General features: G+C 38.8%; 1 protein-coding gene across 1 annotated transcript; it reads left to right on the top strand.

Annotated features, from left to right (window-relative positions):
• Window positions 1-19665: 19665 nt before the first annotated feature.
• LOC133988346 (monocarboxylate transporter 1-like) lies at window positions 19666-53022 on the top strand. Its single transcript, XM_062427974.1, has 5 exons — window positions 19666-19800; window positions 39093-39416; window positions 49107-49250; window positions 49365-50153; window positions 51020-53022. Exons 2-5 carry the CDS (start codon window positions 39200-39202, stop codon window positions 51307-51309), a joined length of 1440 nt encoding a protein of 479 aa, XP_062283958.1. The 5' UTR covers window positions 19666-19800; window positions 39093-39199; the 3' UTR covers window positions 51310-53022.
• The last annotated feature ends 3057 nt before the right edge of the window (window positions 53023-56079 follow it).

Genomic DNA, 56079 nt, shown 5'->3' with positions numbered 1-56079 from the left:
TTCTCCTCTAGGCTTTTACACAATGAGTGTATGAGTCAGAGAGGTGAAAATGCATAATATTCTTATATGGATAAAAAGAAAATGCACTTATAGGAATGATTTTTCCTGTTTATGTTCTCTTGGTGCAGGAGATGTGTTAGATTGTTGTATTTTAATGAAACTAAACATTTTATATTAATTTCTAAATATTTGTTTATGTTTCCCCATTAAAATAACACAGGGACAACTAACCCCATAGTGTACCAAACCCATGATGGGGAGAGATGTCACAACTGCACAAGACATATTTAACAGTTCACATTTTTTGAACAGAATCAGCTTAAAAAGAGTAAAACCACTTTATTAACTTCCTGACACGTTAGGCTCCCATTACATATTAAAAGATCATGAGGAATTCAAAGGGCAGTAAAAAGTGTGCCTACAAACCCTGTTCTCCCCGTTATGATGTAGCTAAAAAACAACAACTACAACAACAACAACAACAAGTCTATACAACTCTTTAGTCAAAGCGTGTCCTTCTTTACCTCTCATATATATCCTTACTTGAATGCAACATTAACCTTAACACCTGTTCTGTGGTCAGGAGGTTTTATTGGAGCTGCCTCCTCTAATGCTGCACACACGATAAGATCTTTATCGATCCCTCGCAGGCAAATGTTACTGTTACAGCCGCTGATATACAAGAGCAGATAGGCTAATTCTTACACACACACACACACACACACACACACACACACACACACACACACACACACACACACACACACACACACACACACACACACGCAAACACTCTCTCTCTCTCTCACACACTCTCTCTCTCTCTCTCTCTCTCTCTCACACACACTCTCTCTCTCTCTCTCACACACTCTCTCACACACACACACACATACACACACACACACACACACACACACACACACACGCTAACACTCTCTCTCTCTCTCCCTCTCTCTCTCTCTCTCTCTCTCTCTCTCTCTCTCTCACACACACACACACACACACACACACCTACACACAAACTACAACCTGGTCTTCATAAAGGTGTAAATTGTAATTTATCTGAATGTATTAATGAGATGGCAGAAATCAACCTGAAATAACATCAATCAATGAGTTTGACTCATACCTGATTTTTTGGGTCAACACTGATATTTGAGAGATATATATATTGACCATCTTCTTAAATCTCACAGCCACACACATTTTGAATAATCTGAAACATATCTTTACTGTATAATACTAATCTGACTCCTCACAAATAAACACATTTTCTAATAAACAATAAATGTTTATAAGCCCTGCATAAAAAACAAACACTTTAAAAAAAAGTTATTGCAGTAAAATGGGTATTCCAAAGGTTTGAAATAGTGACGTTTTTTAATGAAGAATAACAGCCACCATGGGCCCCCAGTCAAGGATGAAGGAGACAGTAGAAACCTTTCCAGCAACTTTAATCTTCATTCTTCAATTGTGAAGTGTGGTCTAAAAAACATCTTTATGATTGATTCTTGTTTCGGTTTATGAGGATTATGCTGTGAATGATGTGTGGTAAACAGTGTTGACTGATACAAGTAGCATTGTACAGTGTCGGTTGGTAAAAACGAGAGGACACCCCTGCAGTAGATATGGTTCTGCCTAATAGAGTGGAGGGCCTATTTAAAGGGAGCGATGGAGAGTTAGAGGGAGAATTCAGAGGATGACAGTGTAGCTGTGTACACGTGATCATTCCTTAGTTTGTGTTAAGCCAGTTAATTTTTGATTGCTTGTATTCTTTTCATTTCTTGGACACACAAATCAGTTTTACTCATTCAAACAAGAGTCTGCCTCCTACCACCCCTAGCTACTCAGGTCAGGCTACATGGTCACAGGGTTTATGTAGATTTTTATCATGATAGCAGTACAACATTGATTGTTTCCTCCTGTCTACATGTTGAATACATATTTGGGCAAGACACTGAACCCCAAGGTGCTCCCAATGGGCAGGCCAGCACCACTGTTGCCACCACTGATGGGTGTGAAACAGAAAAAACATTATGAAAGACAAACAATTTAAGAAATTGGGGAAAATAATATAATTTTTGATGTCTCCTTTATTTTTGAGGTTTTTGATATTTTCCTACTTACAAAATATCAGATGTTTACTGTATAATGTGTATAAAAAGCTTTTAAAATGTGTTATTCTTCTTGAACTGAAAATTAACCACTGAGACATCACCTTTGGTAATCATAATTCAGGGTGTGAGAAAATACTCATCAACTGAATGCAAACAAGTTTATGCTTGTCAATTGGAGGAAGTTTTCTTATTGTTGTTTGTGTGCGCGCATGTGTCTGTTTTCTGATAAATACTATTTTCTGGTTAGACTGGTCCAACCATAAGGCCACCCTATTCTGCTTGTGCGTCATCTTTTAATTTCCTCATTGTGCCAGACTCAACAGATGAGACAAGACATTGTAAGACATGTACCACAAGTCCTGTCAATTTTTTTTTCATACGTAAATCATGCACAATTAACATCAAAAAAGGAGTAACTATGGACGAAACTTACTGGAAGATTCAACAACAAATGGCTTATCGGACATCTTTCTTATACTTTTCAATACTCTGGAACAAGTGTACAGGATTAACTGTACAAGAGATACAACTCAAGATCCCTAACTCAAGGTAGGTTGAGTCTTAACTGATGTGCATGTTATAGTTTTAGTCAGAAACACGTAAAGTAATTGATCAAATTGTTGTTCGAGGGAGCTCTCAAAGAATCTGAGCAGCAAAAGTACTCGTAAGCAATTTTTGAGGAGGACTAAGATGAATTTGTTAGTAAATGTATTTACAGTTTTGGTTGGATGATGCTAATGTTGCTGCTTGTATAGATTGTATTCAGGAATTGATAAAAGCTGAGCCATCTTCCCCCTGTTAAGAGAACAAAAAATATGCTCGGCTCCTATGTAACTCTCATTAATATTATGGCTGCCTATCAGATTTCAATTAAGGAATCATGAAATACATATTTTTCTAAGGAAGTTGCCTCTCACAGCCATAATCCAAGGGTTGTATTTCAGACTATTGGCTCAGTGATCAGCCCTCTTCCCAGCAAGTCCCTCGAAGCCACTCCTGAAAGGTGTGAGGATTATATTTTATTTATTTTACACGTAAAATTGTGGGGATCAGGCACCAGATCTCCTCTATGCCCAAAGATTTTAAAATTTCTGCAGAGCTGTCTCTCACACTTTCCCATTGTGAGCAAAAAAACAAAAAACAACACAACTCACATGAAATCCTCCCCCTGCTCAGTAGACTACTTGGTTTTTTAAAGATGTACTCCATACCATTGGTCCACACATTCGTTCAATTGTCGACATCTCCCTTTATTCTGGCTCAGTTCCTTCATGTTTTAAACATCCAGTAGTCCAACCCCTACTAAAAAATCCCTCTCCGGATCCTCATTCAACAATTTTTGGCCTATAACTTTCTTTTTTATTCAAGATTTTAGGAAAAACTTTCTATGCAATTGACATCATTCCTGAATCACAACAGCATCTTTGAAAAATTCCAAAATGGTTTCAGTTCATGGCACAGCACCAAAACAGTTCTTATAATATATATAAGCTATAAGCTATATAAGCTCTGCCCAATACAGTGGATCACACCATTTAAATTGACCATCTGGAAAACTGGTTTGAGACAAAAGGCTCTTGAGTGGCTTCGTTTTGACCTATTTGGTAGAACTTTCTCTGTCACAACTTGAGGTGCTTCCTCCTCAACCCTCCTTTCTTGTGATGTCTGCCAAGGTGCTCGTTAAATTTTTTTCTGTCCTACCAATTTCACAGTCCAGTCTATGTCCATATTTATTGTTTTTTTTAATGTATTTTCTTTTTTGTTTTGTTTTGTTTTGTGGGGCCCTTCAGGGGGCTTATGTATGGGGGCCCAGAATGTGGTGCTACACCCATGGGTCTGTGTAAGAAAGCCCTGAACACGCACATATCTGAATAACATAGACCTGGTTTGACATATTCGCATATATCCTCATCCTGGATTGGCATGCAACAGATTAAGCCAGAATGCACTGATGAGACTTTGTCAAGCCTCGCTTTTCAGTATTAAGTATTAAGTATTAAGTATTAAGTATTAAGTATTAAAACACTGCTGAGTTTACTCTCCATGACTGACCAAAACAATTTTACAGGAACCAAAACTGTAAATAAAAAATAAACAAACAGCAAAACGCCATGATGTCTGTGTGGTTTTGTGGTGTGCAGCTGCATGCTGACGGTAGGAGACGTTTTTGTGGAAAATGGGTCTCAGAACCACGTCTGGAGGAAACCCGCTCCCCTGCCACTTGGTGATTTTATCACCAGAAAAGCATCTGTACATCTGTGGTTAAAGCATCTAAATAGATCTGTGAATGAATGTGGGTGATTCTTTCAGTGTCTGTTATCCACAGATGTTTATACTGTATGAAAGGTTTCTCCTTCAGTAGCCGGTAGAATCTGACAGCAGCAAGACTGATATGCTGATAAATGTGCAGCATCTCAGAGGCTGCAGTGCTATTAGCCTACGTAGTCTGCACTTAATTCATGTTGGATTTTACAGGGATTTGTAATTTCCCTTTCACATTAACAGAACCATCACATACTTCAGTCTCATATCGAGTAAGTGTATTATTAGTTATGATAATCACTAACTGACCCAGAAGTGTTTTTTTTTTTTTTTTTTTGTTTTTTTTTTTAAATACTTCAGTCCAGCAGGTGGCGTTGTGGCAATACAAATAATTTAATGCTTTCGTACTTGCAATGTTTCTATTGTGCCACTAGATGGCAGACAGCAACTAATGAATGCATTCTCTCTCTCTCTCTCTATTGCTTGCACACAGTTTTTCCTTTTTTGAGTTTCATATCTTAGAAAATAAACTTTAAGGAAAAACTCCCAGTAAAAAACACATAAATGAAATGCACATAAATGCTTCACACATCAAAAAGTCAACATTCCCACATTTAATAGACAACGGATGGATGAATATGTTACAGTTGCACGTTGCACAGGACATTTCCACTTCAGGACAATGCACGGCTTGATTGCAATGTCGTTCCAAATACCTGGCAGCCTACCTACATACTTCCATGAGTGTGAGTGCTGCAGCTCCATGCTTCACTACTATATTTAGTCTCTTTGGTCACTCGCCTACTTACTTTAGGCTGCTAACATTTACACAGGCATGGACATGAGAACAGGAACATTTTCACAAGTATACACGATTAAATCATTATTTCAGAAGCCCATAAGTGCAGTAATGAAACGTTTATGATTAATCACTTTGCTCTTTTTTATAGAGTGGGTCATGTAGATATTTTTCTGTCTCAAAGCTCTTTCTGGACACCGTTCATTCAGGCGGGAAACCACCCTGTCATCACTGCACCAAACAAGGCAACAAAACAACAAAATTAATGCTGCATTCCTCTTTTTTTACATTTTGGATTCATGTGTTTTCCATCTGCTAACTCATAAAAAGAGTGAAAAACAGCCTCACACATTCATTCAGTTGCCCAAAGTTGACACATGACGATAATTAGTCTCATAATGAAACTGTCAAGCATTGAATGATTTGAGTCAATTCTGTGAAATTTGATCAAGAATCTGGCTTTCATTAAACCGATGCAGACATGTAAAGGAACACACGAGCTGGGTACAGGAAAAAGGAAGAGAGGGAAGGCATGCTGAACGTTAAAAAAGAAAGGGGGGGGGGGGGGGTGGTTGGGGGAGACAAAAAGGGTCTCTGCTTGGCTTCAGCTTGGAGCACAGTGTCTGTTTGACACATGAGTCGAATGGTATTTATGTGGAACGGTGGCAGATGAATGGAGACCCTCGGACATAATGTGCCATGATGGCAATAAACTGTTTAATCCTGAGCCCAACTTGTCCACATGGTTTGTGCTAAAGGTCAAGGTCACACTGTTAAAGCACAGGAGGAAGCACAGCCAGGGTGAAACACAGGCGGTTACACAGAAGACAGATCACTCACATATTTTATACAAATGTATGAAAATCTGTGTTTTGGGGAAAGTTTTGTAAGATGCTACAACAAATGCTAGAATATATGATCTCTATGAGACACTTCATCTCTGCAAGGTCTTTAAAGAAAGTTCAACAGGAAGTGATGGATATTATTTGTGTTAATGGAAAGCAAAACCGCCATTATGAGGCACTGGGAGAAGGTGGAGCCCCAGATGTCGGGGCCAACTGTGGAACAAATCTTATTTAATGAAAAAAACTGAAACTACAAGAAGCACAAGTGGAAGAAAAAGGAGTGGGGGCGGGTGATCTTATACAATATTCAAAATGACAGATGGTCGAAGTTGCAAACATCCCTGCAGCATACAATCACTTTCATGTCATCGTTTTGTCCATAAAATGTCAAGACAGTTGTTTAAAATGCCAATTATAACGTATTCAAATGTCCTGTTTTGTCATAAATCTGAACATATTCAGTTTACTGTCATGTCTGACATAGAAAAGCTTCAAATCCTCTAATCTGAGAAGCTGCAACCAGCAAATATTTTGCATTTTTGCTTGAAAAATCACTAAAACAGTAGTTGATTATCAGAATAGTTGCAGATTAGATTTCTGTTCATCCAATTGATTTATTGACTTATCCTCGCAGCTCTGTGTGCAAATCTTCTACTTTAAATACTTCATTTAATTTGTTTTTCTTAATCCAGTAAAATAAAACTGTATTAATAAAACATCAAGGTAAAACACAAATTAACACAATACAACCAGACAATTGCAGACTGCTCATGATGCAGGTGGCATAAAGTCATTTTGAGCATTTTAAAGACTGAAGAAGCCTATCACATTTGAATGGACCATTTCTACCACAAGTGCGTAGGAGTGCACTTCAAAAACCCAAGTACCAGGGCTAAGATAAGTATCACTAATATATCACTGACACAGAATCCATGAGAAAATATCTGCTAATAATAATATAAGTGGGAAAGAAAAGTCCACATGAGCCACATATCTGCCAACTTCTCATGTCTACTGAGGAGCATCAGTGTCGGTAAGAGACAATGGAAAAGTGCTGCAGGTTAAACATTTAACAAGCACAATATAAATGTCTAGAGTCACATGACCAGCATGATATGTTGTCTTTGTGCAGTGCAACACAACAAATGAGTGAAAACACAAATTAACTGAATCCAAAGCAGATGCGCAGACTCTGCTAGGGACTCTTTGAGCACATCAAGCCACAAATATTCACGCTATGTGACAGGTAATAAATCTCAGACAGCTTTGGATTGTCCCATAAGGACAAAACGACTTTCTATTTTACTCTCAGCTTTTCTCATTGGCGTGCCAGGCTTCTTCATTTCAAAAATTACACCCACAAAACTCCAAATGAAAGCCATGTGCAGATTCCACCATTTGTTTTGTTCCACCAATCACAGCAGGGGTGGGGCAGGAACGTCCTACCCCCATAGTCAGCACATGTCCTTGATAGGGTCATTATGGACATCCTAATCCAGACCATGACCCTGACCTCATACATAACTGATTCATGGTTAGTCAGTGGTTCAAATTCATGGCTCAAAGTTGGTGTTTATACCAGCAGAGGTCCCAATGAGGTGACAAACACACACACACGCACACACACACACACACAGAGAGAGCGAGAGAGAGAGAGAGAGAGAGAGAGAGAGAGAGAGAGAGAGAGAGAGAGAGAGAGAGAGAGAGGCGCACAGACCAGTCTACATATGCATTATTATCCACATGTGTTTATACCAGAAAAGGTCTCAATGACGTGACAAGAAAACACACACACACACACACACACACACACACACACACACATACACACACACACGCACACACACACACACAGACACACACACACACACACACACACACACACACACACACACACACACACACACAGGCGCATAGACCCAGGCCTACATATGCATTATTATCCACATGTGAATACAGATGTTCTCATCTACTCTCACACAGGCACATTCCTGCTGTCCCATGTAATGTGTACAACAGTCACACTGGGCCAGTTAGGTTAAAACTCACTCACAATATTTACTTCACACTTATCCAAACTGTGTAATGTTATTTTTGCCTTTTTCATTTTAAACTATGGGGAATGCATGTAGTGTGTTTTGAGGAGTAACAATGAATGTAAATATAACTTTTTTTGGTCCCAGATAAAAGTAAAAGATGGAAAATATGGACTGATTCACATATTTAACAACGGAAAACCACAAATGTATATTTTGCATATCTTTTCCTTCAATTTAATGTTACTATCAGTCAGAATACAGTATGTATACATATATTGCTGACACCGAAATCTGTGAATAGCAAATATTTGTCCGACTACGTCAACTTGTCCACGTTATCAGTCAGACTTTACTTTTCAGCTTGTCCTATATGATCAATGTCAATATTAGCTTGTTCTGTAAACACAGACGGCAATAAAGTTGAAGATGATTTTTTGTTTTTTGTTTATTGACTTCATAACCTACTTGGAGGTCACGTTGAAGGTGCTACAGTGATTTTGTTATTCAGATTATAGTATTATAATTATTATTATTATTATTAAGTGTTTATTTAGATGTAAAACTATTAAATGTTGGTTTCATTGTTCATTGTTTATCGTTGTGTTGTTTTTGTCTTACACTGCAGAGAGGTTTCATTTAACGAGAAAAAAGAAGAAAGAAACAGAAAGGAGTGCTGGAGGTTGAAACACTGAACAAGGAAGTTCAGATGTTTTAATGAGAAGAGAGAAGGCGTGACTTGAATGAGCCTCAGCTGCGTCCTGCTGCACAGGAATGTCACATATGTGTGTGGTGTGTGGGGAACTAACACATGCCAGAATGGATGTTAAATGGCTTCCAAAGACTGAGAGCAACATGGGCTTCTTGTGTCTTAAATATCATCCTCAATAAACAAGGAATTATGTATCTTTTTACACTGTATTTTTAGTTGTCATGGCAGCAAAAGCACAGCTGGAACTAATATCCTTAACGAGGGCTCTGTTCCATTCATTAATACGATGCAGCAATCGGATTTATTATTAGTTACACCTGTGTTTAAATCGTCAAATGTGCAAAAACAATTTTAATTTAAAAGGCACCACGCTGCTCGTTCAGTGCACGCATGTTTGTTACTGTTTTAAAGCGTCTCTGCACACACAGGCTTTATCAGAGAGAAGATTTTCTGGAAAAGGTCTGTGTTTCCAGTTAAACAACTTCCCTTCCTTATCTGAGAGCAGATTTCATTAAGCAGCAAAGACTGATAAATGTAAACATCTGCTGTTCACTGTAAAACGTTGCTTGAGACAACTTTATCTTTTTCAAGGACGCTCTCTATCAGATTAAGTTATTTCACAGAAGAATGTTTCTGCTAATGGCAAGGAGTGAACCAACGATACCAACGATAGCATGTACCAGTTTACTTTATTAATATCCCAAAGGAAAATCTGGGACCAATGCCAAGTAAAGTGCCTTCCCTGGTCCGACATTGTATTGGATAGTATTACAGAGTCAACATTTCACTTGCTGCAGGAAAAAAAGAAAGTCTAACATGCTGACTCTAATTGTTTTCAGCATCCTGCAGCGGCGGCCTGAAGGAAGGAGGTCAAAATCCTTATCAAGTGCTTTATGTTTATTTATTTGTTTATATATAAGGGAAAGTGCATATTAATTAATGCTGCATGTTTACAGCATGCTAAGCATGTTAACAACTTTAATGTAAATGTGTTAAGGTTAGCTCAACAGCTAATTTCTGCACCCGTAGCCCTGACTCAGATTAAAAGTGACACATGGATGAAACACTTCGTACAGAATTACAACCAAAATATGAGAGAGACAAACAAAAAAGCATCACAACTCCAAACAATGTTAATTTACATACTGTTCAGGGTCAAATTTGAGCCATTTTTACATTTGAGAGCTGTAAAAACACCCTATACAAATTTATTTTAGCTTAACTTTTCCTAATGTGACCCACAGTATACAAACATGGAAATAAAATGCATATCTTTTTCTTTTTTGTGCAGCTGATACACATTTTCGTATATGCACATTTACATATTTGACCTGTGTTTATTAGAAAAAAATCAAAAATCAGCATCAAAAAATGTTGTTGTATTCATAATATATTCAATCAAATGTTCTCCTGGATCATAAAATAGTGATTGTGAATGTCTTTTTTCCACAACATTAATCAAGCAGAAGGATTAATCAAACATTTATAAATGACTGATGGGGAATTTATGAAGAAATACAATCAGCAGGTATAAGACAGCATAAACACGTCAGTCAACAAAAAGAAACACTATTTTATCTTTGACTTTAAAAATGCAGCACACCAAAGTTTTACTGATCTCACAGAAAGAGCTGATTGTCCAAATGTTTTGCCTCCATATGGGACCATACAGTCGCCTCTGCCAACTTCCTGGAAGTGTTTTTCCATTAGTTTAACAAAGTGGCTTAAAGGAGGAGGTGCAGAATCTTGAATGCAAGATACAAGTTCACACACTGTGTAAAACTTTCTATGTTTAATCAATTTTTTTTTATCTCTGCATGATATGACGGTGATGATAATAGTGTGCGCCTGTTGCTCAGAGTGTATATAAACATGAATGTGAGAGGTGTTTGTGGTTTGGAACCAGGGCCAGTTTGAGGTGCCGAGCTGCTGCTTATGGTGCTTAAAATAACGTATCTCCTTTAGAAAGAACAAACGCTGTGACCTCTTTCACATGCAGTATCAGTATTTGACTTGAAACAAAGCTTGTTATCAATGACAATGTAACGTCAGTATCAATATCTTTACGTTGAATGGTCGTGTGAGTGATACTGGGCTGTGCTTCTCTAAAAATCAATGATCAAATCCTTTTTTTCTCCTGAGATAAAACTCAAATGAATCAGCAAATCTTAAAACATACTTGTTATCATACAGTAAGTGTTTCTGCAGAAATGTGTGTAAAAGATTAAAAAAAGTACGGGAGACAGGGAGATCAAAACCATAATTTACCCATTTAGGTACACAGTACTTTAGTTTATTTTTATTCTGTGTCTTGCTCAACATCTGGCCCATCCCATGTGTGATCACAAGACACCCTTATTTAACAAAACATGAATCTTCCAGTGATGCAGACGCAAAAACATGTGGAAAAAAGAAAAGATGTTCACAGAAAATAACAGTTTCATCTACAGCTTATTCCAATAAAGGACTTTTGTTTTATTCTTATTCAGCCAGTCATGTGAACTTCCAGCTCAGTCTTTGTGCATTGTCCACACTCAATAAATCAATATTTCCTTTAATCTGATTAAACAAAGCAATGTGCAGTTCCCAGTAAAAATGACAGCAGGAAACTAAATGGAGCTCATTTCGTATCATTCAGAGAGTACAGTGAACAAATTCAGTCTTCTTCTGCAGCACTTTAACTTTAACAGATTCTACTTTTGCATGATTTGTCTTGAGCAACATCCCCATTTCATCACAGTCCATATTCACTCCCAAATGTTCATTTTTATTGTGTAGTGTTTACATTGATTTTGATGTTTATGTTCTAAAGTTTTGTCTTATCTGTAACACCGACCTCTGGCTACAATCTGTTAATATTCGTCAATATCCACTGACCGTTTTTTCGAATTAATTAATAAATACCATAAAATGAAAGATATCAGCTGGCACATTATACACATTATAATTATCAGTAATTTTTTGGCAGTTTTGACCTTTACACTTAGTGCAAGTAAGTAAAGTAACATTTATTATTATATAATGCTTTTCACAGACATAAGTCACAAAGTGCTTTACATAGGCAAGATAAAACATGTAAAGGTAATGCAATAATCCACACAATACACACACAAGAAGAATGTTACTATATACATACATAAATACACACATTCATATTTATATATAAACAAAAACAATAATAATGTAATAAATAAAAATAAATAAAAAAAGGTGTGTAGTAATGAAAATGGACCAATTCTGTCACTTCCCTGCCACATTTAATAAGACTCAGCATAAATGTTGATGCTAATAACATCTTTCATTCAACATCATCAAGCCCCAATGAACACATGGTTGTGTACGTGTATGTAGCAAGTATTTTTGATAGGATAATGTTTGTTGTTTTTTAATAAGAAATGATAAAAAAAACATGTTTTTTTCATTCAAAACACGGCCTAAAGGATGGGTTCACAATGTTCCAAATCTGTCTTAAAACAACAATCAGGTTCCCAAATGAATATTAATACTTTTTTTTTCTTCCTGTAATAATTCTCAGAAAAAACTATATTTTATAGTTCTCTTCTTTGTCCTGAAGTGACATGCATGGCACACATTTATCCAGTTAGTGTGTGTCAGCAACCAGATGTCAGTGTGTTTTTTGAAGGACTGCAGCAGTGTGAGGTTTTTGTTATATGTAAAAATGTATTCAGAGGCTTCATTTAAAACGCTAAAACGGACTGGTAAGTTGTTATTCTTTCTACAGAGTCAAACCTGCTGAAAACTAAACACTATAAGAGCAATGACCGGTTATTTCCTCATTCCAATACCAGGTTTATTCTCCTGTGCAAAGAATCTGTTGGGAAAGTTGGCCTTTTTTAAAAAATGTATTTCTGTTTAATCTATATCATGAGTGTATGCTGCATGTGACAGACGAGGCCTTGAGCCGAGACTCTGATAACGTTCTCTGTATTCTGTAAATCTGCTTTATGTCTAACAGAGATTAGATGAAAAAATTGAGTTTGATACATGTAGTTGAAGGTAAGAGGGGCACAGTGACAGACTCAACTAACGAGTGCATGTGGGCAAAAGTTAAGTGGGACAAAGGTAAGAGGGTCTTTGAAAATGGAGAGGGACAACATGTAGGGCAAAGGTGAGGGAAGCCAACGAGTTCAGCAACATAGTGGGTGAGATAAACAGATCAATACTGGGAGTTTAACCAATTTCCTCAGTTGACTTGCGCTGCGTGACCTACAAAACTTTTCTAATCTTTCCCACTGTTTACGTCATAGATTTTTGGATCTACGCAGGGAATCTGGCTCACATTGTACAGACATGAACAAACAATACCTATCACTTGTAGGTGAAATGACAAAATACAAACAACCCTAACATGACTGTGTTTTCAAAAACATTTAAAGGAATAATTCAGATTTCTGAAAATGTAGGAGTGCCTGTATATTCTGAAAATCCATATTGTGGGTTTACTGCACAATAATCCACGTTTAGTTTTCTTTGAGGATAGAAATGTTGGTTGGTCCACCGCTTTGGTTCAAACTGAAATATCTCAACAACTACAAGGTGGTTTGTGAAGACATTCATGTTCCCCAGAGGATAAAAACCTACTGATTTTGATGTTCCCATGACTTTTCCTCTAGCATCACAACGAGGTGGTCATCTCTGGTTAAAAAAATGTGAAATGTGTCATCTGTCCAATACTTTGATTTAAAACAAACCATTCCCATTAGCCTCAGCTGTACTTTGTATTTAGTGCTGTACAGCAAATGTTAGCATGCTAACATGCTAAAGAAATGGGCTAAACATGGTAAACATTATACCTGCTAAACATCAGCATGCTGGCATTGTCATTTTGAGCATGTTAGCATGCTGTCGTTCACATTTAAAAGCACCACACAGGAATACTGTGTCCATAATGTAAATCATTAATTTTCATGTTGAAGACCTGGTTAATGGACAGGTTCACATTTTTCTGTTTTTCAGTCTGTTTTAAAACAACAGTCAGGTGCTCATATGAACATGGAAACATGTTTATCTTGCTGTAATCATTCCTTCTGTTCACGCTGACCAGTCAACACATTACAGTGTAAATACACAGCCCTCGTTTTGCAAATGTACTTAAAAGTTTATCTGAAGTTAATAAGAAGTTCAATTGTCTGTTAAAATAAATTGGATTATCTTCCACAGATGCAGTCTTTTTTAGGAAAAAAAACTCTCCTTTGTGTTTCCATGTGGAAGGACAGTAACAAAAAGGAGGAACTTCATAATGAATAGGCTGTAACACTGAAGCCTGCTTTAGCTTCATATAAGCTACAGATACATCTTTTAATGCATTTTTGGACAAGCACTGTGGATTTTGTGGATTTTGGACCAAAAACACCCACCAGAGGATACGCTTCCCGCAGCAGCTCAGGAAACACAACCTTTCCCAGGAGCTTCTGATCCAGTATTATTCTGCAGTTATTGAGTCAGTTCTCTGCACAGATCAGTCACCAAACTGAACAGGAACCGACTACAACAGACAGTCATGCCTGCAAAAGAAATTAATGGTGCCTAACCCGCCCACCATCCAGAACCTGGACACCTCCAGAGAGTCAGGAACCGGGCCAGGAAAATCACAGCTGACCCCTCACACCCAGGACACAACCTGTTCCAACGTTTCCCCTCTGGTAGGCGCTACATTACGCTGAACACCAAAAACCACCAGACAGAGGAACAGTTTCTTCCTCTTTACTGTCACACATATGGACAATTAACTCAATCACTGTGCAACAACCATGGATGTTATTAGACCCACTGTACCTTTAATTTGTTATATTTATATTAGTCTAGGATACAAAATACATTTCCCTCACTACTGTATAGTTGAACATGCTGTACAGTATATAACCACCTTCTATAAGGTATGTATATATCTTTTTTACTATTTATAATGTATCTTATCACTCCTTTTGCACACTTTTTGCTCTGTTTTATCCAGTTAACAGAAATGGTTTCACCTGTAGTCATTCTGCGAGTGTATTTCTGATTACTGATATTTCGTCATTCTGTGTAAGCTCATTAATAAACCCAGCAAACTGCAGTCAAAGTCCTTGTTGGTGTAAATTTACTCGGCCAATAAAGATAATATTCATTCTGATAAATCAATTTAATGTGCATGTGCGCGTGTGTGTGTGTGTCGGTGTCACTGTGTGAGTCAGTAGGAAATCCGGCCTTGGATAAAGTTAAGCAATTGAACAAATACGGCTGTAATGTGTGTGGACCAAACACACACACACACACACACACACACACACACACACACACACACACACACACACACACACACACACACACACACAAACACACACTTAGACAGACAGAAATAAAAAGCCAAAGACAGAGTAATCTATAGCAGGGTAAAGAGAGGACTCATATCTCTGTGTGTGTGTGTGTGTGTGTGTGTGTGTGTGTGTGTGTGTGTGTGCTTCCTTAACAGGCCATGCAGCATGTGCGCTGTGACATAGTGGACTCTGCACATTGGCAGTTGTTTTATGGTCTCAAAGTTTGTACAGTACATCATAAAAAAAAAAAACGCTTACTATGAAGATGTTGTCCTCAGCTAAAATGACTGAGATCCTCTCATGTGAAGAGAGAAGCTTATGAAAGCAGAAAGAGATCATCGTAGGCACACAATCTCTGTTTTCACTCCCAGCACGCATCCCTAAGACCCCCAAATCTCCCGCTGAACCCTCCCCAAAACTCAATCTGTTCCTCATTCCTTGTTTTCCCCCATCCCCCCCTCTTCACTGTTATTTTCTTTCCTTTTAAAAGACCTCCCCCATCTCTTTGTTTTTCTCCTTGTCTGAGATAGTTGTGCGATCTACTGTTAAGCAACAAAACAAGAGTGTGTGTTCTAATCTCCCTTGGATTGTTTATATCTTAGGGAGTCCTGCAAATAGACAGACCACCATTAGGCAAACAGTCTCAGCTGTGCTGCCTGTTGCAGGGTACGAGGGCAGATAAATATTGAGGGAAAATCTGCAGCCTGATTGGAATGAATCCAACAGAAAGGACAGGAGCAAAATTAGCTTTAACTCTGAGGATCAATGTGCAAATAGTTTGATCCTGATGTGGGACAAACAGATAAAAAGTGTCCTCTTTGACCTATTTCAGTCCTCCAAACCCAACTCTTCTTACTGTTGGCCCTCTTTTCTCCCTCCTCCTCCTCCTCCTCCTCCTCCTCCTCCTCCTCCTCATTAGCAGAAACAAAATGAATATTCCAATTAGGGACTGTCATATCTCCATGCCAAAAGCGTCATCACATGCTGTCAGCTGGAAACATTTGACAGAAGATGTCCACGGCCGCAATAATTACACAAAAGCACATTATATAGGTGGAGCCATTCCAGACGATTGGATTTCTTCCCAAGAGCGGAGCAAAGAGTTCATCTTCTCCTGAGCGTATTTCAGGGTCACGGCGGATGGGAAGTCTTGTAGGTCCGATCACATTTACTGTTACAGGGTCAAGAGCATGTGATTTCTTTTTATAGTGAAGGAGAGGGAATGTTAATTCAATGAACTGTGCTTTGGCCTGGGAGCGACTTGTTGTACGCTACGGGAGTGTGCAGCGCGGGCAACGTCTGAGAAGAGAGAACATCAATTTCATGGAAAATTCATCATGAGAAAAAATGAAAGGAAAACTTCTTTTACATGTATTATAAAATACTAATACATCTGAAATAAACTTATACAGTAATTATACAGTTATCATGTACTGTGTCTCTTTCAGCAACACACCCATTCTTGGCTTCAAGTCGTTTTTCACACTAAAGATCACTGGGTTAAAGTTTTACCCAGTTTCAATCAATATAGCACCAACACAACACTGGGTTAATGTTACCCAGAAAGCCATTGAAAACAAGGTGTCATTTTTGACCCAGTTTGACCCCTGTTATATTTTAATTTTACTGTACGGTCATTTATCCAAACTAAAGCTTGTTGTAATCTACTCTACTCATTTTAAACGTACATGTTTGTTAGTGATTGTTAATTAGGTGTGTGTCTTTTGAAAGTGCTATGTGCTTTATGTCGTTTTGCGCAAGAAACAACACACTTATGACTGTTTTTAGCTGAAGCTTGTTTTGTGTAACACTGGGGCAAAATAACAGACTGCTAAAGTTAACCCAATGCTCCTGGTGACAGGTACTAGTTGTAAAAACAGGGAAGGGGATAAAGTGCAGGATGCAAAAGAGATAGACAAATTTATCTTCTGTCAAAGAAAATGACTCAAATCCTTATTGAAAGTTTGCTGTGATGGTGTTTACTGACTGAACACACTGACCCAGAGCAGGCCTGAGACAGTAGACTGACCCAGAACAAAGGAAATGGGCGTATTTTATACAGTAAGGTAGTAATCAGCAAGTGAAAAGAAAGAAAAAGGCAGAAAGGGAAGGCATTTGCATTCAGACAAGAACCATGGCCCCCATAGAAGAAGGTAGCTCTCAGACAGTCAGATGTTAATGTTAAGTGAGAAGGGCCAAAACAGGAGGGGAGTACTGTTACAGTATGTTATGGGGCGGCTGTGGTAGAGCAGTCGTCCAACAATTGGAAGATTGGCAGTTCGATTCGTGTCCTTGGGCAAGACACTTAAATGTTGCTGTGCCACCAGTGTATGAATGGTTATGAATGTATAACTATGTATAACCATGTGTGTGTATGAATGGTTTCCTCCTGATGAACAGGTTGACTAATCTGCATGGTAGCCTCTGCCATCAGTGTATGAATGTGTGTATGAATGAGACATGCAGTGAAAAAGCGCATTGAGTGGTCATAACAACTAGAAAGTGCTATATACTGTAAGTACAGTCCATTTACTGTAGCGAAAAAGTAAAATCATCAAGGGGCAGGAGTGACCAAGGGGCTGTTCTCAGACGTCACTCGATTAAAAGGTGAGATCATCAGGGGAAAGAGTGACCAAGGCTCTGTTCCTAGGTGTCATTTTATTATCACGTCTCTACCCGAACCAAATTTGTATTAATTCCTACCTCTACCTCACTTCCACAGAAGCACAAAAGCATATATTCAAATCTAATTTGACTATTGTGTGTGGTCTCTTTCAGCAACACACCCATTTCTGGCTTGGATATTGTGCAATGTTTGTTCCGGTTGCTCAGATGAAGAGAGAAGGGGAAAGCAATATTTCAACATCATATTTCCTCTGTTAAAGCATGCAGGTGTGGTCACGATACATATTCAGTCTATGCAATATAACGTAACCAAATAACACAGCCATGCAAAACTTATACCCTCTGAAGTGTTACAGCTGCTACAAAATAAATATTTTGCTCAACTGTGACCAGCAGCATACCCGAGGAGTATAGGCGTCTCCTTCCAGTGCCCCCCTCCACTCAAAAAATGTGTTTTTCTTCTTGCTCCAACAGCTGGATGTTTGAGCTTCACTGTGCAGAGTGATGTGTGTGCAGAGTTTGACACTCGGAGGCTGTTTTCACATTCAGCTGCTGAAAGTGGGAAGTTTCCCTGTGCTCACTGAAAATTGAAGTTTAAGGCGTGTACCTGCGAGCAGGACTTGTGACATCACAAAAAGTTTTGAGGCCAATCGGAGTTCAGAAGTGTGATGTGGAAACTTGAAGCCTCCAGTACGCACATATTGGGAACATGTGTGTGTGTACATCACTCAGCAGTTTAACTTTAAAATTGGAAAATAATAGTATTTTGATCTATTCTGGACTTTTTAAAGAGGGAGGAGTGCACATCTTAAAATATGTCTGGAGGGGATCTTTAACATCTATGATATAAAAAGATTCATGATTATGATTTAAAAACATTTATTAATGAAAGAATTTGGCATTTAAAGTATTTTATTTAAGTGTGTGAAGTTTAAAAGTTTTTTTTACAGCACCTTGTATATACCACTCGACTCTGCAAACATGCCAAGGGAACTATAGGTTGTAATTTAAAAAAATGTTAATTGGTAGAATTGAAGCTTGTGGTAGGCCTATACTTTGATAGAAATGATAAAATCAATTTAGAAACTATTATGTGTGATATTAGTGATAAGGGAAATATTTCTCTTTATCAAATAAAACATTTAATTGCTTACCATTATGACTATTTTTATTCCTTAATATGGGCAATGTATCCTGGTGGAGATACAACTCATAAAATCCAAATTATATTAAAAACATTTGTGGAAATGTTCTACTTACGCGCAAATGAGAAGAGATGAGACAGTAGTAACATCAAATTGTGTTTTTTACACCTCATGTTCCACTCATGCCTGTGTAAAGGTTAAATACTCTATATAAATGGGGGGTGCTCAAGCATCCCTAAAATTGATTTTATTTTGCAAGCCTGTCTGTTAGAGATGGGACACACAATTATGCTATAGATATAAATGGTTTTATTTTAACAGGTTTAATGTAGTTTGGATAGTTCTGTCATTAATAGGCTGTCCCTCAGGGTTCGTCAACTATCTCAGGGTCCTCTCTGTAGGAATCTGTGATTGTTTATTCTGAACCATTATTATTATACACTATAGTAGAACACTACTGTGTATTAATATTATTGCTGTATCCAGTGAAATTAGTAATTTAGCAGGGGGTTTGAACACTTGCAGGGCATTGTATGTCAAAGTCTCATTAAGAGCTGAGCCCCACTTAAGGTCTGACCCTAAAAAACCCTATGAAATGAATCAAATAGACAAAACAGAGATGCAATTTTTCCAAAGTAGTGACTGTTGACTGTACCCTGCGCGTGCCTCCCGTCTGTGTGTTGACATGCACGTGCGCCTAGTTTCATCAGATTCCACCACTCTGCCACCGAGCTAGACTGCGCATGCGCCCGATTGTTAGTGTCATCATCACCATCCCAGAAGTTGTCCAGTCGGTGGTACCCTGCCGCCGGAGCAACGTGTAGTAGCAGCCAGTGTGAAGAGCACAGCGAGCAGTCTGGGAGAGAGAGACAAACACACAGAGAAAGAGAGAGAGAGAGAGAACCGAGCCTCCTCTGGAGACCGGACAACGAGCAACACACGGTGAGTCAGTGAGCGAGTTTAAAGCGGGGCTGAGCGGATCGTTACCGTCCCGGTGTGATGTAAGGAGACACAATGAGTCTGGTGATGACTCGAACGGTCCTTTTATATGTGTGTGCTCAACGTTCCACCGCGTGCTGACTGAATGAGACCGGGCTGTTAATTTCAGTTAGTTAGTGTTAAATTAGCCGTTGCTCCGTTTAACTATGCTTCCGCTACCGTTATGATTTCCCCTCAAGCTACCAGGAGGGGGGTAGAAAGAAAGAAGAAAGGGGTTTTATAACATACCCCATGTAGTTTCATTCAAGGTGGCGTGATGCTGCTGCTGCTGGAGGTGGTGGTGGAGGCATTGTTTCTTTTAAACATTCACATGTGAAGTGAGTGAGTGAGGCTGCCGTGTCTCTCGCTTGTCGGTACGGTTGGCATGGAGACAGAACCTCCGTCGCTAATAGATACTGAGGAGGGGAAGGTGGTCTTCAGCCATAGCCGTGCATCTGACCGCGGCCTAATGTGTTATCCAATATGTACAGAGCTGACCGAGTCCAGCGCTGGAGAGAGTAACTGAGTACATTTACTCGAGTATTTCCATTTTCTGCTACTTTATGCTTCCACTCCACTACATTTCAGAGGGACATGTTGTACTTTCTACTCCACTACATTTATTTGGCAGCTTTCTCAGATGAAGATTGGACACAATGGATGATATAACAAGCTTTTAAAATACAACACATTTATTAAAGATGAACCCAATGGTATCTAAGCAGTGTGCAGTCAGATGTCTATGAGTTGTTAACAGCTCAACCTAATAGTGTTTTTTCCCTCTAAACTTCTCACGCTTTCATTTCAATAAATGTTAAAATGATCCAATATTTCATCAAATATCAAAGATTAGAGAAAATGTTCAAAAACTGAAAACAGATTTGTGTATCAGAACTTAGTTTTTTCTTCTTTCCTCTCTCCATTAATCATCTCAAGACCCTTCACATTTATCTGCTGACCTTTTGGAGGGGGACTGTATGTAAAGAAGTTGAAACTAGCTCCACCTACAGCAGCTACAACAGTAACATGCTGCTCTCACACTGATGCAGTCTTAATAATCTAATAATATCATATATAATATCAACCAGAGGGATCAAACCACTACTTCTAATGCAGTACTTTAAGTGATTTTACTACTAATACGTTTGTCCTTTTACTTAAGTAATCATGCAGGACTTTTACTTGTAATGAAGTATTTCTACATTGCTGTATTGGCACTTTTACTTGTGTTAAAGGTCTGAATACTTCATCCAGCGCTGAATGAGCCTCACATGGTGGCTCTTTGAGGGTCAGCAGTCAGTTGAAAGACCACATGACAACCACACGCACTGCTGCCCATGCTTGTCCCAATTGTCCCAAAACATCCAGAGCTGCTTGTTGTCTATTAATAAGCGTCTAGCGAGGTGGTATTTTCTATCTATATTAACTGTGGTGCAGAAAGTGAGTGATTGATATGTCCTTTTTCCATCTGGGGTGGCAGGTGTCAAACATCCACCTTGCTAAATGCACGCATGAGCTTCAGGGGTGTTGTCCTCTGACCTTTGACCTTACTGGAGGACAAACAGTGGAATATTTCTCTCAGGGGGCCAGGCCAGACACAACAGGAGGGGGGGTCAAAACATCAAACATTACAGTCGGAGGAGGGGCAGTTGAAGGTAGTTACTGTATTACGTAAGAGCTGCAACATTAAGTGATTAATCTTATGTATTTAATATTCATTATTTTATTTTTGTATTCAATTTTTTTTTGCTGGTTGCAGCTTCTTAACTGTGAGGATTTGAAGTTTTGTGTGTCATACATGATCCAAAACTTTGACTTTGGACATTTGATTAGCTTGGGCTCTAAGAAATTAAAATGGGCATTTTTCATTATTTTCTGACTTTTCAATCCAAATCCAAATCCAAAATAATGAAAATAATTGGTAGCTGCAGCCACACTTAGGAGTCACCCACCTCTGTCCAAACTGTCATGTCAACTCTCCATCTAGGGACCGAGCAATATATTGATATTATATCTATATCGTGATATGAGATTACATATTGTTTTATCATTTTATGGTGTAAGTGTCGTCTTTAACAGGTTTTTCAAGGCTGGGTTACCAGTGAACTGAACTAACCAGACTGTTCTAGTTGTTGTATTTGCCTACTTACTCATTAAATCCACATTACTCATCATTATTTATCAAACATCTCATTGTGAAAGCAGCAGTAGTCGTGCCTACAATATTGTCTGTCTGTATTTGGTTTAAAAGTATCATGATATTATAGTTTTTGTCCATTTTTTTGGTTAGTTTTCATCAAAAAGGACTTACAAGTGAGGCGAGATAATCAAGCGTTAGAGAACAAAACCATGGTAAAAAAAACAACTCTCAGATAACTGACTAGATAAAAGTAAATGAGATGTTTGCTTGTTTTTTTTTTTACATATAAAAAGTCAGAAAAAAAGGATAAGGGATACCGTGAGTGTGAAGAAAGAACTTCGACAGTCAACAAAATGCTCGAAAGGTTAAGGTGCTCAAGTGTTGAGGCGCTTGTGAAAGACGATCCCCGGACTGTTTGGGAGTCACTAGGATCAGTAATTGTTAATGTAATTATTGAATTTCCCTCCTCTTATTAAGGGTTAAAAAAAGGAGTAAAATTACAGTAATGTGTCACAAAGTCATGCTTTAATGCCCAAAACTGGTGCTGAGCCAGTGTTGAGACCCTTTTGTACAGTTTCATGTATTTCAGGCCTAAATGTATTATGTAATAGTTTTTATTAGGGTCTTTTTTTTCTTCTTCTTCTGCTTCATTATGCTCGGTGAAGCACTCCAGCCACATATTTCTGCTCTCTTAAAGTGAAGCTTGTGTTGTTTCTGGTGCTTCTCCAAAACTAATCTATCAAAGTTGTGTTTTTTTTTGCTTTGTTTTATTCATTTCTGTCCTGGCGTTCGTTGCAAGGTTATATACGCAGTAAAAAAATGTTGAAAGCTCTCCGCATTATGCAACCTTTTTTTTATTAGGTGTAACCTTCATTGTTATGACTTGTCATTGGTGAAGAAATGCCTTCACCAATGCTGACTCTGTGCTTTCACTGCCTGCCAGTGTTTGATTGACTGTTGGCTAATATCCATCGTAAATGAGGGGTGAAGTGGAAACATAATCATAATCAATAGATCTGACTTTATAATCTAAGAACTTAACGAGAGCTGGTTTGAAGATGGTTTTGAGTAAAGGCGGAAGATATAGCGGAGAAAAAATACATAAAGGAGGAATGTGGGTTGAGCCTGAGGTTCAGGACGGGACAATGTACACATGGAGATATGTGTCGCTGTGTTTTCTTACTGTGTGTGTGTGTGTGTGTGTGAGTTTAAAGGAAGCTTGGTAATGATTAAGAGGGAGAGCCACAAGCAGAAGCAGATGTGTCACATATACATCTAACTGAGATAATAAGGAGCTGCCAAACGCAGAGTAAAGTCTCCTATAGTTTCATGACACTGTTTAGACATGCTGACATAGATAGATAGATAGATAGATAAATACATTACTGATCCTTCACAGCAGCTAGATCCACACTTAAGACAGCCACACATAGCATCATATAGAAACACATCTCTCTCTATCCAATGGAAAAAAGTAATAAATAAGAATAAAACACAAAGGTACCAAATGAAGTGCCCTGCAGTAGTTAAAAGATGTAACGCCTAATAAAAACCTGTGTACACAGTCTAAAATAAACCTCAGACATTAAAAAGACTTCAATTACTGTAAATAGTCAGAAGTAGCCCAAAGGTTTATTTGCCTCTGCTGTTCCTGGTAAGGTCTGAGTCGGCAGTCCTAAGATCAAGAAACAAGTTTAAACCATTGTTTGTAGGACGTGACTCATGGTTCCTCGTTCAGTCTAAGCTGAATGAGGACAAACATGAGTAACTTCCTCCAAGCCATCATGGCAGATATTTTAATTTTTATCACACATCAATATTTATCCATCAGTGTGGCCGAATGCTTTCTGAGATTTACTCACCAAACAGAAAACCTGTCTTCTTGGCGGGTGTTAATTTTGAACCATGGGGGCAAACTTAAGCCTCTCGACCGGGCAACTTTTGTCCTCCCCAGGTTCAAAATTGACCCAGTTAAAGCATAAAGGTATAAATGATCATCCAATTCTGTGTTGGATCTTTTCAGCCAACATCTTTTTTGGAAATGATGGTCAATAGGCCTTCATTTAAATGAAAGTATACCTCATTTTAGTGTTAACGCCTGTTATTCTCCAGCATTCATACGTAATCCTTTTTAACAGCTTCATTTCAACATTTCACTGCTTTGAAATGAGTTTATGGGAATAGGAAAGAGTCCAAACCAAACGATTGTTATCTGAGTTTCTACAGAGTTATCTAACTTTTAACACCTGTCATTTAAAGTGTGTGTGTGTGTGTATGTGTGTGTTTGTGTGGTGTGGTTTACACACTTTAAACTGTGAAAGGGATTACCTTAACACAAGCAACCCCTCTTTTTTTCTTTTTTTCCCAGTCACATTTCCATTATAGATTATAACTTTATGATAGAATTAAACTTTATGTCTGTACATGCACACTTGCACTTTAGTTCTTTATATAGCTACAAGGCAAAATCCATATTAGTGTACAGCTAAAGGTCACGAGCATTTCTTCATGTTGTGTTCCTTGTATGTGTGTGTATGTGTGTGTATGTGTGTGCACATGCTAAGACCACACATAAGTAGACATGTGGTTAGTACATGTGACTGCATGCGCACAGGTTTGGAGGACTCTCAGGGTTACAGACGTGTGAGAGGGTGAGAGAGAGGGCGAGACGGATATATGGAACATTATTTCATGCCAGGGAGGTTTAAGAGGTCAGCGTGATCTGGTTTGTATTACACAGCCGTTTAGCTGAAGACAACCAAATGTTTTAAGGCTGAGTAATTGGACTTTAATGGTGTAAGTGATCTTCTTTGAGATATTAAAGAGGAAGCTGAGTGAGCCAACAAAGGCATTAATGTAGAGTTTTTAATTATATCTCAAGTCTTTTTGTTTCGGGAAATAAGAAAACTTAATTCATACTGAGATTTGTAACAACACTGATAACTTAAAATTCAATCTTCAGCTTTGGCTGTTGCGCTATATTCTTCTTTTTAAGGTTTACTGTGCTCGTTTGGAGAGTCAGCGCCACCAACTGGCTAAAACAGTAGTGGATGGATGGAAACACGTTCATTTTTATTGATTTGTCTGAAATTTCGGTCAAAATTCTACTTTTGGATGGAAAACTGGTTAACATCATCGTTTATTCAATATTTCATGATTTTTACTGCCTTTTTAACGAACAACATTTCCCATAAGCCTCATAAGTTACGCAGGTTAAAGGTCACGGCTCGACAAAGGAGGCTCGGAAAGCTGTACAAGTTTTTCATAAATCCATGGGAAGTTTAATGGCTAAAAAGTGAAAAGTTATGATGATTTATGGTCCGTTCTGTTAGTTGAACGCCTTTATTGGCAGGTAGCATATGAATATTTTTCAAAGAGTCATTTTGACATCACTCTACATAGATAATCTTGATTTACTTACATTTTCTTTTAGCAAGGGTGGGTAACTATATGACCTAAACTACCTACCATTCAGTGTTGACCTCCATGTTCAGCCCTGTGGACACGAACAGACTAAGGTGATGTCAGAGAGCAGCTGCCTCTTGGTGAGTTCTTGGTAAATTGGGCGGCATGAGGTTTCCCAGTCGGAGCTCCAACTTTAAGAGCCGATCCATTATACTCGTTCAAGTAGGAGGTCGGAAATGTTCCAAATTGCCCGGAATGCAGCATAAGTTTTTAAGGTTTGTAGTTTTTCCTGTGCTCACAAACATTGAGTTGTCTTTATAATATGGAAAGCAAAGCCCGGGAACACACTTCATTTTTTCAGACTTTTAAAATAACCACTGAATGAGAGGATGCACTGAGTTACAGAAGCCAATGGAACAGAGTCTAGACCGATGTCCTGACTCTGGCTCTCTATTACAGCTCATATTAGGAAATAAAGAAATTTCACAGAGTCATGATGACTCTGTGAAATTACACTCGGTCATTCATGGAAGAAATGAAAAGGCTCCTGTTTATCTGCCTTCCTTCCTCCTGTTTGCTTTGCTCAGAAATTTTCAGTATGTCATCAGCATCCTGTCTTTCTTTTGCACCACTTAGAGAATTTGGAGAAAATCCAGCAGGACAGACAGACACAGACGAAGCATCTTAAATCTTTTGCTCTAACAATAGTTGGGTCAGTCAAGTGTGTCAGAAACAGTGTAATAAACATTCTTTTTATTTATAATTTGTTGTTAAATAATCAACAATTTCAGCCGTTGAAACTATTTGTCGTTGAAGTGATTTCAGGTAACGCCAGCCCGTCTACACACTTTGGTAAAGGGAGCGTTTGTTACTGCAGAATGAATGGCCTCATTGATAACTCCTTCAGGAGTTGTCCTGCTTTACTGGTGCATGCACAATCACACACACACACACACAAACACACACACACGCACAGACACACACACACACACACACACACACACACACACACGCACACACACGTTGTCCTAGGTCACTTTTAGACACATTACATAGATTTACACCCATTTCCTGGAGACTTACCTGAACCATAACTGTAACCACTGACTCAAAAAGCTGTGTCCCCAGTTAACGGGTCTCAAGTATGAAATTTGTCCCTGAAAGTGGCCTCTTACAGACCCACACTTGTTAGGACACTGCATTGACTTCCATTCATTTTGTGTCAGCCCAACCTAACCCAATCTTAACCATAACCAATTCATGTCTCAACTTAACTGAATCTAAATTCAAACCTTACCCCCAACCTTAACCACTGACCCAAAAATCAGTGTTGCACCTATTGGGGACACAGCTTTTGTCCCAAGTTAACTGGTCATAAGCCTGAAATGTGTTCTAGAAAGTTCCTGGGTTGACTTCCATTCATGGTGTACAGCCAAAGTCTCACCCTAAATTTAACCACAACCAATTTATGCTGAACCCTAACATCACTTCACACCTTACCCACCTGAGACATGACATTTAGCCTCATTAGGACAAGGCTTAGGTCCCCATGAGGACTACTGGTCCCGACAGGGTCAATGTTTAAGTCAGAAAATAAAAACCACACACACTCAGACACATATCTCCTCTAATAAAGCTCCAGCACAGAGCACATATCTCATGGGAAGATAGTAACATAAATCCACTCCCTCTGGTGAGGACTGCTTCCCATTAAGAGCGAAGCCACAAACTGCACATCACATTTCTCCTCTTGTCTCTTTTGTCACTTTAACAACTTTCCCACCAAACCCACAAAAAAAACGTTCTAACCCGTATATGCTCCAGGGTGCTCCAGTTGTACATGAGCATAGCAAGTAGATTTAGGACATTTAAATAAAGGGTCTCTTTTATTTAAATTTTCCTGGAGACATACATTTATCTTGTCCTTTTAATCCAATGTACAGACTGTAAAGATATATCTACTACCCCCCTCTCCTCCCCATCACTATGTGTAATTGAGAGCAGGGTTGAGTGGTAGTTTGGGTTTTCACATTGTTACTTGATTACCGGGGTAGCAGTGGGAATAAGGGGTAAGGAGGAGGGGGTGTGTGTGTGTGTGTGTGTGTGTGGGGGGGGGGGGGGGGGGGGGGGGGGTTATTTCTCAGTATGCGTCCTCGTGGTTTTACTTGTTGCTTTAATATCACAGCATCATGTTCGGTTTAACATTATTATCTTTCATATCACAGTCCAGAGAGAACACCAGAGCTGGCTGTACTCAACACAACTAAATATACTATTGTGGTCATGCTTTTTCTCACTGTTTCTATGAATGATGACCTATTTATAGTCCAAAATGTCATGTTTATTTTAATATTATTTTTTAGACTGCAGATGTAAACTAGCTTTTTTGCTACATCTAAAAACACACTAACATCGCGTTGTGATGCGTTAAATTAACACAAATCAAATTATCTTTGTGTCTTTTTAAAAGGGTAAATTAAGTTTTCAGGAAGATAAAACCTCTTACCAGGTCTGCTGCCCCTGTGTGAAGGTAAAAGAGAACGAGTGAAAAGGAGTGCTGTCTTTAAATAAGGCTGGAGTATAACCAGGTAAATAAAATCAAGAATGAACCAACCAACCAATCAATGAGAAGGAAGGGAGAAGACAGGAAGTGGAATAAATACAAGAAAAATATTGAATCTTCACTACACACAATGTTAACTACTCATATCGACTCACTCACACACTACTCTTATGTTTTATTGAGCAGGCGTAATGGATAACGTGAGGGGAATGTATTATAATCTGGATTTAAAACTCACTCATGCTGTTTAAATGGGACTCATGTAGCTCACTCCACCATAAAACATCTTTAAATGCAGAGTAAAGCGTTGACTTTAGAGATTATTCCTATAAAATGTTAATCAGATAGAAACTTCAATCATCGGCATACAATCTGATCACCAATCAGGCACCAGCCTAACTGAGAAAGGCCAGTTTCTTCACGCCAGGTCGGACCTTTTTGATGAACTTTTTCCCGAATTCATTGACAACTTCTGGTCCTGTGTCAGTCCCTAACAACAAAGATGCAGGTTGATCAAATGGAGATAAAAACTAAGTTGTAAGGAAGTTAGAAACAGGAAATTGCATTCACTTCTGAGTTTTTGGATGGTTCCCTATTCCAATGCAACTCTGCTGAACTGTTTTAATGTAGTATAAAGTTGGAATAAGTATAGAAATATCCTACTAATGGGGTATTTTTTCATACTCTAGAATTGAAGGTGTAGAAGAGGTGGTTATATGATGCTTTTATATGTTTTTGTTCAGATTGACATAATTTGATTGATGTGTTTGTGCTATTTTTTGTAATTCTTCAGTTTAACTTGCCTTTTGTAACATTTAAGGGTATTAACTGGACTTAAACTGCTTATATTTCTATTAAAAATAGAATAATGGGGGTTTGCTAACAGTCCAACATCCAAAGATATTCTGTTTATAGTTATATAAAACAGAGAAAAGCAGCGAATCCCCAAAAAGGAAACTCTGGAACCAAAGAATAATCATTTTTATTCAGGAAATACATTACTGAAACAGTTAATTGAATATAAAAATAGTTACTGGTTTAATTTTCTGCTCTAATTAACACCAGCATGTTAAAAAATCAAATAGGGCTATACAAAAAGAAAGAAAAAAAAGACATGCCTATATTTGTGTGCTTGTGTGTTCACCATGTGTTCTCATATGACCCAAAAAGAGGTTAAATGTACGTGACTACAAAGCTTATGATGAGACCACCAAAGTTAAACCAAATTACTTAAGTAAGAAGCTTGCATATTGCAGTGTCATCGAGCTTCCTGTGTACGTTCCTCTTAAACAGTTTGTTTTGAAACCTTTTTTTTAGTTAATTCAGACAGAAAAAACACCTTCTCCAAAAGTTTACTTTATTTCGAACATGTTAAAATAACCAAATCAAAATTTATAGGCAGCAAACTGTAGATGAACAAAAAGTAAAAAACATTCAATGTTCAAAAAAAGGGTGTAGGATGAAGTGAGGAACTTTTCTAGTGCAAAAAAGGATCGATTGCAGGTATTGTTTGATGGTCGACATTTTGATACTACTTGGTATCGATTTATTTCGGTCAACACTTTAAAAGGTATCGAATACCAATACCCAGCCCTATTTAATCATAATTAAAATCAATTAAAAGTGATTAAAAATGTTAAATTGGAAATAAAATTAAGCTAAAATAGATAAAAGACAGATAAAAACAGGAGAATAAAAACTATATTTTGTGCTTTACATTAATGCTGTCCGGGCCTCGTCCTGAGGCGACTCATGTCCAAAATCAATCAACCAATCAATCAATCATTATTTATATACCAAACCACAAGAAAAGTTATCTGAAGGTACTTTTGAACACAGAAGCAGGTCTTGACTGTACTCTGTAAAGTAAGAGGAAGACCGGCTGCAGAGTTAACTCCTGCAGTCATCACATTCCTCCTGAGCACAGGAAGACCATGTGGTGGTGGAGGTCAGGACCCGAGGCTAGCTTTGGGACTTGTTTTTGTGTCTCTAGATGAACTCCCGACAAGAGTATCGATTATATAGTACAGTAGGGGAGCGCGTTTATTATTTGCAGTTGCAGTGGCACAGATTAAATGGGTTTTTTGGCAGCAACAGCAGCAATGAGAGGAAGGCAGGTGAGAGAAAGTGTTTGTATAAGCGTGTGTGTGTGTGTGTGTGTGTGTGTGTGTGTGTGTGTGTGTGTGTGTGTGTGTGTGTGTGTGTGTGTGTGTGTTAGGTCATTGGAGGAAGAGCTATGTGGCAAACAGCTCTGTACGCAACATGAGAGGCCCGGCGAGCCTTTGCTAGTCTTACTCTGTGGCCCTCGGACGACCTTTCGCTACACACACATGAACTTCACAGGTCCTAATAAATTAAAGGTCCAGTACGCCGAAGTGTTTGAGCTCCTGTGACATTTAGTTAAAGGAGCTTTAAAGAGGAAGTGATTAAGATTTCTCATCAGACATAAAAATGTATTTGCTCTGCTCTGACTAAACTGGTTTCTGGACTGGTTTTAGTGTGGATTGTTTTTGAAGTGTTGAATCCCTTTTGTCTTACAGATGTTGGACAGTTTCCATTTTTCTGCTGAATAAACACATACACACATACATCACACACACATACACGCCTCACACACACACACACACACACACACCCATAATCAGCGTTGATTTCTGAACCTCTGCTGTGATTTGAAGAGTCTGAACTCACCATCAGATCAGGTTACAATAAAAGAAGTGACTGCATATAATTATAATAGTAAACTTTATATATAGAGCACTTTCCAAAAAGTCCAAGGTTGCAAAATACAAAAATCATTTGAATAATCAGTCTCAAGTTATAATTAGTCTCTACACCAGTTCACATTCATAAATTCCCCATCAGTCATTAATAAATGTTTGATTAATCCTTAATGAAGCTGTCAGAGAGCGAGCAGAGTGTATCAGCTGCACAAACTGCAAAAAAAAAAAAAGCATTTTATTTCCTTTTTTGTAAACTCTGGGTCACATTAGGAAAAGTCTGGCTAAAAGAAATGTGTATATCGTGTTTTTACAGCTGTCAAATGATGGGTCAAATTTGGGTTAAAAGTGAACAAATAAACTTTTTTTTAAATAAATGGGTAAAAAATGTGCATAAGCTTCACAAAAAAAGATTCATTTTATTTCTTTTTTTAAATATTCTGGTTCACATTGAAAAGAAATGTGTATATTTTGTTTATACAGCTCTCAAATGTAAAAATGAACAGTATGTAAAGGGTTAAAAGAAAACAAATAGAACCAATTTTATGATTTCAATGTATTAAAAAAAGAGCAAGAATAGACAAACCATAGAGAAGACTTTTGTGCTTTTACTGTACCACTGTTTTCGTTCTGGGCTGGGCTGCGCACTCAACCAGCTGTTTGGGTGTTGATGTGAACGTTTGCTAACCAACACCATCAGAGGAAACTAATATGGAGGAAGTGGAACTGCCTCTATGCTCACACACAGTTCTGGGTGTGCTGACTGTCTGGTTTCTGATGTCATCCGACTTTGACGAGTGTATGTGTGTGTGTGTCTGTGTGTGTGTGTGCGTGTGTGTGTCGCTGAGTGCTGAGGATCTACGACGTCTGCGTTTATTGGCTGAAATGAAAGTGTGAAACTTTCTGACTCAGATTACTGGGCGGCACATTGAACTGACATAGGAGCCATTTCTGTGATTGAATCTTAAACGAAAAGAATGAAGACTGACTTCGGGTGTTTTTTAAATGGAGAAAATTAGGATAAAAGCTATAAAGACCAATCAGAAACCTTGTATAATAAACTCATTTAGTACACATTAAAGGGAATGGCTGCTGTAAAAAGAGTATTTGTATATCTGGTGTTTTTTACTGGGTTGAAACCACTAATTTAGATGATTCACGTCTTTTTTCCCCATGTTGCATCAAACCTTTAGGGCCAGATTTGAGGGAAATGAAGAAACAAACTTTTGCACATTTATCATGACTCAATCTGCAGTATTTTCTCGTGGGATTTTTCAGATATTGCTCTCTTTGTGCGCCTGCGGCTTAATGTGCGTGAAGACGAAGAGCTTCTCATTTGTATGCAGATAAAACTGAGCTGCTGTTGGCCTGAATATGACACTCTCCCTTTCCAGGAACTTTGGCATGTGTTCATTGCACAAATCTGTTTTAATGTGTTGTAATTGACCCCGACTGCGTAGCCCATGAGACAAAAAGGGGGACTGAATAGATTTTACACACCCAAAAAACCAAAAAAAAGTCTTTTTACAGGTGTTGGGGAGCGTTTATTCTGCATATGTGGCTTGACAAGAATAAGAAAGTATGGAATAAATACACTATCTGGTTCAGCTGCATCTTTTTTTCTTCTTTAAAAGCTCTGTATTGTGAGTCAGACTTTGTAGGAGGAGTGAAATGCTGAATCAATAGAGTACTTTTTTTTAAAGAGGGCGATGAGCTAAAAGCTGCAGAAGCTGGTAATCACTGCAACTATTTTGGTAGCTGAATGAATTAAACTTTTATTGCCCCTCGGGGAATTTGCTTTGCACAAAGAGAGCAAATAAACATAAAATGCAAATTAATTAATAATTGTTTTAGTAATATTTTTAAAGTAATAATGCCCAATATTCAGCGGTTGCTGCTTCTGAGATGTGACTGTGAAGCTTTTCTGTGTTATACATGACAGTAAACAGGATACATTTGGATTTTCGATGACAAAACAAGACATTTGAAGACGTTATCTTGAGCTCTAAGAACTTAAACAGGCATTTAACTCCATTTTCTGATATTTTAAAGACAAAATGATTCATCAATTAATCCAGAAGACAATCTGCAGGCTAGAGCCAGGCGATATGGACAAATATCAGAATATTTTTGACCCTTATACTTCGATGTGGATATTGTTACAGTATTGTAGGGATGACTATTGGTGCTTTACATTTTTTTACACATAAGATATAATGACAGAGTGGGAAAAGGGTAGAATAATAGAACAGCTAGAAAAATCTGTTAAATTCAGAAAATTAAATCACTTTACTGTAATTCAGCCTTTAAAACCAGGAAAAGACAACACATGTACCAAATCACGATATTATAAGATCCAATATCTAAGACGATATTTAGTCGCATATCACGATATCGATATATGCAGTCTAACGCAGACGAATCGACTATGAAGATAGATGTTAGTTGCAGACCTATCAGTGACCCGTAAACAGTAATTTTAATTCATAGTTAATAGCAAATATATCACTTAAAGCTGCAGTTCAAAGTTTGCGTGTCGGGTTTCGTAGTGAACTGGAACGAACTACCTGTAGGCAGGAAATAACTGCACGGTCAGCGTTAACGATGAACGCTGAATGATCAAACCGTCATGTTAAAAATCTCGATTTGCGTGCGTTTAAATATTCAGCACGACAAATGTGAAAGAAGCCGTCCAGTTTGCACACGTTGGCGGTCAGTGGTCCGAGGTCTCTCTCTCTCTCTCTCTCTCTCTCTCTCTCTCTCTCTCTCTCTCTCTCTCTCTCTCTCTCTCTCTCTCTGTGAAACGTGTTAACCAGTTACTGCGTTACTGCAGTGTAATGATTGGTGCAGCATGGTTGTTTACAGCATGAATCCAGACTAAATGCCATGTAGGGCAGCGTGACGCCTGGCTGTTTATTAGTTACTACAAGAATAGCTGAACCCTCACTTAGTATCTTGGGACAATTTGTTTTTCAGTTTGTACTTCTTTCTTTTTTATATATATATATTGTTGTTTACAGACAATAAATAATCTGAAAACTGAGTCTTAAAGGTGCTAAATCAGGTAGGGATGGAGTGATTTTCGATCGGATCGTCTATCGGCGATCGAAGGGAGGATCGTGATTTTTTTTTTCAAATGGCGATCTTTTAATAATTTACTGCTATTCGATGTTAAAGAAATAATCTCTACAACCTGCGCCCTACTGTGTACTTGAAAATGTTTCTGGTGGAGCAACACGTCTGCATACAGAGCCCTTTGATCGGTGCAACTGAGGACTGAATATTAAACCCTTAATTACAACCCTGTTGCGTCTTTTTTTTCCTTCTCACTTTTTCCGGAGGTCCGCGCCACGGACGCCATCTCTCTTTTTCACGTCTCCTCTGTTCTTCATATTCTTGCTTGCTTACCAAACACTTTTCTCTGTGCGCCACAAGTGGTGTGCTATATTATCTTTCTTTTTAATCACAAAATATAATAATTCACGCGTACATTTGAACAACAAGTAACTTTTACTTTTACACGGCACATTTAAATCGAGAGATCAGCCTGCGTAAATGAAATGCTCCTCACACAAATAACCAAAACAAAATACAATTTTGAGTCACAGACACTTTTGTCTTACATAGACTTAATAAATAAGTAAATAAATAAGCGACTGCTAACAGCTGTCAACATAGTTCACTTCAAAAAAATAAAGAGCCTACAGCCTGGAAATTATTCACCAACAGGCTGTGGCGCGAAACCTACTTTTAGTCTATATTTCTAAGTAAATAATAGGCTGTAATAAACGAAATAATGTGCAAACAAAAAAGCTCAGCACAAGGGTAGATTGTCTTACAAAAATATAAATGCTACCAACATTAAATCACTCCAAAATAATAGGCCTATTTAGGTTTGTCTATCATTAGACATTATTTCGAACAAACTTAAAGCTTAAAACAAAACATTAAGCAATAAAACACTGCAGCCTACTGTACGAAAACAAGTGAAAATAAAAAATGTATTTTGCTTACAAATTATTTGACAAGAAGACAAGCATGTTGACTTTGTCTGGCTTTAGCAGACTGCGGTACCGGGTTACAACATTCCCCGCTTTACTGAAAATGCGCTCCGAAGGCGTGCTAGTCGCGGGAATGCACAAATATTTCTGTGCCATTTTTGCCATGAAGGGAAAGCGGCTTTCGTTCCTCCTCCACCATTCAAGGGCATTGGTTTCTCCATCAGCTACCTCTTCTTGGAGGTAATTTGCCATTTCAGCGTGCGCTCGCTGCTCCGGCGTTGCAACGACAGCAGGCTTGACTGTGCCAAGAAGACTGCCCAGTGTTTTTTTCTTTTTGGTTGGCTCGGTGGTTCCTGCATCCTCCTCATCTGTGACTCTCACAGGTGGCCTGGGGGTGTCCCTCTTCCAGAACAGCACCATTTCATCCTCCAGCTGGCATCTGATATAGTCCAGGTCGGCAGCACTCATGTGACGGGCCTTGTACCGCGGGTCAAGGAGGCTAGCTGTGCGCATTAACTGGATGGTCTTGTCGTTGTCGTATCTGTTGTCGAGCTGTTCCAGGATTGTTCGTTTTATATCTGCCGTCAGTTTGACATCAGTGTCTTTCTCCTTGAGGGTATCTTTCATCAAGTGCAGCAGAGGCAGCAACGATGAAATGGTGACGTCACGCTCACTCGACATAATGTCTGTAAATTCAGATACAGACTTCAGTCCCTCTTTGACAGCCTCCAGCACGCTTACATCTTGCCAGCTTATGGTTGGTAGTGTGCGCCGGCTCCTGTCGTCGGCAAAAACCCTTCTGATGTAAGGCAGCAGGGCCAGGATCCTCTCTGTCATTGCATACTTGCTGCCCCAGCGCGTTGCGCAATCCTGTTTTACAAGGGAAAACATAATGGGGAAATATGGTAATTGGCTACGTAAGAGCAAATAGGCGTATTGATACTTTCTAAATGCCCTGTCCCCTGTGTAAAAGTTTTTTAGCTATTTGTTTTTGTATGTAGACGTAGACATAATGATCAAAATAGCCTATATGTTTTATCATTGGTTATTCATTTACATTAGCCTATTTTTATTTTTTGAATGACAATACTCCACGCTGGCGAGCAATGGTGTATAATTTTAAACAGAAAAACACCAGATGGAAACAGTTTGCTATCGCTTGGTTTAAAAAAAACGGCTATGTTTGTAGCAGTGTAAAAGCCACAATTTGGCTACTTTTGTTTGTATTTGTATTTTTTAGGCTATGTTATACTTACAGTTATCAAAGAAAGCGGTTTCTTTATCCCCTGTTGCTCTTGTTCTTTCCTGAGTTGTTGCCGCCTTTGCCAGCTGTGCGAAAAGGCTCCGTTTATTTGGCGACACACGCCAAAAGCCCGCTCCGTTTTGGCTTTCTCTTTATTTAAGGCATTGTTGACGGCCAAGTTCAAATTATGCCCGAAACAGCTGATCCATGGCCACTTCAGATCACGAACAGCTGCAACGATGTTGGCTCCGTTGTCGCTTGTGATGCAGGCCACTTTCTCCTCTCCTACTCCCCATGCTTGCAACCCATCCTGGAGTGCTTCAGCGAGCACCGCTGCGGTATGACTCTCCGGTGCAAAAGCTGTCTCAAGACATTTGGATTTTAATGTCCAATCTTTGGAAACATAGTGAGCGGTTATGGACATATAGGGAGACATGTTTATGCTCGACCACATGTCGGTTGTCAGAGCAACGAAGTTGGCCTCTTTTAATTCGCTGGTAATTTCCCCTCTCAGCTGATTATATAGTTTCGGTATTGCGGTCTCCGAGAAATATTTCCTGCCAGGCGGCTCATATTGCGCATCCAGTGTAGCTAGCATATTCTTGAAACTTTCTCTCTCAACCGTCTGAAATGGGACGGACTCCTTCGCCAGATATCTTGCAACAGCCGTTGTACACTGGGCCCATCTTTCGCTGCCTTGATTGTATTTTATTGATTTTGCAAAAGCTGCCGATATTGAGGGCTGCCGAGACGCATTTGTGCTTAATCGGGTTGCAGCACTTGATGTAGCAGCGCTGGTTGGGGGCAGTTTTGCGGCCTCGGAGGGGTGATGAACTCGTATGTGCCCAAATAAATTAGTTGTCTGCTTATCCTTCACAGGCACACATTTTTTGCATATTGTGCAAATAGGTTGCGTTAGGTCTTTAGGCTCACCGTTGACATCCGGGTAAAACTTAAAATGTGCCCAAATAGCCGATTTCGCGTTCTTTTTTGGCACCAAATTGCTTTCGGCCATGTTAGCGCCAGTCGAGTTTCTTTTTTTTTTAAGCTGACGTAACTGCGCCCGCCCCCTCAGCCGATCGGATCGCCTATCAGCGATCGCCAGTGACTACGATCGGATGATCTGAAAATAGGGACGATTTCCCATCCCTAAAATCAGGTCTTTAGCTCATTTTTTCCCTCTTAATTTCACTAAAATTAGCTTTAAAAACAATGCTACTACACAGATTTTGTAGTGTGAAGTCTCTGTGTTTATGTTGAGTCCATTTAAGGTGAATGACCCAAACAGTAGCAGAGTTGATGTCAGAGTGCACCATAAATAGCCCGCCTAAAGGGAAAAAGAGGACATTTTAAAAATGGATGCATTCACAGAGGAAGCCCAGAGTTAAATATATGTCACTGTAGTATTGAATCAAATGGCTCCAGTTGGCTTGGCGTTTAATGATTTTTGGCCGTGCCCGCTGCCTTTTGAGAGACAGACGAAAGCTGTGAGATGAAGCCGAGCTCTCGACTTGTGCGTAATTTCAAACTCCTCGGGCTCAGACACACGCACACATGCCGAGTTAAGAAGTAGAAGAAGTCCCCGGGGCTGCTGGTGTTATTTTTACATGCACTTTGCACACTGCCATTTATTTTTTGTGTTGTGAGTGACTCCACAAATTCTCTCCTGTTCTAAAATTTCAAGGAAGCTTTATCTAAGTGTGTAATCAGAGAAAGGCTTTTTAGATGAGCCCGATCAGGTTGGTTTAATTCTTCCATCATTATAAAGAAAGGACAAAGTCAGTCCACACTAGTGTAATGTTACATGGCACAGTTAGCAGGAGTAAAGAGCACTGAAATATCCCTCTCAAGTAGAAGTACTGTTGATTGAAATTGTACTCAAGTAAAAGTAAAAAATATCTAACTAAAAAACTAAAATTTACGCCGTACAAAGAACCAGTGTGTTTAAATGTTTTAGCTATTTCTCTTCTATTTATGTTTTTTTTAAGTTTATTTATTTATTCAAACATGTTAAAATATCTAAAAATAAAACATAACAGACAAGAAATTACAACAAACTTTAGATAAACAACAAAATAATAATCATTCATTGTTCGAAAAAGGGTGAAGGAGGAAGTGTGGAACTTTCTAGTCCTACCCCTCCTTTTTTAAACTCTAAACAATCAAATCAAAGCCAAAAAAAACATTCAAAACAACACAAGAGAAGAGAAAAGAAACATTGCTTTGCCTCCTTTAGTGATAACAGGTTATATGATAATAATGTAGTTTATTTGCAGTGTCGGAGGCTCGGCTCTGGTGAATTGTAAGCGTGGCTCCACATCATGGAAACCCAAATTAGCTGCTCTAGTTTGCTGGCTAGCCTCCAGTAGCCTAATAAAACACATTTGTATAATAATTAATAATAAACTTTATTTCTGTAGTTAAAGTTTACACAATTTAAGCAAAATAAAACACACACACATCATACACAAAAACACAATAAAAAACAATTATAAAGCATAAATAGATGAAAGAAATATAAAACTAACACATTAAATAGTTTAAAAAAAAGTATACTGTGTTTAGCTGCTTGCACTTATCACGTAATGTTAATTGTTGTTAACTAGCGGGGTAAAAAACAATTTGTGGTGCTGGTGGCTGTTTTATAATGATTGGTCTAATAATTTACTCACTCAACACATGAATGTACAAATGTAACTTACTACTTTACTTTATTTAAACCATACTTAAGTAAAAGTAAAATCACTGACTTTGAAAAATACTCAAGTTAACGAAACAGCTACTCAATTACAGTCACGTGAGCGCTTGTAATTCGTTATTTCCACTCTCTGGTTGCACTTCAGTCCAGATGAGAGATGGTTGAAAGCCTTCGTTTCACACCTGGTCTAATGTTTGTGCTCTGGTCTGGGGGGTAAACATGTCACACAGACTTGTCCACCGCTGGCGGGTTGACATGCGGCTCGCCACAGACGCTTTTTATCAATGTGACAGCAGTTGGCACTTAGATTAAAAACATAAATCTGTCTCTTTTGTTTCCTCGTGTCCATCTTCTCCCACCGCCCCACGCTCCAGTCCTGCTCTCTTTACTATCAATCTTTTTCTACATTATTAAAGTTTCCAGCTGACAGCAAATTAGATAAAAAAGCTAAGACTGATGTATTATTGCTTCTTTTTATCTCCACAGGTCCTGTTTTTAATCCCCTCAAATCCTCTGAGGGCCCACCTGTCCTCCAGATCATTCGGCTCCTTCATCCTCCTCCTCCTCCTCCTCCTCCTCCTTCGTGAGCAGACATGCCTGCAGCAATCGGCGGGCCTGTGGGGTACACCCCTCCTGAGGGTGGCTGGGGCTGGGCGGTGGTGATGGGCGCCTTCATCTCCATCGGCTTCTCCTACGCCTTCCCCAAGTCCATCACCGTCTTCTTCAAAGATATCGAGGTCATTTTCGACGCCACGCCGAGTCAGGTGTCCTTCATCTCTTCCATCATGCTGGCTGTCATGTACGGAGGAGGTGAGTGTCCTACTGTGTATTTATTACTGTAGTACCATAAAAACATTCGGACACACTTGCTCAAGCTTTTGACTGATGCTGAATATGTTCCTCTATTTTTTTGGAGGGTATTGACTTTGAGAATATGAGTGACTGTTTTAGTAAAGTTAGGCCCAATATAAGTCATTCATATCCCAATAATGACACGTATCCCAATATAGTACAACTTAATACAATGGATATATAGTTGTCTGTCCATCCTTTGTGTGGATTTAATCACATTACTCTCCTTGTGATGCACTTACACTAACATAAGGAGTATTTCACTTGGTTCAGTGTCTCTCCTGTAGCGCACACAGGAGAGTAGCGTGACTATAAATGTCACAGCAAAAATAAAGCAGAGACTCCCAACACTGAGCTGAAATTAAATAAGTGCACATAAATTTGGTAAATAACATAAATAAATGACAGTCTCTCCTGTGTTCCGCTGCTTCTCTCCTCTTCTCTTTCACAGCAGCGCAGCAGAGGAGAGACAGACAGCAGTGTAGAGTTAAACACGTTACCTTACGTTCACTCATTTTAACTTAGTTCAGTCATTCATGTTTATCCAGCTATCTAACTTGCGAAACTCGCAGCGTGGTTAAAGACTTGTTCAGTTGTTTTAGACGAGCGGTAGTGGAAGCTTGAGGCTGTTTTTCATTGTTTTCTGCAAAGTGAGAAACGTACTTGATAACGGCAGCTTGGACATCCTTAATACAACGATTAAGATATCATCGGAGGTTGTATATACCGCACTCTGCTGCTGTTTAGGCAATTGACATATCACAGAGATGGGAAAGTTTTTTATATGGATGCACTTCACAGTATTTTATTCTAATTTATATTATGTTACACACATCGATTTAGCCCACAAAGTATTTTTTTGATTGGTGGATCATTTGTTTGGTCTGTAAAATGTCAGAAAATGATGAAAAGTGTCACAATCCAGTTTTTTAAAAGTTGTCATTCAAACACAAAACCTAAAAGATATCCAGTGTACTGTCAAATAAGGGAAAGAAAAGCAGCTGAACCACACACTCAGCTGAAACTCTATTTGGCATTTTTGCTTGACTTGAACAAACGGTCGTTTATCAAAGTAGTTGTTTGTCAAATTTTGGACACTTGAACTTTTCTTCTTCAACAATACTGCTCAAGTTGCATGAGAACAGAGGGAACAGTGAAGACTTTGTATGCCCCTAATCTTGAAATCTTCAATAGAGTATCTGAGGAAAGTCTTAACCCCCAAACACTGCAGCTTGACATCATAAGACACATTCAAAAGACTCGTAATAACTACCATTTGCAGACTGAACATCCATCAAACCTTTTTTTTTGCAGTCACGTTGACACCAAAACAGAACCGAGGCGTTTGCAGATTGCAGCGTTTTTTTGTGGTTTCATTCTGCAGCTTACAATACATAGCGGAAGAAAAAGTTGCAACACCATCATCATCTATTATGATCCTAAAATAACGGAGCTTTAAACTCCTGCAGACCGAGCGATGCCACTCTGCCCTTTTCTGCCATTGTTGGTCAAGTCAGGTGGAGGCCGGTGTAGTGTTTCCTTGACGAGGAGGGGAGGGGAAGGGAGGAGGGGGTGGGGGGTGATCTGGAAAGTCTGTCAGTATGTGGAAAAGGGACGGCTGGATGGAGGCAGGGTGTGTGTGTGTGTGTGTGTGTTGATATTTACGGCTATGTGACTCGACGTATCTCTTAGTCAGTCTGTTTCTTTTTGTCAGATTTCGAGCCTGATTGTTTTATTTCTTGAGACTTTTTTATGTCATTCTTCACTGAAGCAAAACACAAACACAAACAAGCCTTTTCTCTTTTTTCTCCCCCCCTCTTGCACTTTATCAGCCCTCCATCTCCTCCATTCAGTCACAGTTTAAATAGTGCTCACCGCTGAAGGGAGATTAGTAGACAATATGAGAAACTGATACTTACAGTAAGAGGTGTTTGCAAGCAAGATGTAAAAAAAAAAAACAGGCACGTTTTTGTTCTGCTGTAATCCGTCTTAAAGCTGCTGGAGAACAACGATTTATATCTGGAGGTTTATAGTGCACGATAGCAGGAGGCTAAAACAACACCACAAAGTGTGGCTTTATAATATTTTACTGGTTTACTTGGGGTTTTTTTTACTAGGTTTTTTTTCCTCACATCTGCAGCCATGCAAGCTTCTCTGTGAAGCTGCACTTAGTTACAGCAGTGCTTCAACATCCTGTTGTTAAGCTGGTATAATGTGCAACTAACAATTATTTTCATTACTGGTTATTTTCTGAATTCATCAATTAGTTCTTTGTCTATAAAATATCAGAATATAGTAAAAAAAAACAAAAAAAAACAAACCATTATTTATTTAATTGATATTACATTGTTTATTTAAACAGTCTCATTGAGATATTAATCTCTTTTTCTAGACAGACCTGCGTACAAGAAATTCACACATATAACCAGTGTTTCCAGTGCATCATTTTGGTACACTCTAAGAGCAAAATTAAAAGGTTATATCTATAAAAAACAATTGTGCTTTAAACAATTTTGTGCTTTTGTCATTTAACTCCTGGTTGTATAAGTTTGAATGGTGATGACATAGCAAAAAGGTCACACCCACTAAGACTAATTCCCAGATTTCAACTCTGTAACAAAAAAAGCAGAAGTGAGTATCCAAGTTCAACTAGTTCATTACTGAAGAACATATAAAATATTGTTAGATTTTGACATTTTTCAGTAAATATCTTTTTCTGCGTAGTTCACGTTGAGTTTCTTCAAATAACTAAACTACAAATTAGACAACCACACTCTATATAATGAATGGTGAAATGCTGATACAATACACAATTCACACAATAGACGATAAATAAGTCAAACATATATAACACATTAAGAGAAGCATGTGCACGATTGCCAACACGCAAGTACAACCTTTTACACAAACTTGACATTATAGGTGTTGTGTTTGAACATAATTAATGAGCAAAAGTAGCAGGGTGGGTTTTCCCAATAAGGCTTTGTAGTGCAAGAGTCAACCTTAGCTGTCAGTTATCCATCATAGAGGATGAAAAGAAACCAGAAGACTTTCACATTTAAGAAACTGAAACCAGAGAATGTGTCCAGGGCCTCATTTAAGGGCCGTACACTCAGCTGAAGCCCTCTGCATAAGTGGAAGTACAGAAATAATAGTACATGTTTGTGTGCGTATAGAGTGGAGAAGTGAGACCCGATCACAAGTGAAGACGCATCGTAAAAGCTGCCTTCAGATCTTTATAGGAAATTTGATCTTTGTTCATCGTGACCTGCAGAGCATAAGTCCAGTTTTTCTACCTCACCCCCTCATTGGTTTTACTTTAAAAAGGTCAAAGGATCAAACCATGGCTCTCCACCGCTGATCATTTCCAGGTGTGAAAAGGACCAAAATCTTTAGGATTCATCTTCTGGGAGACATGAATATTTGTACAAAGTTTCATGACAATCCATCCAGTAGTTTTTTAGATATTTCATCTGCTTCTGTGCACAAAATATGAATGAAAACATTACACAATTTAAGACTGCAGGAGGGTCTTTAGAGAGAGAGAGAGAGAGGATTTCTGGAGCTAAATGATGAGCTGCGTCTTACATATATTTATAATCCCTCTAAAACAGGCTGTTCTTCTCCTCAGTGAAGCATTTCATTAACACTGCTACAACAACAGTAACATCATTTGCATGTTGCAACAGGATTAAAAGGAAGAATGACTCCAGTTTCAGGTCAGGATTCAGATCAGGTTGCTTTCTTTTCTTCTCTTAAGACACAAAGCCAACTTCTCTCTTCCGACTCTTTCTTTTTTTTCTACCTCCGATCTATTGAAGCAGCACATCCTACGCTACGTCTACGTGCCTTGACACCATCATCTCCTTTTTCTAAAAATGGTATTTGTTCCTTTCCACTTACTCATTCAGCCTGTGACAGGCATACGTGCCAGCCTGCAGTGAGTGTGTGTGTTGGGGCATTAAGGAGAGAGAGAGAGAGAGGCAGCTGCTGAAGTAAGAACAGAAGGGAGAAGGGAACAGGAGGAGTGAAATTGCGTAAGGGGAGGCAGATGTTGGAGTAGTATTCGTTTTTTTTTTCTTCTTCCTCTAGTTTCACAATTCAGTCTGTGTGGTTTTGCCAGTTGGTGATGTCAATAAACCTCCCTTTTTCTTCTTCTTTTTTTTTTTTTTTTTTTTTTTTTTTTACTGTAGTCTGAGTAAATTAGTCGGACTTATTTCCCAAACTGGGGCATAAATTACCACAAGCAGTGTTTCCCCTTACTGCTGTGTGGGAGTGAGAGAGGGAGGGAGGGGGGGGGGGGGGGTGCAGAAAGAGACTCAGGAACTTGGCGTCAGTTTTAAAAGTTTGTACCATTTACTCACTGACATTAACTAAACAGTGCACACGCTCAGAGCTACACTGCTAACTCAATACTCTGCTGCTGCTGCGGTCGACAGCCTCAGTGTCACACGCACACACGCCCTCTATTTCTCTTCCTCTCTCAACCATACACTCACTTTTTAAATAGGACACTAAAACTCGCTATTTCAGCCTGATTTAAAAAAAATATATTCATGTTTGAGGCTGTCGTCTGTCCATCTTTTGCATGTTACAGTCTTAAATAACCCCTGTTAGCTTTTTTACTCTGAAAGCTCTCATTGCTCTTACAGTGAGGTTGGTAATTAACATAAATAAACAACAGGAGGGGGCGGGGCCGTCCCGTCAGAGCACGCTGGGACTTCCAAGGTAACGCTACATGAGGCAGCGCACGTACACACACACACTAGCTCATACAGAAGTAGATATAAAAAAAGAAAAAAGGCAAACATGAATGATTCATTGACGTGTGGTGATGTCACTTGATGCTGAGTCATGGTGTAAGCTGCTAGGAACTACACAGGATGTCGGTGGAAGAGTTAAAGTAAGCAGAAAGGATGTGAAGTGAGTCTTCCTGTCTGTTTTATTGGTTTCACAGCATGTAATATAGAGAAACAAGATAATGTCAGCTGCTAATAACTAACAAACAAACAGATAAACAAATAAGATCTGCTTGAGACATAAAAGGAGCAAAGGACAAGAGGACAAGTTGACAGGGAGGTTGTACAAAACCACACAAACATAGATGAGTGATTTGACACAAAATTAATCTGCAACTACTCTCACAGTTGATCGATATTAAGCAAAAATGCTGAAAAAAACTCTTCTCAAATGTGCTTTTCTTTTTCATACATGACAGTAAACTGAATGTCTTTGTGTTTTGGACCCTTTGTGATAAATCGAGACATCTGAAGATGGAAAGTATGTGAAGTGAGAGTCTGTTTCTATCTTCTTCAGGGCGTGTAATAAACAGCAACCGGATAAAGCAATTGCATCAATGCCAGCTGCTAATGTAGTCGACGGTAACAAACAAATTAGACCCAATTTAGACATAAAAGGAGAAAAAGAGAAGAAGACAAGTTGGCAGGAAAGTCGACAAAACCTCAAAACCACAGTCATTAACGCTCTTCTCTAGAAATGAGAACCTAGATAAGTGATTTAACACTAAAAAATCCCTGTTTTTAACTTCTCAGATGTGACGATGACATTGTTTTCTTTGCTTTTCTTCGTCATACATGACAGCACACTGAATATCTTTGTGTTTTGGACTGTTGAGATAAAAAAAAAGACATCTGAAGAGTCACCTTTGACAAATTATAACAGGCATTTTTCAATATTTTATAGATATATGTAGATTAATTCAGATTAACAGATAATAAAATAATCGTTAATTGCAGCTCAAAGTTGAATCACTCTGATATGGTGGCAGATAAATTCTTAATTTATCATATGTTTGTACATTTATATGAAAAACTGCTAATAGCTAATTTAACTTAAATATAGAAATATAGGCTAAAATAAAATAAAAAGAGTTGAAACCCACGACATAACTAACTGTTTCCATGGCAACATCACAAGTTCTGTTTACTTCCCCTTAAAGAAGAGAGCATATTTATCCACCCAATAGAGATAAGACACATAAATATATATATATATATATATATAAATAATAGAGATAAAATCCATTTATAGTCACATTTTTGGAGTTTCACTTTCAGTATGTTTATTTGGCTCTTTTCTTTTGTTTTTGGTCCATTTTTGGATGTAATAAGGGTTAGGGTGAGGTAGCCTTATATGTTTTTTCTGTTAGCTCTAATCTAACAAAAACATAATTTCAGATTAATTAAGGCTAGCTGTTCCCTCCTGTTTCCAGTCTTTATGCTAAGCTAAGCTAACATGAGACCACGGCATCAATCTTCTCCTCCAAACTAAAATGTCAATCTTAAAAAGCCTCAGTCTGATTAAAGGTGGGGGCGTTGTGCTGCACTGTGCTGTGAGATAATATGATGGGTAGAGGGAGAGAGAAAAAAAAGTAATTCATCTCTCAATGACTGTTGGCACAAATCCAATCAGCTGTTTCAGCTCCGCTCATATCATTCCCCTTCTGCCTCCTTTTTTTTTTTTTGGGATAGACGTGACTCATCACCAGCTGCTCTCCTCTCTCACACTTCATATCCTCACGAAAACTGAACATTTTCTGAACGTTTTCTCTGTAGATGAAGTGGGTTTTTTTTTTTTTTTTTTGGGGGGGGGGGACGGTAGAAATCATTGATCTTGAAATATTGGATGCAGAAATGTCACTGCTAAATTTAGACAAAAGAAAAAGCTCACAGCTGAGATCACTCTCGACACGCTTACTTGTGTGTGTGTGTGTGTGTGTGTGTGTGTGTGTGTGTGTGTGTGTGTGTGTGTGTGTGTGTGTGTTTGCTTCGTCAGTGTAAAGCTGAGGACCAGGTCTTTTCTTTCCTTCCCTTCTGCGTTGTTCTTTCTTTCTTTCACAGTGGAGCACACGATGGAGGGAGGGAGAGAGGGAGAACAAATCGTTTATATAATATCTCCCTAGAACACTACTCACTGCCCTCTTTGTGTTTTGCCAGACAGCAACAAAGACTGTCACTGCTGATTTGTTTATGTGTGCGTGAGCGTCGAGCGGACGCAGATTCATTCCTGTCCTCATACAGGTTCGCTTGTGTTTTACTGCTAAAGCTTCAGTGCCGTTCAAAAAAAGGAGGCGTTTTAGTCTGCGTTTCATTTTATGCTCCTCTGGTGTATTCATGAGACACTTCAACCTCTCGAATCTCCTCTTTACTCACCAAGGCGGGTTTATATCAGACTCTCAGTGACAGAAACACTGAATCAAGAGCTGTGTCCCATTCTGTACAACATAATAAATGTATACAGTAGATACTCTCTACTACAGTTTAATGGGTTTTTTTTGCAGTTGAGAAAAAAAATGTGCTTTTTATGTACATATTCTGTATATATGATTATCGGCTGATATGTCAATATCAGATTTTTTAAACTCCTTAATATCGGCATCGGCATCGGCCTCAAAAATCCAGTATTGGTCGGGCCCTAGTTTTTTTTTATTTTTTATAAATTCAGGTTATTTCCTTAATGGTGTTCTGGAGCTGTTTCACCATTTTTGCCTTTTAATTTTATCCAGTGTACAATAATGCACGAGGCATACTAGCTGAGTAAACTAAATATGAACAGCACTCAAACTATTTAACTCTGCTCTTCTACAACATTTTCTAACTCATGATGTACAAAAAAAGTGTTAAAATTGACGCAGCAGACCCATAAATCCTCATTAAAACACGTTGCCTACAGGCTGCTGTCTCTTTAAAGGCCTCTCCTTCCCAGTGAGTCTACTCTGTTCTGATTGGCCAGCACATAGCATCATTTCACTTGTTGTCACTCGGTCTATAGTAAATTTCTAGAATACGTACCTGTTTGAGCCAGAATCCGATCCAAAATATGCAAGTGGACAAAGCAGACTTTCGTTTGTGGGCATGTGCAAAAAAAATCTGACATCATTACGAGGAGGAAAGTAGAGTTTAATATGCAAACTAAGCCTTTTTTGAGGATTTTTACATACATTAAACTCAAGTTTTAGAGCTTTGAGTATGTTCAACACAGACATCCGACATCATAACAGCATAAAAATAACCGAAAATCCCAAAAAGCGTGTTATACCCCCTTTAAATTATTGATCACACATGCATCAGTCCTCCCAGAGTCCTTTTTTAAAATGTGTAAAAACTGCTGAGGTTTCTTTTTTAGTGTCTCCTGTCCGCTGTGAGCACTGTGACTCACTCAGACCCTGACGTAGGATGAGTGTGCAGTATGGATTTGGGACCGGGCTGAAGTGCCAGAGAGGCATTTATCGAGTGAATGCTTGTGTGCATCCAGAGCGCCCCCCCCCCCCCCCGGACCTTTTGTGGTCCGCTGCCAAAAACTCAAGGTCAAAGTCAGCACTAGAGCTAGTTTATGTAAAGGGTGAAGGGCTCGGGGCTTAGAAAACCCTCCAGAGATCAACCATATTTTTTATAAAAGTGTTATTATTGTGTACGTTTTAGAGCCTCCCGCGTCTGTCGAACAAGTTATTGAGCAGTGAGGCCTGAGGAAAGGTCAGATCACTGTCCCGCTTTCTGCCTCCGTCATTGACTTTCAGGCCTTTTCATGCACAGTAAGCTGCACACAGAGCTATAGATTCAGCAGGCCTTTACTTTGTATTCATGTCCCGCGGAGGCAGCGTCAGCCCGGATCCGTGTGAAGGCTCCATTCATGAGGAGTCTGGCAAGCAAACGGAGACACGTGGAATAATTGCTGCTCTCTCCTCCTTCTCTTCTTCCTCCTCCTTACATTTTATCTCTCGGTGTACGTTACTATCACTGTGACGTAATGTACTTTGCACCGCCTGACTCTGTCCTTCTCGCCCTTTCATTCTCACCTCCCCTCCCCTCCCCTCTCTCTCTCTCTCTCTCCTTTTCTTCCCTTCTTCCTTCATGTAGCATCCATTACACAATCAGGCATTGTCCCTCTTTTTTTATAGCACCACAGCACCACCTGTTGGCGAACAGTTAAAATGGGGAGCTGATGAATTTTGTACAGCATTTAGAGATAGAGGGACAGTTATTTGACAACAAATCATTTAAAGTCCTCTTTATTTTGTCCAACCTGAAAATATTCAATTTACTTATCAACATAAAATACAGAGAAGCAACAAATCCTCCAAATCTAAGAAGCTGGACCTAATAGGGAGTGTTTGATATTTTACAATTAATTGATTATTGATTTAATCTATAAATGTATAAAAATGTGCCGACAGGAACAAAACCAAATCTCAAAAGTGTTCATTGTAGAGTGGTGACGATTAGTCTTCATCTGTGTGTGTTCATCTTGTCTTGTCTTGTCTTGTCTTGTTTTGTCTTATCCAGACATTTTATAGACCAAATGATTAATCAAGAACATAATTGACAGATGAATTGTTACTTATAATAAATCAATAGCTGCAGCCCCATGTTCACTTCACAATATTTATCAAAAGAAAAGCTTCAAATTCTCACATTTAAGAATCAAATATTTGACTTTTTAAACTTAATGACTCGAATAACGAATTGATTTGTGAACATAGTTACCGACACAGTTTCTGTCTATCGATTACTCGAATATTCGCCGACTGGTTTCAGCTCTACGAGTACGATAATGTGACGTACATGTTACATTAAGGACTATTTTTTTATTTAACTCTCTATGTCTCCTTTTTCGTCCCGCTCTCTCCAGGTCCAATCAGCAGCATCCTCGTTAACAAATATGGCAGCAGACCAATCATGATGCTCGGTGGCTGTCTGGCGGGGACGGGGCTGATCTGTGCCTCATTTTGCAACACTGTACAGCAGCTTTACTTCTTCATAGGAGTAGTGGGAGGTGAGTGTTGAACATATCTTATGAAGTAGAGTCAGGGTGGCGTATTTAACATATATATTTTTTAATAACATCATTTTATTTTCTCTCTCTCTCTCTTCCCTCTTCTGTGTCCAGGTTTTGGACTGGCGTTCAACTTGAATCCCGCCCTCACTATGATCGGTAAATACTTCTACAATCGCCGGCCCATCGCCAACGGCATCGCTATGGCCGGCAGCCCGGTCTTCCTGTCGACTTTGGCTCCCTTTAACTCGTGGCTGTACGATGAGTTTGGATGGAGGGGCAGCTTCCTCATTCTGGGAGGACTCCTGTTCAACTGCTGCGTGGCCGGCTCCCTCATGAGACCCATCGGACCCAAACCTCTGCCGCCAACACCCGCAGAGGATAAAGCAGCGGAGCCTAAGAAGACAGTCCTGCAGACCATCAACTCGTTCATCGACCTGACGCTGTTCAAACACCGCGGCTTCCTGCTCTACCTCATGGGCAACATCGTCATGTTCTTCGGCCTCTTCTCGCCGCTCGTATTCCTCTCTAATTACGCCAAGAGTAAAGATATTAGCAAGGAGAAAGCCGCCTTCCTGCTGTCGGTGTTGGCATTCGTCGACATGTTTGCCCGTCCCTCCATGGGTCTTCTGGCCAACACCAAGTGGGTCCGACCCAGAGTGCAGTACTTCTTCGCCGCGGCCGTCCTCTACAACGGCGTGTGTCACGTGCTGGCGCCGTTGTCACAGGACTACACCGGGTTTGTGATCTACGCCATCTTCTTCGGTTTCGCGTTCGGCTGGCTGAGCGCCGTGCTGTTCGAGACTCTCATGGACCTGGTGGGGACGCAGAGGTTCTCCTCGGCCGTGGGTCTGGTCACTATAGTGGAGTGTGCGCCGGTGCTGCTGGGCCCCCCGCTGACAGGTAAGACACCCAGCATGCACTGCAGGAAAAAAGGGAGAGGTGGTAGGATTATCAACACCCATCATTTATCACTTCAGCTCCTCTAAAGGCAAAGAAAACTGCGTTCATGTTCATTAGAAATAAACTCAATTGGGAAGTTACGTGTAATATCCTTTTAACATTTAAGATGACGCACAAACACAGAGATTCTCCTCAGACTCGTTTGCTTCATGTGGTTGCTTGTTAAAGATAAGATAAGATAAGATACCTTTATAGTCATTGTACAGTCACCTCTACAACTACATTGGGAGTGCTGCAACTGACGGTGCTTTACAGATAAAAACACAGATAACAGATTTTTTTTACTCTTTAGTTAGTTAGTTGTGGTTTTCTCTCTTTCAGCTGTGAAACGTCACTTCTTTTAACCCTTATATACTGTTCAGGGTTAAATTTGACCAATTTTTAAACCCACACCACCTTATACACATTTCTTTTAAGTGGACTTTTTCTTATGTGACCCCAAATATACAAAAAATGCTTCATATTTTTATTCTTGTGCAGCTGATACACATTTTTATATGCAAATGTCCAAATTTGAGCTGTGTTTATTTAAAAAAAAATTCAAAAATCAGCATTAAACATGTTGTACTCTTCATATTCTATACAATATTCTCCTGGACCATAAAATAGTGATTGTGAACGTCTTTTCTCCATAGATAAACAATCAAACATTTATGAACAGTATGTAAAGGGTTAAAACACTTATTTTTATCAAAAGTCTTTTGTAACTTTAATTCATTTATTTGTGTTAATGAAGCGTTTTGTAATCTCTGGTTTCGATAAACTGAAATCTGACCCCCGTCTCTCTCTCTTTCGTCCTCCTGCAGGTAGTTTCTTCACCTACTACGGAAGCTACGACTACACGTACATCACCTGCGGCATCATCCTCATTATCGCCAGCGTCTTCCTCTTCGTGGGAATGGGCATCAACTACAGACTGCTGGCGCGGGAGAAAAAAGAGGAGGAGAGACGAGAGCGGGCGGAGCCCAAGGAGGAGCAGGCGGCCATGCTGGCGCCTAACTCGCCCGCAAAATCAATCGAGGACGGCGAGGATAACGGAGCGCCGGCCGTCGTCACACTCGACGACGTCGCCAGGATGGACGAGGACTCCGTGTAGAAAAATTCAAAACGACGAGACTCGAGAATTTGACGCGCACACACCCGCATCACCCGCTTCACAGAAACACACACACGACTTTGTAGAGAGAGGAATAATAACTTTATACCCTTCAACACAAACCCTTGAAGCCATAGAGACAAAAAAAACAACTTCTTCTACTTCTATCTTTTAAAAAAACACAAACAAACTGAGACCGGCGCTGCTGTGGAGCTCGTCACGCAGCGTTTTCACCGCTTTCAGACCTCCGTTTTTTCTTTTTTTTTCTTTTTGGTATTTGACGTGCCTTTGGTAAACTCAAGTCCTCCCGGTGTAAGAGAATAATCTGAGTAAACCTGAAATGAGGACTCTGCTCTCAGGGTCTTGAGCTGCCGTGAAAGGTTCTCACACACACACACACACACACACACACAAACACACACACACACACACACACACACACACTGAGTACATTTTATTACAGCATCTACTTTTAAAGATACTGTATGTTTTTTCTCCCTTCACACACTGCAAACACACACACACACACTGATATTGCTTCACTCCTCAAGGGCTGGACATACATTTAAAGGGATGTTCGTATTAGCGTTGGTGTCGTGTATCTCTCATCTGTGGCGTGTTCACATGTTTAGTTTTAAAAGTGTGACGTCAACAAAAAAACTTCCAGGTTTTAAAACTATTTTTAATTAGAGGAAGAAAAATCTGGAAGGTCACTATCACACAGGAGGAAGAAGACGTGTTGATGTCGGCAGCAGTAGTATTTTTAAAGTTTAGTCAAAAATGTAGAGTTAAAATTGTTTAAAGGGGTCATCCATCGTCATCATCTTCGTCGTTGTCGTCGTCATGATGCACATTTCCAGGTCTGTATTTATATTCTGGGGCTCTACTGGAATATTTTTGCATGATTTACACTTCAAAAAACTCCTTATTTATCTTATACTTGGCTCTTTATGCAGCCACTCAGTTCAGCCTCTGTCTGAAAAAGGCTGTTTTATAGCTCCTGTCTCTTTAAGAGCCCGCTCTCCTCTGCTCTGATTGGTTCACTTCCGCGCTAAGAAACCATGAAATGAAAGATAGCAGCGGGATTTCACAACTTTATCTTGTTCTTTACTCCTAATGTCAACTTCTCAAGTATGTTTGTAACATTTTCGAGCCCGAATCCGATCCGAAATACGAGCGTGGAGAACGTAAACGACACATTTAACAACCGTAGCGACTTTAAGGCTACAGAACAGGCGACCGTCAGATTGTCGTCAACGTAGAGGAAAAAAAGCGTTCAGAGCAGGATGAAGCCCTGTCGTTTGTCTTTCAGGGAGCTTTTTTAAATGATATACGTTAACCTCAAGTTTTGACTATGTTTAACATAGATATCTAACATCTAACAGTATATAAATAACACATAAGCACAGTATGACCCCTTTAAAAAGATATAGGAACTTTTAAAACTGAAAACTAATGTAGGAATCTTTTCTTTTATTCTTTTTTTTGGCAGGTTGGGTGATTTTTGAATGTTACAATCTGTTAATTTGTGTGCTTGTACATAAATGATGTGTGTGTGTGTGTGTGTGTGTGTGTGTGTGTGTGTGTGTGTGTGTGTGTGTGTGTGTGTGTGTGTCATGTTGTATCATACACCCTCCGACCAGAGCAGCTCAATGAGACACATTCGAACAAAAACCCCCCCACACGCTCACACAGTTTTTCTCTCCGCCGCCGCTCGCAGTATTAAAATGACGCCACACGCTGGTTTGTGGGGGAACAACAGGCTGTGGTCGCACCAGTAAGACGGGCTTACTGGTGACACGTGTGTGTGTGTTTGTGTGTGTGTGCTTCGACCAGCTCGGCTGTGGTGCCAAAATAGGGGAAAAAAGAGACAAAAACTTGCACAAGATCCTAATTTTTCTTTATAAGTTTTGGATTGTAGAAGTCGTAGCACCCCACCATGGTGTTCTTTTTTTTTTTTTTTATTAAATGTGAGTTTATTTTTAGTTTACAGTTATATCAACAAACCTTTGTGATTTATGATCTATTTTAGCTCACTATGACAATCTTGACAAGTACAAATAATCTTTTTAATGGACTTTTGGATGAAAGAATGTGTGTGTGTGTGTGTGTGTGTGTGTGAGAGAGAGAGAGAGAGAAAGAGAGAGAGCGAGTGAATGAGAGGAGGTGTGTATGAGTGTGTTTCTAATCTAATCTGTAGCAAGATTTCATCATTTCATCACTTTCAGTCTCTGCAGTATCAACATGAGCAGAATGTGTCATATCAGATCCACCGCGTGTCCGTTTTTGTTTTAAATCGCAGACATTCAACGGTTTTAATTATGCCTTCATCAATAATCAATAACTCGGGAGTTTTACTGCTGAAGTTTGTTGGGAGAAAAAAAAAAATCTAGTGTTTTTTTGTTGTTGTTTTTTTTACACCAGCAGTAGATGAGACGGACCAGAGAACCTCTTCAGCCTGAAAATAAACTCCTTATTTTCATTATGGAGGGAAATAAATGGAGGTTTTAGACTATTTTTAACTTAAGATTTTTGTGCTTTGTGGGAAAAAATGTTGAAACTTTTTGTTGTAAAAATGAAAAACCTGAAAGTATAAAATATTTAACAGTTTTGGAGGAAAGGTTGTTTTTTTTTGTTTTTTACCTTTTAGACTTTTTCAGACTGTGATCATTTCTTGTGAAACGGTTAATAATAATAATAATAATAATAATAATGATGATGATGATGATATGTGAACCCTGACTCTTTATAAATACTTTAAAGGATAATTCTGATTATTCTGTGTTTTATTATTGTCAACAAATCCCAAACCAATGAATTGATCCTACCGACAAGTCTGATAGTCTTCCTCTTCTCTTCTGTGCTGCAGACTTCTGACGACTTTTTATGATTTTTGTCCCAAAGAAAAGCTTTAAAAACACATAAATGAGCCTCAATGTTACACCGAGTGACTCTTTCCTTCATTAACATAAAAACATTCACTGTATTCTAAGTTAAAGCTGCAACAATTAGTCGATTCATCGATTAGTTGATCAGCAGGAAAATTAATCAGCAACTACTTCTGCCAAATATTTGCTGCTTCTCTAATGTGAGAATTTGACACTTTTATTATCGTACGTGATAGTAAACTCAAAAAAACAATTGAAGATGCCAATTTAAGGCTTTTTTTCAATATTTTTGACATTTTATGAACAAAAATATGAACTGATAAATCAAGAAAATAACAGTCTAGATGAATCAGTTGCTGCTGCTGTAATGTGAAGTTTGTGTGGCAGAAAATAGTCCCTAAAAAAAGCACTATTTACTCCTGTTTGAGTATCAGGAGCTAAACACTACAGTGTCGAGTTGATTAAAGGAGAATTATTTCACCTAAATGAAATTATATATTTGTTTATATATATTTTTTTTTAGCTTTTTGTGTTGAGTAGAAAGTTTATTTGACGCTTTGAGCCCTAAAGTGAGCTCATTGAGACCTAATAACATTTCCAATTGTCCCACTCTTGGGATTTGTTGACTAGTATCACCTGTTTTATCCTTTTAAAATCTGAAGAAAATCTTGTAACAGAGCACTTATTTCTTTTATTTATTTATTCCCCCTGAGTCGCTGCAACATTTCCACAAAGAAGAGATTTTTAAAAAATGTCTTGGTTTCATTTCAGGTAACAAATCACACAATAAACCTTCAGATATTTAAAGAGGGAATGTGTAAATGAATGCAGGGGCCCGTTGATTTACACCACGACCAAATATAAAGTATTTTTTTATTAAAGTGGTGTTTATTGAGACAGCAGTTTGAGTCGTTACACCGAGGAGGGAACTGAAGTTTTAAGGTTATGTGCTGGTGTCAAATGTTCATGTTATGTTTATGGTCTGTAAAAACATCACAGTTAACAGTATTATTACAATAATCATTAAAATATAGTTAAATTACTTCACATGATGATCATCTCTGGTCTGTGTGCTGCAGTTTAAACTCATTTATTTTGTAAATACACAAATTCTTCCTGATTTAAATTGATTTATTTTGATTTCCTGGAGTCCAAAAACTTTTTTTCTACTCAGTGTTTTAAATTAACCTGTTAAAAAAGCAGAAATGGCAAAATCAGGACTGCTCAGTGTTCATAGTCTCACTAAAAACGACGAGAAATTAAAAACATGGTGGTGACGGTTATGGAAACAGTTGAACTACGGTGTATATAGTATATTACTATAATATAATATAATATAATATAATATACAATAATATACTATAATATACCAGCACATCTCTAGAACAGGTCGATGCTTCAGGGGAACGAGCAGAGAGATTATCTGCTGCTGTCTCATTACGTCTTCATCCCCTCAACTCATTTTCTTCAGTGATTGACATAAAAAACAATAAACTTTATTTATTTATTATTTTTCTTTTCTCCCGATACGGCGCCGAGAAGCTGCTTTTCTTCCAAAAAATAAAAAATAAAAATGTACTAAAACCTTCAGTTATTTTTTTTGCCTTTCAGAATTAAAAAAAAAAAAAAAAAGGCGACATCTTGAAAAAACTGCAACAAAAACAAACAAACAACCATTTCATTGAGAAGCTGAATGTTGACGTCTTTCAGTGCAGGGGACTTTTAAACGGTACTGTATGTGAAACTGCTGCAGCACCTTTCATGTGTTTAATTACATAAAACAAAAATAAAAAGGAGAACAAATCATTGTATTTTGCTTTTTGGAAAATAACGTGTCTTTTTTTTTTTGGCTTGTTGTTTTTTTGTTTTTTAGTCTAAATAG

Source organism: Scomber scombrus, chromosome 10, assembly GCF_963691925.1.
Source record: "Scomber scombrus chromosome 10, fScoSco1.1, whole genome shotgun sequence".
Lineage (NCBI taxonomy): Eukaryota > Metazoa > Chordata > Actinopteri > Scombriformes > Scombridae > Scomber > Scomber scombrus.
The sequence above is the reverse complement of the archived record's forward strand: the minus strand, read 5'-3'. Positions and strand labels throughout refer to the sequence as shown.

Bases quoted from the DNA above. Each gene is read 5' to 3' on its own strand.
- LOC133988346 (XM_062427974.1), top strand. From the start codon at position 39,200: ATGCCTGCAGCAATCGGCGGGCCTGTGGGGTACACCCCTCCTGAGGGT. The intron at 49,251-49,364 runs GTGAGTGTTGAA...TTCTGTGTCCAG, and splicing joins CTTCATAGGAGTAGTGGGAG to GTTTTGGACTGGCGTTCAAC. The intron at 50,154-51,019 runs GTAAGACACCCA...GTCCTCCTGCAG, and splicing joins GCTGGGCCCCCCGCTGACAG to GTAGTTTCTTCACCTACTAC.